General features: G+C 31.7%; 2 protein-coding genes and 1 long non-coding RNA gene across 5 annotated transcripts; 2 read left to right on the forward strand and 1 right to left on the reverse strand.

Annotated features, from left to right (window-relative positions):
* The first annotated feature begins 1,754 nt into the window (after positions 1 to 1,754).
* LOC142330894 (zinc finger MYM-type protein 5-like) lies at positions 1,755 to 2,201 on the forward strand. Its single transcript, XM_075376360.1, has one exon. The coding sequence runs from the start codon at positions 1,755 to 1,757 to the stop codon at positions 2,199 to 2,201; it is 447 nt and encodes a 148-aa protein (XP_075232475.1).
* A 6,013-nt stretch (positions 2,202 to 8,214) lies between these two features.
* Positions 8,215 to 20,466, reverse strand: LOC142331179 (protein transport protein Sec61 subunit gamma). Of its 3 annotated transcripts, XM_075376902.1 has the most exons (5): positions 20,315 to 20,414; positions 19,518 to 19,562; positions 18,243 to 18,337; positions 14,327 to 14,429; positions 8,215 to 8,420 (listed from the first exon to the last, which is right to left on the reverse strand). In XM_075376902.1, exons 3-5 carry the CDS (start codon positions 18,334 to 18,336, stop codon positions 8,411 to 8,413), a joined length of 207 nt encoding a protein of 68 aa, XP_075233017.1. In that variant the 5' UTR covers position 18,337; positions 19,518 to 19,562; positions 20,315 to 20,414; the 3' UTR covers positions 8,215 to 8,410. The 3 variants fall into 3 exon arrangements, with proteins under 3 accessions (XP_075233017.1, XP_075233016.1, XP_075233018.1); XM_075376901.1 differs by lacking the exon at positions 19,518 to 19,562 and having other exon boundaries at positions 20,315 to 20,466; XM_075376903.1 differs by lacking the exons at positions 8,215 to 8,420; positions 19,518 to 19,562 and having other exon boundaries at positions 14,323 to 14,429; positions 20,315 to 20,466.
* Positions 20,467 to 20,523: 57 nt separating this feature from the next.
* On the forward strand, positions 20,524 to 58,238 carry LOC142331180 (uncharacterized). The gene is made up of 3 exons (XR_012757914.1): positions 20,524 to 20,615; positions 21,525 to 21,718; positions 58,031 to 58,238. It is a non-coding gene; the product is annotated as an uncharacterized LOC142331180 (long non-coding RNA).
* Positions 58,239 to 72,089: the final 13,851 nt, after the last annotated feature.

Genomic DNA, 72,089 nt, shown 5'->3' on the forward strand with positions numbered 1-72,089 from the left:
ATAGCCTGTTCATTAATAGCCTACATTAATTATACTAGATCTTGGATACCGGTATTCTTTGGTGGTTGGGTTTCAATTAACCACACATCTCAGAATGGTCAAACTAAGACTGTACAAGACTACACTTCATTTACACTCACACATCTCATCCTTATTCATCCTCTGAAGTATTATCTGAAAGGTAATTACTGGAGGCTAAACAGGGAAAGAAAGGCTTCATTAATAATTGATTCCATAGATAATCTAATTAAGAAGGTAAGATATAACTTAATGATTCTACAACAATGAAAAACACATGTGTAACTTTTTGAAAACTAAGAGTGCTACGTATTGCTAAAAGCAAAAGCCAAATTCACATCAAACAAACTGGTTCCCAAAGATTATTTAAGTTAACAATTTCAGTGCCAGTCATTTTGTCCTACGTGTAAGAAATGTTTAGAAAAAAAATTGTATTTCTGTTATTTATTTACCAAATTAAATAATTTTTTTATGATTTTATTCAAATTAACTACTCTACAATATGCATTACTTATTATAACCATACAGTGAAAATCATAATTATCAGTTAGAAAAGATTATTTACATGATATTATATAGTTCAAAATTCTTGAGTTTGCAGGGAAAAATCATACACCAAAAAAAATAACCAGTAGTATACAAGTCACACCATATTGAAGTTCATAAAATTTTGTTTAGTTATAATGAAAAATAACATTTTTATCATAAAAAAGGGGAAAACCCCCCTTTCCCCATTACAACACCAAATAATACAAACTAATCTTAATAGTTCCAATACATATTTCAGACAAAAAAAAACAGTAAAAATTTCTAAAAGTAACTTACTAACAAAAGAAAATATATACACTTGGATGTAAAAAAAATAATGAGTTAACTGGTATACAAAGGATAGCACTTAGTTTGAACACCTCTCTTGCATTTTTTACAAATATAAGACGATTTTTTGTGTTTAACCCCTCCCCCCCGCACAAGGTTGAGTGCTTGTTTCACTACAACACAACAGTTTTATATATATAATTCATTATTGCTATTTTTTTCAATGAGACAAAATGACAGTTCCATACAATCTTGATTGAAAAATGATAATTTAGTTTCATTATTGAATTAAAGATATTTTGGAAATATTTTTTAAATTGATTAGTGTTTGAAATTCAGAAATTAAGATTTATTATTTTATAAACAATGACTATTATAAGAGACGCGCTATTCACGGAAATGAGTTTTTGTTTTACTTCAATTTATTATTCGAAAACAAATTGTATATCGAAAATTTTGGTAAACAAAAGAAAACTTACCACAGTTCAAATACGTAAAATGTTATTTTTTGTATTAATAATAAATAATTAACTTTTATTTATGTACAATAATTAATAACTCAAATATCTTGTTCTATATTCTAATCTAAGAATGAGTAAAAGATTTGAAAGTGGTGCTTGCAAACGCAAGAAAAAGAAGCTACAAGAGTATGAAGCAAAGAAGCTAACACCGATTACTGCTTACATGCATGTGCCAACTAGTACTACTCAGTTGGAAGCAATGCAGCACGTTTTATGTGAGGACACGGCCGTTGCACCAACTCAGAGTGAAAATATGGAACTAATTCAAGAGCAACTTACTGAAAACGAATATACAAATGAGCCATAAGAAAATAATATGAATATTCAGAATTTTTTTCTGACACCTAATGAGAAACACCAAGTTCAAGATATGCAAATTTAGATAGTGATGTCAAATATATGTCTACTGTAACAGATGTTGGCTTGTGGACAAATTTATCGCAAAACGATATATCACATTGGGTAGAGAACGGCCCTTCTCAAGTTCAGTATCACTGTGGACCATTTTTAAATTCTAAGCGAGAATATAATAATCAGTCCAGATTTTGTACAAAAGCAATCTTTTATTCAACAAAAGCCAATGGAGAAAAATATACCCTAGAATGGCTTGTGTACTCTCCCTTAAAAGGCCGCTTTTTTTGTAAACTCTTTCCAAATATTGAATCTTCTGCAACAGTATTAACTTCTGAAGGGTTTAATGATTGGAAAAACTCTGCTATCATTCAAACTCATGAAAATCATAGGAATGCTATGTTAATGTACTTAACAAGAGCAAAAAGGAAAACCTTAACTTCAAAGCTAGAGGAAGAAATAAGAAAAGATCAGCAATACTGGCGTTACGTTTAGAAAGAGTTTTTGCTGTAATTTACACTCTTGCAGAGCGAGGCTTACCATTTAGAGGAGACAATGAAAAGTTTGGAATTCCAAACTTCTGGAAGTTTAGTCTTCTGGAACTAGTAACAAAATTCGATCCATTTTAAGAGATCATATCGATTGATAAGGAAATCCTGGCTCAGGAAAACCTTCATATCTGTCTAAAGCTATATATGTAAGGAAATTATTCAACTTATGGCAAATAAAGTGAAAGACACAATTGTGGCGGAAGTGAAAAATGGCTGGATATTTTAGCTTTTCAGTAGATTCCATTCCTGACATATCTCATACTGATCAGTTGACCTTAATTATTAGATATGTGTCACCTGAAGACAGTTTGCCAACCGAGAGATTTTTAACTTTCCTTGAGCTAAAAGATCACTCAGGGGAAACCATAGCTGATTTAGTATTTAACTATATCACTACTGAACTTGAAATTGATTTCAGAAAATGCCGAGGACAGTCTTATGATAATGCAGCCAATATGGCTGGTAGATACAATGGTATGCAGCAAAAAATTATCGAAAAAAACAAGTTTGCACGATTTGTTTGTTCCATGTGCTGGTCATTCTTTAAATTTAGTAGGTCGTTCAGCTGTTGATTATTGCATTGATGCTGTTAATTTTTTTGGTGTTGTGAACGATGTTTGTATCTTTTTTCGTCTTCCACAAAAAGATGGGCAGTTCTGAAATCACATTTGAAACCTCATTCTAAAGTGCCTAATTATATATCAGACACTAGGTGGGAGGCACACGCAAAAGCTACAGAAGCTATTTTAGAAAATTACAATGTTATCATTGAGTGCATCGGTATGCATTCAATTATTTACATTCAGATAATAATACAAAGGATGATACTAGATTGAGGGCCAACAATCTTTTAGAGAAGATGGAAGGATTTGAATTTTTGTTTATGCTCCATTACTGGAATCGAATACGGAGACATTTTTCAAGAGTAAATAAAATTCTTCAAAGCCATATTTTACTTAGTAGTTGTGCAGATTGGTACAGGTCACGTTTCGATATTTTACATGAAATTAGGGAAGATTTTGATGCACTTAAGCAACAAGCAAGCAAAAAACTCGTTGCCAAATACTGAATACAGAACTGCCAGAAGGACAATAAGAAGTAAAAGGAAAGGGAATTACAAAAATCTGACCCTGATGTCTTAGACGAACTCTCTTCAAGAGATAAATTTAGGATTAAATCATTTATTCCTATATTAGATGCACTAAAATCAAATTTAGGAAGAAGAGCTTCTGTTTATGATGATGTAGTGAAAATATTTTCCTTTCTTGCCAATCTTACATTATGAAAGGTAGAACTTCAAAGAGGTGTTGAGTTATTAATGCAAGATTACCCAGAAGATGTCAACCAAAATCTTACTGAAGAACTATTTCATTTCCACACATACGTGAAACAAACGCATAAGCCTTCAAAAAATTCCACTTTTTTGCATACAAACTTGTATCAAATAATATTCAAAGAAAATATTCAAGTAGCCTTCCTCAATGTGGAATCAATCTTACAGCTGTTTCTCAGTATAATAGTCACTAATTGAACTGGGGAATGGTCATTTTCAAGACTTAAAAATATCAAAAATCAATTAAGAAGCACAATGACCCAGACGAGGTTGTCTTCATTGAGTATTTTGTGCATCGAAAATGAGACCTTCAGAAAAATAGATTTTGATTAACTTATAGAATTCAGTGTGAAAAATTTTAGAAAGAAATTCTTCTAATCTACTATTTCATTTTAAATGTATACTTGGATTGAATCAGTTAAAATGTTAATGTGATATACAATTTGATATTTTCTTTTTGTGATCTGGATTTTGTTTGAATAAAGTTCCATTTTTGGTTTAGTTTAAAGACTTAAAATTCATAATGATTCATACTTTAACTTTAAATGCGAATTATTATGAAATAAATTTGTCTGAATTGAATTTATTTAATTTAACTTGATAGAAAATATGATAATTTTTATTGCTTATTTAATTTTTGTAATCAAAGATTTTCATTATTTGAATTTTTTTTCTTTATAAATGTTGTGTGTTATGTTTGATTAGTTATTGTTACAAGTATTATATATGGTGCGGAGATTAAATGTTCAAATAAGTGTCCTCGACCTTTTTTTATTTATTATTCGTGGCACATTTTTTATAAAGGTTAGTACCGATCACAACATGTTTCAATTAACATATTGATATATATCACAGTAATGATGTATTTTATTATCACTCATGTAATTTACAAACTTAAAAAAGGGAGGTGAAAGGGCTTCCATAAGTGGAATAGCCTAGGGCCTCCTTTCTTCTAAATCTGGCCCTGTACAGAAGTGTGAATGTTTCTAGTCATTGGTCAAATTTCTATCGGCTTTCTCTTTCTAATAAGGTAGTTATTGATGTAATCTGTGACGGTGTTGAATGCTAGGTATAAATTTTTATCGGCTTTCTTTTTCTGATAAAGTAGTTATTGAAGTAAACTCTAAGAGTGTTGAATGTAAGTTGTCATTGTTTAAATTTTTATCGGCTTTTGCTCTCTGATAAGATATTTGCAGAAGTAATCATAGAGGGCGTTGAGTGTTTGGTGTAATCTGAGATACAGAAGAGTGAATGTTTCTAGTCACTGGTTAAATTTTTATAGGCTAACACCCTCTGATAAGATAGTTATTGAAGTAATCTGTGAAGGCGTTGAATGTTAAGTGTAATCTGAGATACGGAAGAGTTAAGGTTTCTTGTCATTGGTTAAATATTTATAGGCTTTCTCTTTCTGATAGAGTAGTTATTGAAGTAAACTCTAAGGGCGTTAAATGTAAGTTGTCATCATTCACACTTCCGTATCTCAGATTACACCTAACACTCAACGCCCCAAGAGGTTACTTCAAAAACTACCTCATCAGAAAGAGAAAGCAGATAAAAATTTAACCAATGACAAGAAACAATCACTCTTCCGTATCTCAGATTACACCTAACATTCAACGCCCTCACAGATTACTTTATGACAAGAAACATTCACTGTTCCGTATCTCAGATTACACCTACCATTCAACGCCCTCACAGATTACTTCAATAACAACCTTATCAGAAAGAGAAAGCTGACAAAAATTTAACCTATCACAAGAAACATTTACTCTTCCAGATCTCAGATTCAACACCCTCACAGATTACTTCAATAACTATCTTATCAGAAAAAGAAATCTGATAAAAATTTAACCAATGACAAGAAACATTCACTCTTCCGTATCTCAGATTACACGTAACAATCAACGTTCTCACAGATTACTTCAATAACTATCTTATCAGAGAGTGTTAGCCAATAAAAATTTAACCAATGGCTAGAAAAATTCACTCTTCTGTATCTCAGATTACACCAAACACTCAACGTCCTCCAAGATTACTTCTGTTACTATCTTATCAGAGAGCGAAAGCCAATAAAAATTTAACCAATGACAAGAAACATTCACTCTTCTGTAACTTAGATGACAACTTATATTCAACGCCCTAGAGTTTACTTCAATAACTACCTTATCAGAAAGAGAAAGCCGATAAAAATTTAACCAATGACATGAATCATTAACTCTTTTGTATCTCATATTACACATAACATTCAACGCAGATTACTTCAATAACTACCTTATCAGAAAAAGAAATCTGTCCTCCTACTTATAAAATATCTGGCTTCTTGCGATTTTTTCTTACTTTCAAAATTAAAGTCAGTGATGAAAGGATGCCATTTTGAGATTATTGATGACATTACAGCAAATTCGTCATGGACCTTAAAGAAGGACCTCAAATGAAGCTATCCAGGACTGCTTCATGAAGTGCAAACACCGCTGGGAAAAGTGTGTGAATAGGGAAGGAGAGTGCTTCGAAGGGGACAAGTACCAATAATCTGTAAAATGAATAATAAAGCTTAAAAAAATTAATGTTGTGTTCTCTGCCTGTTGTACGGGATTTAATCATGAACTCATTAAAGCATCTTGGACGAACAGAATAATAAATGAAATGATTTTAAGCTGGATGGAAAAGGAACTAGAGATTGTGCAAACAGTCAAAATCCAGAACTTCTCCCACTGGGTTACATCATAGTCCAGGCTGGCAGAAGACATCACCACTAAAAAATCAATGAGACAATGGTTTGGTATGTTCAGTAGAATTCTTTTTAGAACAGTGGTGAATAAAATTATAATCCCTAACTTTCACTGAGCAGATAAGGCAGAAGAAGGTTATTTATTTTTTATTTTTAAAAAAAATCTGGCAATACTGCTATAAAGTTTCCTGGAATTTGTATAGGGCTGAAATCTAACCTGCCTACCAATGATATGAATTGAAAATTATTATTATTACCTAATGACCTAACTTATTTTCTTATCAAAAGAAAAATAAGATATTTGTGGAAAAAAGTAAAATGAATTAGTACAAATTTTATTCTATTCTCTAATATTCTGTGTGAATTCTAACAACAGTAGAATGTACTTGTTTTGTTCTAAATTCAGCATGATACTAAATTAATAAAGTGAACATTAAAATAAAATATGAAACTGAATTTTATTGATTGTAATTAACCATGGAAAGTTTAGCCACTACATTAGCAATATAATCCATCCAATATTGAGACAAACATGTTTAACACATTACTGAACTTTCAAAAGCTTCTATTTTACCGCTCTTACGACAACAGACTTAGCTGTATACAAGCATTACCCAGTTGATGAAGTTGGAAACAATGCTGTTGTAGCATTTCTTTTTGGGGTTTTTTTAATTTTACTTCCATTTAAATAATATGTTAAGCTTCAACTAAAAAGTAGAAGTCAATATTATTTTCTTCAGAAAGAAAATCAAATAGTATTTTTGTTTCTATTAACATTATTATGTGCTCATAACTTCTAAACCAGTGGACCAATTTTTAAATTTTATGTTTGCTCCTTATTAAAAGGTTGTACGATTAATTTCCAAACTTTTCAATTTTTTTTCTGGAGAGAAAGAAAATGATTATGAATCATTTAATTACCTTCCCTTAGTATGAATACATTTCTAGATGATTTGATACCTTACCTCTTCCAGATGTTACTAATTACAGTTAAGATCTAATTAAAAATAGTTTTGTCATTACCACAGATGACAGCCATAAGGTCCTGTAGTATGGGTTCCTGAATCATAAACAAATCTTAAATTTTATAATTTGTTCTACTATTGTTACACTTTATCTTGGTCCACAACAAACACATCATACAAAAAGGAAATTTTAGTATGAGTTTGAGTAAAGTAAATTTATTTCTACCCCATTCTTATTTATAAAATTTCAAATACAAGTTTCATGTTAATATTTTCATTAGCCCTACAATTTCCTGAACCTTGGTCAGTTCACTGACCCCGAACAATTATGCGATGATGTTGCAAGTTGTGTCCTAGCTCTCATTTAAGGAGGTCCAACCACAGCTTGGCAATAACAGTAGATTTTTCCATATTCAATAGATATAAATTACATCTAATATTTACATTAATTCTGTATTACAATAGTAATTGATAGCTAAATTTTGTCATTCATTATTTGTTTATTAAGGTGAGACAATAAAAGATCAACAAAATGATCATTACCGCATATTTTTGAGGCAAACAAAAGTTAAATACAAAGTACTTTTATTGGCTCCATGTACATTAATATACACTTATACAAGGAAAGGCTATTTGTTATTATTTTAACATAAGCTTCTAAAATGTAGCAACACAATGTTTTATTGTACAAAAATCAATCAAAAGCTGATAATGTTTTTAATTAAAGGTAAGGCAAGTACACCAAAAACTTTTTTAAGTAAAAAATTTCTGTAAGATGTAAATGGTTTTACCCAATGGAGAATATTTATTGAAAAATAATTCTTACCAATAAGAATGACAGAGTAGTTGAAAATTTAAGTTAGAGATAAGTCTAATATAATAATTTAAGTTGAGGAAATAGGTAACAAATAATTTTAACGCAAAGACCCTATAATAAAAAAAAAAAAATATTATTCAACACATAATAAATAATTTATGTTATTATAGATATTGTACAAACACCAATTATAAACAAATGTAATTTAAAAAATAACAGGGATGATAAATAAAATGGGTGATGAAAATTTCAGTATGAAAGGCAGTATTAAAAGGGCCATAAGAAGAAACAAATTTTAAGGTAATGCCATTCACGAACCACTGAAAACAAAAAAAGAAAAGAATAATTAATAAAATAATTAAAGGCCCTTATTTGATATAATGTCATGCAAATTTTCACATAGATTTAGTTATATAAATAAATATTAAGAGGGACGGTTGAATGTAATAAAACCGGTTGCACACTGGTACATAACAGGAGAATAAAATATCATACAAAGGTGTTTTCCCCTCCTTATGTTATTTCTAAAAAAAATGCTTAAACCCCTTAGGAGATTTGTGTATCATGTTCAACAACAATCCTAGAGCCAATAATTCTGCACTATTATAATGTTCAGCCTCACACTTTACGTGCAACTGGTGAGGTTGTTGTGAAATTGAAATTTGAACCCATTTTGGACACTCTGTACTTGCCAGATTTGAAGCCCTGCAAATTTAATTTTTTCGAAATTAAAGAAGGAAACTAAAAATATTCTTTTCATCAAGGATGATGAACTAGAGCATGCAGTGAGATCATAGATCAAGGAAAGGCAGCCAGCATTCTTTATTAATGGAATGAGAAAACTGGTTCACTATTGGGAAAATGATATGTGTAACTGTAAATGGTGGCTACATGGAAAAATAAATTAGTTTTTGTAGCAAACAACATTTGTTTCAGCTGATTCTGAAGGATTTAGTTTGATTTTTTATTTTTTTTAGTTTATCTGGGTGAAAAATGCATCTCACTCACTTTGTCACTAATCATGCACCATCCACTTTAGAAAACAGATAAGATTGTTGTGCGATTGGTGAAAGGAGGCTGGAAAGCCTCATTTGCCACACCACCAGCGCGCTCGTTGCCTAAAAATCTCAATATGGCTGGGGATCCAGCAAAAGCTCAATGTTATATTACAGTGATTCATTTGCAAAATGACACAATGAATCTCACAGACAACAGTGACTGGAGCACACATCATTAAATATTTCACACCAGTTTGCATAATCTCTCTATCCCTTCCTCACCTGCACTGCGCAGTAATTCTGCAGGTATTCCGTCTTTTCCATGAGCCTTTCTGCCATTCAAATCTTTTAATGCTCTCTTAAATTCAGTTCTCAGTATTGTTTCTCCACTTTCATCCTCTTCTTCCTCTACTACACCAATTGTAATTCATTTCATGATTTCTAATTTATTTCCTCTGTATAACTCTTCAAAATATTCCACCCACCTATCAACCTTTCCTTTCGTATTATAAATTGGTGTACTATCTTTGTTTAACACATTATTAGTACACATCATTAAAATCAGCTGATTTGGTAGTCGAGAGTTCCAGCGTTCAAGTTCTAGTACACATCATTAATCGCTTGTAAAGTACTCATGAAATCTGAGCACACATGAACATGCCAAAAAAAACATGTCATTTGGGCTAAATAAATATTATATACCCGGGTTATATCCGGGTTTTCTAAAATTAATATCCTTGAATAACATGAACATATTTTGAAATCAAATTACATCTTGCTCTATATATATGAGGTGCGACAATAAAGTAATGGGACGGATGTGAAAAAAAATGATGCTTACCGCTTTAGTCATGTTTAGTGTTGTCTCCTTCAAAGTAGTTCCCCTCTGATTGCACACACTTACTCCAGCGCTTCTGCCATTGATTGTAACATTTCTGGAACTCATCTTCTGTAATATCCTCCAAGACCCTCGTCACAGCTTTTTGGACATCTTGTGTTGTTTGAAAATGATGTCCCTTGACCGCCATTTGGCTCTTGGAAATAGAAAAAAGTCGCACGGAGCGATATCTGGTGAATAAGGTGGCTGTGGTAGTACCAAAATTTGTTTTGAGGTTAAAAATTGCTGTACTGACAGAGTAGTATGAGATGGCGCATTATCGTGATGCAGAGTTCAATTATCAGGATTGTTGGCACGGACACGAAGAACTCGTTTACGAAGTCTTTCTAAAATTTCTTTGTAGAAATATTGGTTAACTGTTTATCCAGGAGGCACCCACTCTTTATGAACAATTCCCTTGGAATCGAAGAAGCACACAAGCTTGCGTTTCACTTTTGACTTTGACATGCGAGCTTTTTTTGGTCTGGGTGATCCCTTTGAGCACCATTGCGAACTTTGGCGTTTTGTCTCTGGATCGTATTGAAAAAACCAACCTTCATCACCAGTGATAACACGGCTCAACAAATCTGGATTGATTTCCATTTGCTCTAACAGATCGGCTGCCACATTTTTCCGTGTTTCTCGCTGTTGTTGTGTGGGATTTTTGGGGACCATTTTTGCACAAATCTTTCTCATACCAAGATCTTAGAGTTAATATTAGACGAACCGTTTCTATATTGATGTTGAGTTCTTCTGCAATAATTTTCACGGATAATGTTCGATCAGATCGTACGATTTCATGCACCCTGGTCAAGTTGACATCTGTCCGTGAGGTTGATGGTCGTCCACTGCGGTCTTCATCTTCAACATTCGTTCTACCTTCACTAAAAATGTTATGCCACCGAAAAACTTGAGCTCTTGACATAACCTCCTCTCCAAAAGCCTTCTGAAGCTTACCATAAGTTGTTGTCGCGTTTTCACCCGATTTAATGCAAAAAGAAATGGCATACCATTGCGCAATATTTTGGGGTTTCATTTCTGTGACGAGAGACACAAACACGTGTTCACTTATTACAGCACAACTCACAACTGAGCAGTTGCATCAATGTGCCGCTTGGACTAGAAGTAGCTTATAGACCAAGGACAAAGAGGGTGTGCCTACGCAGGCTGCAGGGTTGCCACATCTTGCAAAGAAAAATCAGTCTCATTACTTTATTGTCGCACCTCGTATATCACGAGTAACAATCCATAGCAAAGTGCTAAAATATCTTTCTTAACCAGATGATTCCAGTCAAATTAAGAATCTGCTACACCCTGAATTTGATTTCAAATTACAACTGAGAAGTGTTATATAGTATTAAACCATTTTTAAAACTTACGGTATAATTATATATCTAATTGGAATCTAGTGACAGTAGTCAAAATGCATGTAATTCTAGTCACAAAAACATGTTTATTTACCACTTTACAAAAGTAAACCAGTAAAAAATCACACCATTTGGTTTGGTGAAAATTTAATTCTTTTTCACTTTGCAATAATTTTCATTTTAATGTGGTCATTACATTCTATAACTTATGATTACTTGCTTTTAAATGTTCCAGCCTGTCTTCAAGTACAGTTACAGTGAATATTTACATTTGTTTTATATTCCACACTTCTTTCCATTACTAAATAATTGGTACTTACGTATTAACGCCACTGCAGCTACAGCTTTATTTAAAAACAAAATAGTCAATCGGATTTCGGTGGAAAATAGGCCGATATAGAGTTAACATAGATTCTAAACAGTCTCTTTATTAATTTTAATAAATGGTTATTTATATTTATTTTATAAATATAATTTTACCAAACTTAACCTACGCTCGCTAACCTTGGCTAATTAACAGGAGTGTTTTGATTATTTAAATAATAAATAATTGCAATAATTACTGAATTTATTAAATAAATACTAAAAAAAAATTACGGTGTTAATTAGTCAAGGTTAGCGAGCGAAGGTTAAGTTTGGTTAAATTATATTTATAAAATAAATAAATATAAATAACCATTTATTAAAATTAATAAAGAGTGTTAATTTTCCACCGAAATCAGATTTACTACTTTGTTTTTAAATAAATCTGTAGCTGCGGTGGCATTAATACGTAAGTACCTAATAATCCCATCAACATATGAACTTTAATTTACAATGTTTACGCCATTGCGTAAAGTTGTTTTATTCCAATAAATTCAAGGTTATGGTTGAGTCTTGTAGTTTACAGGCTTGGTAAATTTATTTTGCATTTTTGTAAGGCTTATCTTATGTGTCCTTTAATATAGGTTGGTTTGGTCTGTTGTTTTCGTTATCAATTTCTCTCAGGCTCCAGTTTTACTTACTGTTGCATCATCATATTGGTGTCAACATATTTCATATCTCGCATTATTTATTGCTGTTTAGTCTTAATATATATATATTATTCTTAAGTGTTTTTGTTCTCACCAATTTCAATATTGTCATAGTTCCTAGAAGTCTATTTCTCTTTGTCTGCCCTGATGTCATTTCTTCAACTTGTGCGTATTCAGAAATTATTTTTATCAGTCTTACGTAATTCTTTAGTGGTCTGCTTGCTTGTAAATTATTTTTGTTTTGACTTCGTTCCCGAATTCCACACGTTTTCTCTAATCGTTCTCATACTAATACTTAGACACTACTCTTGTTGCCAACACACACTCTCTTAGGTCTGCCTAGGTTTGGTTTCCCCCTCTTTTCACTCATGCCATTTTTTTCGGCAGAGTAGATCAGACTTTCACCATGTGAGGTCGACTGTGACCTTTCTCTCTCATACTTAATGTTTTTAAATACTTTCGTCATCTTCGTACTCAGATAAACATTGTGGTATTTCTCTGTCGAAATATTCTCTAGTTCTACTCGTCAGTGTTTCATGATTTCACCGATCTCTATGTTTTGTTTTGCCTCGTTTCTTTGTTAAGTTAATCTTCAAATTCAGTATATTACGTCTCTCTTGAAAGTGCTTCAATCGCTACAAACTGCCAATTCTACCGACGCCGAATCTTCTCCAGCTGCTGATTACATTTTTCATCGATGCAGAATCTCTCCAAACTCATTACTACAAATCTGAGACGCCACATCTTGTTTCAACTTCTAAGCACAAATTGTTACCTCTGTTACACACTATACCAAGGATAAACTGTATGTATATGTGCACTTTAATTTCACGAGTTCATTTTTTACCAATATTCGTGTGTTATTAAGGGATGTTCAAATCCTTCATTATTATTTATAGTAAACAGTTACACAATTAGTAAAATTTGTGAAACATTCAGTTAATCGTACATTATGCTTTTCAATTTCAAGTTTGGTTTAAAAAACCATTTATTCACTTAAGTGCAGTCACGACAGGTGGCTTATATAAGGTTATGTTATTGTTCATGTGCAACATATTTTACGTGCTTACTTATTACAATTTGTTTTTATTGTAATTAACTCTATCATTTAATCTTGTAACTTGTTAATCGCTGAGATTAATTCTTATCTATTCATGAACCGAATTCATATTACTTCTTCTTATATTAATCTAAAGAAAATTACTCCTGATGTGAATTTATGTTTTTGGACTTTGTAATTTCATGTTTTCAAGAAAACTTATTTTCTAAAATGAACTCTATTTATGTTCACTTATTTCAATTTGATTATTGTAATTAACTTTTTTTATACTGGAATATTATTGTGGCCTTTTTTCTATACTAAACTAGAATTACATGCTTTAATTATTTAATGTTGATGATGTTCATAATTCAGAAAAGGCCAGTGCCAATAATAAGATTTACTGTAGTTTATTTGTCTAAGTTAATGACATTTGTTCATTGCTAATTTTTCAATATTACAGCATATGTAAGTAATGCAATAGTTTTCCAGTCATACTATGTTTATTTCATAATCATACAGCTGATATTTCTTATATAGAATTAAGTTATGTTTATTTCATAATTTCTTTTAATCTTTTAAGGTTATGATTTATCATAAGTTCAGTTGTTTTCCAAATTCTTTTGGCAAGTCCAATTTCTTTTGGCAAATATGAGCTGTGTGTACTTTTAATTTTGTTAACTTTACCCAACATACAACATACCGATTTAGCTTTTCTTCAAGCACAGGTTACTTTCTATAATTTGTTTTAAAACTACATATTTTTAACAGATCTATGCAAATAATTTTAATATGTTTTCTAAAATACCACATTTCAATGTTTTCTACTTTTTTTTTATTTTATGGCATTTGCATGAATTTTCTCCCTCTACTCTATAATTAGCAAAATTTAAGTGGAGCAAACATAAATAAATAAATGTTTAACAACTTACACAATAATGTTGTTGATAGGAATGTGGATTAACTTAACAAAAAATCCAATGAAACCCATGATGCAGAAACCAATAGCTGTAGCAACGGCAATTTTTTGGAATTCTGAAATAACAAAACAATAAGAGAAACTTTTTTTAATGGTAATTGTAATTAAAATTCTAGTTTTAAATATAAATAATGTTTTACCAAAAAATTCTTCAGACACAAAATAACTAATAAAACTGAAGATAGAAAGATGATAAATAACATCTCAAAATGACTATAGAAAGTGAAAAAATATTGTCAAACTACCATTCACATCATCTTTGATAATAAGATGGCTGGATAAGTAATATAATTATTTATATCCTGTAAATAATGCACTGTGTGCAAAAACGAAGACATGGAACAACTTGTGGCAACTGGCAATGTGTAACTTGAGTTATCACAAGCACACTAATTAAGTGTGTAAATGATGTCAATACATTCTAAAAATGAGGCAAAAGTGAACTCAGATCACTTAACAAAATTTGAACAATGCACATACATCAAAATCTAAACCTTAGAGGCAAAACTGTCCCAATAATTTATCAATAGTTTTGGGAAGTATTGGTGATGACACTATAGAATATAGCATCGTAAAGCGTTGGCATAAAAAGTTTAGGGGAAGCAGAGGGCATAAAGTAGATGAGCCATGCTCTGGCTGGCTGGCTGTCTACTGCAATAGACAATAGAAGCATCACTACTGTTGCCACAGTGATCAAAAAAGACTGCTGCATGACAGTAAGAAAAATGAAAAATAAAACCTGAATAACAAAAACAACAGTACACACTGTATTTTAACAAAATGTTATGTGTTCAAAAGTTAAAATACTGCAACCAGAAAAGGAAATCAACATCATGTTCCAATCTTGGATGACATTGTGCGCCCACTTATTGTGAGTTTTATCAATATTTTCATTGATTATGCTTGGGGAAATACTTTACCATCAACCATACAGCCTTGATTTGAGTCCACCGAACATTGATCTCCTTCCAAATTTGTAAAAACCACTCTGTCGAACTGGTTTAGCAGTTTGAAAGAGTTATCATCTGCCATGACCTGGAAAATTCAACACCTCAAGAAAGTCTCCTTATAGGAATCCAAAATCTGCCCGGCACTGATGAGCGTGCATTACAGATTGGGGAGAGGGATTATATTGACAGACTGTAAACTTGATTTGGTACACAAATAAATTTCTTTAAATACTGATGAACTGTACATTATTTTTGGAACAAAACTAGTATATGTAAGTAATATGATGCGTAGTATTGCATTATTGTTAACACAGTCTATGATAAAGAGGGCCTAGATCAGACTTCATTAAAAAATAATACAGTTTCAGACAATGAGAAATAATACTAAAACAGAAAATATAAAAGAAAGAAGAGTAGAAGGGAATAATTTATGAGAATGGAACAAGTATTGAGGTATGGAGAACATTAAGAGAATAGGATATAACTGGCGACAGTCAGAGAAAGAGAAATTTTAAGATGACTGATATGCATCTTTTAATTTTTTCAACAGTTCCTGATTGATAACTGTGCAAATGTACAAACTAAATGATAAATTGAGATAATAGGCTTTGTTATCTAAGATTAAATCACTCATACAAAAAGTTTAATTAATAATGTTTTCTACTATATCATTGTAACCTGCACTATGAGTAGCCCAATTATTACAATTAAAACTCAAAATAAGAAAAATTGGATATGAAACTTTATGTGAATTTCTTCAGTGTGCAATTCAGTTCCAGATTTAAAATATAACTTAGAGAAAATTAGAAATAAAATATTACTTACTGAATGTTTAATATAAATTCCTAAACAAAATATGATTCAAAACCAATACACATGTGATTAAACAAGAAATAAAAATGAAATGTCTAGCTGAAAAAAAAAGTATAATGCGAGTAAAAACTGTAAACTAAAATAAATATATGACAATACCACAATTTTCTAAAAAATTAGAATGTGAGAAAAATCAAGTAATAAGTAACAAGGTTAGCAAGGGCAAATAAATTCATCAGCAGGAAGTATCAACATAAACAAAAAAATTATACTATAATTGATATTTACTAGTTATGCTTTCATCCTATAAAAGAACAGATAATAATAATAATAGTATGTCTGTTCAAAAAATAACTGAACATTTTTAATTACATGTCAACAGAGATATTTAGCGATGTGTGGTTGGCAGCACTGTGTTCCGAATCCTCTGTAACCACAGAGGATATCTTGTTATTGTTATCTGAGTGCAACGTGTTTAACTGTAAGTAGCGATTTTCAGGAGCAATGATACGATGTAGAATTTTGCATGAAACTAGGGAAAATATTCACAGAAACATTTCAACTTTTGAAACAAGCTTACAGAGATGATGCTCTAGGTCGTAAGCAATGTTACAAATGGTTTACAAGATTTAAGAGATCGCCAGTCAATTGAAGATGACCCTTGATTAGGAAGGCCTTCGACTTCAACTGATGATACCCATGTTCAGAAAATCAATGATCTGGTGTGTGCAAATCGCCGATTGACTATCAGAGAACTTGCAGAAAGGGTTAGCATCTCAATTAGATCATGACATGACATTTTGACTGAAAAATTGAACGTCCATAGAGTTTCATCAAAGTTTGCTCCTCGTTTGATGTCCGAACAACAGATTGTGGATATTTGTTGGCAACTCTTCAAACAAACCAACTATGATGAAACATTTATGCAAAGGATTATAATGGAAGATGAAAGTTAGGCTTATGGCTGCGACATCGTGACAAAAGTTCTTTTATCACAATGGATTGGCAAAGGATCTCCACGCTTCAAGAAAGCACGTCAGTCTCGATCCTATGTCAAAGTAATGGTCTCTGTTTTTCTTTATTTTAATGGAATTGTGCAATTTGAATTCCTACCTCAAGGTGAAACAGTAAAACATACATATACCAAGGCATTTTACAATGGTTACGTAAAAAAAATCTGCAAAAAGAGACCAAAGTTGTGGTGAGACAACTCATGGTTCCTTCACCATGATAATGCGCCCACAGAATCAGCTTTGTCCCCAAAATCAGATGATTTTTCTCACTCAGCCTCCCTACTTGCCAGACCTGGCTCCATTCATCAGTGATGAAAGAATTTAGTTTTGAGACTATTTAAAACATTAATGGAAATTTGTCACAGACCTTAAAGGTCATTTCAAATGAAGCTATCCAGCACTGCTTTGTGAAGTGATAACCGTTGGGAAAAGTGTGTGAATAGGGGAGGAGAGTACTTTGAAGGGTACAAGGGACAATAATCTGTAAAATTAATGATAAAGGTTAAAAAAATAAAGTCCGGTTGTTTTCTGAACAGACCGCATGTATTTAATATGAAGAAGGAAACTACATGATTCCTTTTGAAAACTTTTTCAGACTGGAATTGATTGCAGGGGGTTAGATTATTATTTATATTTAACCTTGTTTTTTAACCATTGTTATCAGTGTCAGTTGTAGGAAAAAGGAAAAACAGTGATAATTAATTTACATTAAAAAAATTAGTTTCTTTTTAGCTGCTAAGCTAAAATTAAACTATCCAAAATGAGACAAGGATTATATTAGCTCAGTCTGCTACTTGAGGTACAGGATATGTTAAACGGTTTCATATATGTAGTTTATAAAATATAATGTCCTCTTAGGTTTACTAAAATTACATTTTATTTGAAATATTCAAGAAAAATATTATTGCAAGACAAAGTAATTCTGTAAATACCAAAGAAATATTTTGGACCACACCAAAATTAAATCACCCTGATCCTATATAAAACAAACTACTTATTTATATTTGTAACAATACAGACCAAAATCATTAAATTCTAAAAAAAAAATAATTACAAATTGTATGTATATATAATGCAAAAAAATCAAACTTACCTTTCCTGTCAGGTTTTGTACATCTCTTGACTAAACGTAATGAATCCTTAGCAAATTGGCGGCCAGGTTCAATAACTTTGCTTATTTGATCCATTCTGAAAAAATTGCATCTTTAATAAAAAAAAATTTACTTACTAAGCCAACCTTAAAACATCTACCTAATTTAAAAGATTTAGAATAATATCATAAAATGTTTAAATAAGAATAAGGTGTTTTAATAAATAATATTAAATATCTGCTGATACAAAAATTGCTAAAGAAAAAAATAATAAAATAATTACATAAGTTAACATAAAAACAGTTTCATTGCAGTTTGTTAGCATTTATTAATGGCTAATAAACAAATTATATGATGTCAATTAAAATACAATATTATTACTGAATTCCTTAGTGTAGGTTTGATTTTAAAAACTGGAAATTGTTAATCTTATTAAAAATTAAATAAATAATTAATTTGAAGATTCCTTTTAATGGCAAGGGTACTTACTTATTAACGCCACCGCAGCTACAGCTGCTGTTTAGGTTATGTTGACTTCGTGTACTGACAAATCGTACGTATATCAAAACCTAACTAAATATAACTTACACTCGCTTCGCTCGCTAACCATAATATAGCAAGCATAATATATACAACTTATTAATAATATAACCTTAATGTTATAGCACCGAAATCCAATTAATGTTAATCCACCGAAATCCGATTCACTACTTTGTTTTTAAATAAAGCTGTAGCTGCGGTGGCGTTAATACGTACCATGGCAAGTATTACTGTAATAAAAAGACTATTCATATAGAAAAAAAAAGTAAATTAAATATATATAATATATTTATGTAATATTCATTAAGTTTTTAGATGTAGGTTTCTTGATTTAGGGTAAATGAATAGCTGGATTCCATTTTTCAAATCCCAAGTGTACCTGAAGCTGTACTCCTAGGATATGGTTAACACCATATCCTGACTAGGATATGGTGTTAACTGAACCCCAACAAAAATTAGTGGCTGGGGTTAGAGCTGAGGAGCCATTAATGGAGATGTAATTGTTTTGGCAATTCCCTGAACCATCAATCTCCAGGTGGGAAAATTTAGTGGTAAGTAACTATATCATTCTGACACATGATTTGTTAAACAATAAAGTAAAATTTACTGAATCATATGCAACACTATCAGAGAGGATAAAATATTAAACCTAACATTTAATCATTTATATGATTAAATTGTTATTAATACTAAAGTTTCATATTAATGAAAAAACAAATCATTATGCTACTACCTACAAGAAAAGCAACTGATTTCATGGAAGTCTCTTAACATATTTGTACCTGTAAATAAAAACCAATCAATGTTAAGTAGAAGTGATATCTTGTAAAGAAAAAGGTTAAACTTTATAAACGATGTTCAACTGGATGAAGTTAAATAGAATACTTAAATTAAATAAATTTTATATAAAAAGTATTCTTTTACACAATACAATATATAAAATTACATAAAACAGAATGTTGAACTGAACAATTATAACAATATGTTATAACGGATCGATGCAAGATAAAATATTTTAATCAATGAAATAAAGCCCATAACATATAACTACTTTTAAGGTGGTTAAATACATGATCAAATCTTTTCAATTAAATGAATAATACATGAATATAAAAATATAAACATCAATGGGAAGTATATTTAAGATTGCATCTTAAATCATCACTTAAATATTACGATACGCTGGGCTGAACACCCCAAAACGAGATACATCTTAAAGAGGTTAAGTGAAATGCAGTAATTTTAAAACGAACATAGTCTGTTAAAATAAATAATAATTTAATTAGTTTAAGATCAAATATTAATGTTTCTTAATACGTTTGTAGATAGTTCACCGACTAGGTTCATAAACGACAAGAAGCACACAACTAGGAACTAGGCTAATCGAAAAATATATTTCTTTTTAGTATAATAAATTTTTCTTTAATTTAGTTTTATTAGAACTAAAATATAAATAAAAAGAATTTATTTTCTAATAAACTAACTTTAAATTAGATAATATATAAATTAATAAAAGAGAATGATACAAACTTACATAAATTCGCAATAGCGATCTTCTACAAATACTGAAACAACACAAAACAATTTGTAAGGACGTATAACCACCGTTAACGGATACGTGTAACCAACAAAGTCAACAACTGGGCGACGTGTCTGACAATTTGGAGTTATTAGTTAGAAGTAATTTCAATAGGTAGCGTATGTATCTCTCTCTATATTCGCTGAGAAGAAATTTATTTTTACCAAGATTGTGAGTGTAGTATTAAACTCTAGCGTCTTGATTTGAATTAAAATTTTATTGCTATAACGAATCGTCACCTGTAGCTCGCAAGAAGGTAAACAACTAGTTTTTATAATTTAAATACGTTTTTAATGGTAATTGTTAATAATTTTTCTTTTTCAAAAATTTTACGTTGTATAATTATATCAACTGTAAGAGAAAGAATTTAATAAACAGACTAGATTAACGCAAAACAAATGCTGTAGAGGTAAATGTTTCTAATAGAATTTGATTGTTTTTGCTTGCCGGTACCGAATATATCAAATTATAAAACCGTATTTTTTATTTAGTTTTATAAGATTAAATAAAATTAAAGATTTAAATTTAATGAATTTTTGGTATTTTTAATGCATGAAAAATGAGATAATGCAAATTGACCATCAGACATTTACACAAGTCGTTTGTTGATTAGCGCGTTGGATTACAAAGTACAGTTGAGGGATTCATTGAGTTAATGAAGATTTGTGATTTAATATTTTTTAAGTTGTCCAATCCGGTTAAACATGGCATTTTCACAAGCTACAAATCATTCATCTCATCTTCTGAAGCAATACCTAACAGTGGTCCCAGAGGTTTAAAAGTAGTCCAATTTGTTGCTTTTATGTAATGTTTGATCATTATCCAGTTTACTGCATCCAGTTACTGTGAGGTGAATGGTAAAGTTTCATCAAATAATGTGAACATGTTTATATCTACAGTGTAGTATTCAATACAATTCCTCCAATATCCCTCTTAATTACTGCCATCAACTTTTAATTAAATTGATTTACCCATAGGGGAGTTACAACTATATCTTTGCGTTACTTATTTACGGTAATTCTTTTTATATTCCAGCATAATGTGAGACTTTATTTCAGCTGAATTGTTTTTGTTAATGTATTCTATGATCTTGTTATATTAAGTGTATCATTATTTTTTTTTGCTCAATTTTTGTTAGGTTATATGTGATTGCCTTCTGTTTCAGTGTATTGCTGATCTTAAATTCATTATGAAGATCTTTTAAATTAACAAACACAATACATAATATTTGGTGTTTAGTGTATTATTTAACAAATACTAAATGAGTTTCTTGACTTCTTTAAGATGGTTGTGCAACAGCAGAATCTCCTTCTATAAGACTTATAAAGAAGCTACACAATAATTTTGGAAGGATTTTCTGTAAGTATATTTGCAAGCATTAAGAAGATGAGTTGTTTTTAAAGATTTTTATAAATATTGTAGTTAATAAGATAATGTTACTGTAATTATGCAGGATCAGACAGACAAACATAAATAAAATAAACATTTTATTCTGATTGATAAAAAATAATACATTACATAGCTCACTTCAGGAATACTTCAGATATGCTTTTCCATGGTTAAACACATGAAATAATATTAAGCTAAGTATGTGAAGATAACTAAATATAAAAAATAGCTACCAAACAATCCACAATTCATAAGGCATTAATGAAAATTGTTTGAATGCAAATTTATGAATACATTGAATGGGATGCAGAAAAAAAAGTATTAGTATTATTTAAATTAGTATTTAAAAATACTAATTAGTATTATTTAAAAATTTATCAGCAGATAAATTCTGCCAAAAAACCAAACTATTTAAATGGTTGTTGGTTTAAATTTGTAGTTTGATTGTTTCTGTAAAATAAATTTTTTTGTTTTTTAAAAATAAATTGGTGGGTAGATGTTTTTAAATGGTTTGGTAATATATTAAAACAGTAACATAAGCATAATAAGGTCCTTTCTCATAAATTGAAGTATTGGGTTGAGTTATACAAATTCAGTTCTGTTGTATGATCCACCGGGTTGATCTAGTGGTGAACGCGTTTTCGTAAGTCCGCTGATTTAGAAGTCTAGAGTTTCAACATTGAAATCCTGTAAAGGCAGTTACTTTTATACAGATTTGAATGCTAGATTGTGGATACCGCTGTTCTTTGGTGATTGGGTTTCAATTAACCTCACATCTCAAAAGTGGTTGACCTGGGATTGTACAAGACTACACTTACATTCATACATATCATCCTCATTAATCCTCTGAAGTAATACTTGATGGTGATTCCTGGAGGCTAAACAGGAAAAAGGTTCTGATGTCTGGTTTGGGAGAGGTGGATAATGTCATTTTTTTAAGCATAAGTGACTATTTTTTTTTTCACAAAGAAGGATAAATTAATATTTTTAATAAACTGTTATTAAAATATCTCACTAAAAACTAGTAACTTTGTGTTTGAGTTGGGATATCTTAAGGATTACTTATGTATAGTCCTAACTTTTCTTTTACAGAATTCTTTCATTCGTTCCATTTCTCTCCATTCTTCAGTCCATCCACGGCACTTCTTTTTCAGTTCTTCGGAAATTTAAATTCATCCACTAACTAGTTTTCCAAAATACTGTCTGTCAAAATTTGTTTGGAAATATTTAATAATTTTAGATCTTTTTAAATTTCTTTGAACCAGTGTATTTTGATTTTACAAACTCAAATATAATTTTATTTTTATAAAACAGTTTTAATACTGCTACAATGAACTTTAAGTGAAGGTATAAAAAACACTTTACCTTAGTTTGGTTAGATGTGGCACTTGTGTTTCAGTTAGGTTTTGAAATATGAATGTTTCTGAAATGCATGTGACCAAACCTGTTTATTCATTTAGAATAAATAAATTAAGTTTTATTTTGGTACGTTTTTATATCTTGAGTTGCTAATTTAAAAAAAGGCATAAAAACACTTTTCTAAATGAATAAACACAATTTAAATCAAACACATAACCTTCAAATATGTTACCAATAAAAAATATCTTTTAAAGCATAATTCAACCACCAGTATTACAGCCCACCAGTGACATGTAAACACCTAATGCCCAGAATAAACATTGGCTCAGGTTTAAGTAAAGCTTTTAATTTATCTTAACGTGAAATGCCCCACAGCAGATTTAAAATCTGGTTTATACTTTTTAAATGTGATGGTTACATCAACACCAAAATTTAAAAAGACATTTTTTCATGAATTTAATCATACATTCCACTGTAAATCATGAGAGCCAAATAACAAAAGGTGCTATGTAATTAAAAATCATTATTAAAGCAATTAAGCTCCTTATCAATGAAGCAATAAACAATTAACAATTAGAAAATTAAGTTCGGCACATCCTAAAGTTCAAATACTTATGAGTAAACTGAATGTTTTTTCTTATTTAATATTGATTTAATTTTCTTGAAACCTGTGAATGTAAAGTTATACAATTTTTATAAGGTAAAACAAACCCATGATCTAATAGAAATTTACCATCATTTTATTCAGTTACTTTCTTTAGAAATGACACTTAATATTTTAATGATTTAATTTTAATGACAAGATGTCACAAAATTTATCATCCATCCCACTGACAAATGTACACAAATTAAAAAAAAAAGATTTATAATTTCATAAATATTTCTTATGAAATTACAATAAAATATTTTTAAGAAATAAAAAAGACAGGTAAGTTTAGGTAGTGTTCATCACTAAAAACAAGTGGATCAGTCCTGGGGAGATAGCTGGTAAGGAATAGTTCTGGAATTAGTACACTTTACATGACTAACATTAGCCTGGAAGTGTGTTAAATATTTAGTTTAGTAAATGACAGACAGAAAAGGTCGGTAGAAAAATTCTGTTGTACAGTTGATTTTATTGGTAATAAGATGATAAACTTGTAATGTTTTGTATTTTTTTAAGTTATTTACGACAAGCTATTCCTTTTCTTTTATGTATAAATTACTAACTAACAACCATCATAAAGAATTAGCAGTAGACATCATGATCCTGTAAAGTTTTGTGTGATTTTAGACTTTCTTTTTGCAAGCTAATACTTTTTTTTAATGAACAGTTGGCTTCAAATAAATGCCAAAAATGGTTGGCAGACATTTTGGTTGTTTTAGGATCACAGGCTAGCATCCTGGTCCTGTAATGCTTTGTTTGTTTTTATATGTACAGCAAATCTATATAATATTCTTACTTAAAATGTAATTATAAGTATAATTATAATTTCATAATTAACCTAAAATAAAAATCTAAAAAAACTTTCCAGGATTTTTTTGATAGTTAACAAGACTTTTAACGTCTATAAATATTAATAAAAAATTTAATTAAGTGATTGAACGAGGCTAAAAAATAACATCACTTTGAATATTTTGTTTTAACATGGGCTTATTCAATTTTTAAATCATCCTCTGTCATTTTTTTATAAACAATATGTAAAACAATGTTGACATTTATAAATCTCTGCATACTATTTTTATTCTCCTCCGGAATGCCATGCAACACCTGTTCTAATTTAAATTTATCATGAAGTTTTTAAATTTAATTTTTCCTTGATTTTTATAATAAACAAAAAAATTATTGAAATTTTAAAAAAATATATATTTTATATTAAAAAATTTTTATAATTCATGCAGCACAAGTAGCATTTTTATTGCTAATTTAAAAAAAAAAATAGTTTATTTCTAAAAAGTTTAAATTAAAGAGAATATGAAACAATAATAAAAATAGTTTTGTTTACATCAAAAATTAATTTAAATGTCAGGAAAAGATTTTTGAAAGTATATGTTTGGAGTGTCGCTTTATATGGAAGTGAAACTTGGACAATCGGAGTATCTGAGAAGAAAAGATTAGAAGCTTTTGAAATGTGGTGCTATAGGAGAATGTTAAAAATCAGATGGGTGGATAGAGTGACAAATGAAGAGGTATTGCGGCAAATAGATGAAGAAAGAAGCATTTGGAAAAATATAGTTAAAAGAAGCGACAGACTTATAGGCCACATACTAAGGCATCCTGGAATAGTCGCTTTAATATTGGAAGGACAGGTATAAGGAAAAAATTGTATAGGCAGGCCACGTTTGGAATATGTAAAATAAATTGTTAGGGATGTAGTATGTAGAGGGTATACTGAAATGAAACGACTAGCACTAGATAGGGAATCTTGGAGAGCTGCACCAGTCAAATGACTGAAGACAAAAAAAAAAAATAAAAATAGTGTACTAACTTTTAAAGAATAAAAACTGGTTGTCCATTTGTTCAAGTAATTCAAATGATTTATTATTAAAAAATATAAATAAATGACATAAACAAGATATCTTGCTTTATGGACCTCAAAAAACATGATTTTTATTTATTACCCATGATTCTTTAGTGTCACATATATAATCGTATTAAAAAATCCTTCTATCTAGCCATTCAAGCTAGATAGACAAGCTTCTATTTATCAACCAATCACAAAATTTTTAAAAGATCTGGATGTCTATTTGTGATCCAGAAGAACCAATAAAAATAACTATTGATCAATTTTAGATCAATTGTTCGTTAAAAAAAAGATTATTAGCTTGCTGTAAGTATGTAAAATCAAATAAAACTTTACAAGTTCCAGAATATCATCTGTGATCCCAAACTGACCAAAATATCTTGTCAACTGGTTCTTTGTGTTAGTTGAACCAATAATTTATGTAAAAATAAAATAATAACTTGTTATAGATAGATAAAAGATCATACAAAGCATTACAATAATATCAATATACAACATTACAAGTACATCTTATTACCAATAAAATCAACTGATCAACAGCATTTTCCTACTGACCTTTTTTGTCTGCTATTTACTATACTAAAAATTTAATGCACTTCTAGCCTGATATGAATTAGTTATGAAAAGTGTACAAAGAGGGAATAAGTAAAAAGTAAGAGTTCAATATACAATTGCTTGGAGAGTCAGTCTTGCATTTTCAAGCTGAAAAGGTATAGTTTTGAATAATTTTCATATTTTAAACTGTTCTTTTTATTTTTACTACTGTCTTGCTCTCTTGTTTATTTATTAGCTTACACTACACTTCTTTCTTTCTATTTGCCAAGGTTTTTGAATGTCTTTTACATTTTTATTTTGTTTTAAGACTTTTGCTGGTAAAATTTTATTTTGGTAATAAATTAAATTTTTACATGAACACTTGAACACTTTCTTGAAAGATATGTATTATTTAGTGTAATTTATAGTAATTATAATATTATAGCTTTTATTATAACACAGAGCTTACTCCATAACAGATTAAAATACCAAAGGATAATAACTGTATTTTATGTTATTGGGTTATTTAAAAACATCAAAGACGTGAAATCATAGTCACACTCTGAAACGCATCATAATGTCTTGCACTAATAAAATTTTGTCACATTTTGTTTTACCTAGTTTACATTGAAGGTGATAATGTTTATTAAACTGAATAGTCACCTTTATGATCAGTATAAGCAATAAAATAGTTATTTTATGTTTAAATGTTCAATAAGAGTTCAGTGAATCCCAAACTCAGATTCTTCTTCCCATGGTGATAGAATAACTCTGAATTGATTGTAAAATTAAATTGCACTATCTCAAATAACCCTTACACGTAAACTGTATAAGTGGTAGTATTTATGAAAACACTCCTATTTCATTATAGAGTAAATTTATTGTTGTTGACTAAGTGAAGTGAAGCCCTGTTAACTTGACCTGTTGGAAGTTCATCTTTTTTTTGTATGATGTGACTATGGCTGTACATCATTTCTGATTTTTCTAAAAATTTTCAATAATGTTCCTTTCTTTTAGACAAATGATGTATGTGTAATAATGTTTCATAAAATTTTCTGTTTTAAAATTGCTATCTTTGTTAGTTTGGGTAATTAGAGTAGGAGTGCAGGGGAGGGGAAGTTTCAGTTGACACGTTTCCACTGCTGTATGCTGATTCTACCCTCTAATTGACTCGATCTACTCTGGATGTTATATACACCATCTTTATTCAGTCTCTAAACAGTTGTATGTCAGATACTTCTCTTTCTTTTTACACCATTTTTAAGCCTAACATCTGTTTCTGTAGCTGTTCTAATACATACAGTTTTTCAATACACTATAAAATAGTTAATAGAAAACAAAATGAAGATAACCCTGTGGAAGAAGTATCTGCTTGATAACCATCAGTCAGTTATGTTCAGTTTCCCAGGACTCCAGTTTTGTTATTGAAGCAAGATTACATGTTGAATTTCTTAAACATTCCTTGATAATTTATTATCAACAGTGCCATTTAGTTTCTTTAATTTAACTTTCATTTTATTAATTCAGTTTAGTTGTGGATCTCAATTCATAAAATTCAATACTAAATGAGTTAGGTCTACTGTTTGTAGAACTAATACTTTAATCGTAGTTTTATCTGGATTAAACCTTTCATTTTTAAATGTACTAAGATCATTGGTTGTACAGTGGTACTTGTATCTTTGATAATCTATTTGCTCACCCCCTTTAGATCCTACTGATTATTATGGTCATTAACCAATAAAAATATATTTATTATTATGGTCATTAACCAACAGTTAAATTTACTCTATGCCATAGCTTAAATGAACTGTGGCCAGCATGCTTGGTGATCTGCTGGAACCAGTTTATTGAATGTTATTTGGAATTTTGTTTGATTCACATCCTTCGACTTCCAGAATGATATTTCCTCAGATGTTCCAAGTGTTAGGAACCATAAGATTTTAAGTAGTAACATTTTACCATCTTAGCTTAGGTTTTTAGTCATTTTTGTCTATTATAATGGAAAGCTAGTGACTAATGAAATCATATTTCAAATGTTATTTAGGTAGTAGAATCCCAAAAATTAGTCAACTATGATAAGATTTATATAATGGTTTTCACTTATCAACAATCTTTAATAGTATGTTTAAGTGCTTTCAGATCAGTAATCCATCCTCAGGATCATTGATGTGTTTAATTAAGTAAATATATCATTAATTATACTAACTTATGTGAAGTAAATAATTGTAATTATAATACATCAATATTCCTGAGGATGGATTACTGATCCGAAAGCGCTTGAACGTACAATTAAAAATTGTTGGTAAGTGCAAACTATTATATAAATAAATTATATATCAATACCAACAAGCCATGATTAATAAAATTAATTATGTAATAAGGGCATGTTAGTTGTAGTGCTCTGTACTTTAAAACTGTACTTTGTATTTTATTCCTATCTCAAGAAGCATTCAATAGAAATTTAACATACCAGTTTCTATAAATTATTTTTGTATCTCCTACACTTATTTCCTACCTGTTCATAATCTTTCACATGGAAAATGACAAATTTTTTAATGAAAAAAACTCTACTAAAGAAGAATCAGCAAATTGTTTTGTTAGCATTCCTTTTGTTACAACAGTTTGTGCTCAGGAGATACATTGTACTCTTCTATGCATTAAGTTTCTCCTAAACTTCAGGCATCTCTTTTGTTGAATTTTAACTCATTGGAAAGGGAATAACCTGGTGTTATAACCTGGTTAAATATCTATATTTTGTCAAATTTAACCTGTTCTTTAGAGAGTGTTTTGAAGCAAGACTATCCAAATGCTTTATTTATAAGGATACCAACAGGTGATTTCTGTGGTTACCATATCCTTTTTTTTTAAAGATGAATCCTTTTAGTAGTATTTATATTTAATAAATTTTAACCTTCATATAAATATATATATATATATATATATATATATATATATATATATATATATATGTGTGTGTGTAAAGGAACATAAATACTCTAAAGGAATTTCTTCATACACATGAAGCTTTACTTTATGTAAAGACCCAGGTTATTGAACTTTCTGTCCTACTGGACCATTACAAAACCTCATGAATACCAATGACAAGTCACTATAACCTTAATCCTTTAATGTTATGTTGTATTCAGTATGCATTTTGTCACAACATTTTACAGTGTTAATATTAACATCAATTTGATATTTGAAATTAATAATCTAAGTTTAAATTGCCTGGTCTATAAGTAGTATTATAAAGTAAAAATGTTAAGTTTCTATATATTTATAATTTCATTACAAATTGATTACGGAGAGTTATTTAGAATTTGATATTTGAATGAATCAACTGTTGCTCGATTTCCTTTTTTACTGTTCAGGCTATTTTGTACATCTGGTATTCAACAGTATTAGAAATTAAGATTTGATGATAACCAGATCATAAATATTAAAAATTTAATAGTTAATTTTAGATTTAAGTTACACTGAAATATAAGTTGTGATATAAGTTTCGCCATAACACATCAATAATCTCCATAAACAGTTTCCATGTTAGCAATATGTAATTTGTTTTATTAAGTGACAAAAAAGAAAAAAGAGATTGTAACAAAAAAACAAGAAGATATGTAACTCTTTTCTTTATTTTAAAGTAAATTATTTTTTTCATGTTTTTAATATACATCTGATGAAGTAGAAATCACTGTGAAAGTGTTCAAGAGAATATATAAATAAAACTGAAAAGCAGTAACATGAATTATAAAAAAAAGTTTAATATTATTCTATTGCTAGGATACTTTACCGTAAATTATTCGGTATTATTTACATATGTATTCATTTTTACACAGTAGTTTTATACAGTAATCAATTATTAACACTTAAATTGCTAAAAAAAAAGAAGATGTATGTATGTTGTATGCACTAAAAGAAGTTGCACGTTTAGTCAGACTTAATCTGTATAATTTTTCTGTGTCTACTAATGTAATGCCTAAATAAATTACAGCATTTTGGAAACATGGCAACTATCCACCTGTTCTACCTGAACCATCACACATTTTAATCCTTTATTTTTTATTGAATGTCTGCTGTTAGTATACGTACCAGTCAATTTAGGTCTGGTTTGTTTACTTCCTCTTTTTCTGTTTAGCCTCTGGAACCACCGTAAGGTATTACTTCAGAGGATGATTGAAGATGATATTTATGAGCGTGAATAAAGTGTAGTCTTGTACAGTTTCAGGTCACTGCTCCTGAGATGTGTGGTTAATTGAAACCTAACCACCAAATAACACCGGTATCCATGATCTAATATTCAAATCCACATATAAATAACTGGTCTGTTTACGTAAGGGCTGCTTTTCTTTCCTTGTGAAAATATAGCTAGAATAGTTATATTAAAGGGGAAAGTGGCAGGATTATGTGAAAAAACCAATTTCAATTTTCTTTGGAGGGACTTTTGAAAAAAACTCTGGGTAAATTTTTTCCTACATTACATAAATAATCCAAAATTTTTTTTCAAAAAATCAACCCCCACCTCTTGAAATTGAAACGCTATATGTGTTTTGTTCTTTTGCTCTATCTCTGTTCAGTTTAAAAATCTTTCAGAAATTTTTTGAAATTTATCGAGCTACCAAGAAATTTCTAAAATTTAAAAATATTATAGACCTGGAACCTAAAATGCAGAAACATTTTTTTCATATTTTAGCCTTCATTGAAGGGGATTTATAGAAAACTTTACTTAAGCAAATTTGATAAACTTAACCTACAAATGAATATTAAAAAAAAAAAAATTCTTCAAATTTATTTCCCACCTCTAAAACATATATATTCATTTTTTTGCTCTATCTCTTTTAATTGTTGTTATTAGTAGTCGGGAAATTCATGCAATACTAAGCCAGCTTCTTTTAATTACCTTTATAAAACTTAGCTATCTAGATCACCAAAATGTATTAGTATATTGGCTATGATAAGAATTGCATTCCTAATTATTAAATAAATCCACTTTCAAAATTGGAACTTTTTCTTCAGGCCTGTAGTTAACAACAGTTCTTCAGCTTTACTGAAGAAGGTGTTGCTAAGAAGGTTCTACGGAAGAAAGAGTTTCAGCATTTAGAGAATAATTTATTTAATCATATTAACATGTCACATTTTGTCATGCCATTAAAAATGTTTTTAAGAGCATCAAACATTTTTAAAAAATATAAAAGATAGGTTTTAAATTGATAAAGAAATGTAATATCTCATGTGTCACTGCCCAGTGTATAAAAATATTTACATTTTTTTTTTACTGTGTATTAACTTGCAATGTTCAACTTATTGTAAGAGAATTGTTAAGTAAAATTATGCATGTAATTACTTATTAAATTTTTAAGTATTCTTTAATTATTAATCAGTAATATGAAATAATGATATATTATTTGAAAACCTGGAAAAGAGTACAGAACTATAAAAAGATTTTAAGGAAGAATGATGGTAAGTCAGAGTTTCATGGTGTTCCATGATCTGCAGTCCTTCCCAGTAACAACTGGATGAAGGGAAAGATTATGAATGTAGAGTGATATCATTCACAGCAGAAAACATTGTATTTTGGTCATTTGAACAGAGAAGTTATTTAATAAGAAGTAAATTTATTTAGAAAAAAAGTCATAATTGTCCAATTTTAAAATATCTAGTAATTAATAACTTCTCCTTTGTTCTTAATCACTTCATGTACAAAATTTGGAATGTATTGAACAACTGTAGTACACATTTTTTTTTTTTTCTTTCGATATTATTGCTGTGCTGTTATGAAGTCAATTTTTATGGTTCAATTCTTTTTTGAGAGTTGCTTTTTGACTATTGCCCAAAGATTTTCAATTGAGTTTAAGCCTGGAAAGTTGCCTGGTCGTGGAATTGCTTAATGTTTTGTTCTTCAATAAATTTTTCTACTATTTTGGTTGTATGGTGTGGTACAAAAAAAATCTTGTTGGAACATTCCATTGCCTTAAAGGAATTTTCTTTGAAGATGTGTCTCAACCCATCTTGAACTCTATGCAAAAAATTAAAACATCCTGTCAAGTATTTTTCATGTTTTATTTAATATTTATATTGAACACTGTTCCCGAATACAACCATGCCTTTTTTTCAAAACAGAAATTTGTCTCCTAATTTATTTTCAAAATTAGTGATCATCTTTTTTTTTACAAAAAAATATTATTTAGGAGCAAGTATTACTTTATCTACATGTAATTCTATTGACATTTCCATCTTCAACTCTATACAAATATGAAATCAAAACACTCTATCAAGCTTAAATTTTCATTTGATCATTTTCCTATTACATGAAGTTTTTATTTTATATTTCAATATAAGACATTCTTTTCTTCATATAACTCTGTGCCTAAACATATTTATGTTCAGCTAATATTTTTTGCAAACCATTTGTATACTAGATCTCAACGAAGAGGTGTGATGAACAAAATATATCAAAACTTATTTTAAAATAGTATTGTTAATAATGTTTCATATCATACTGAATTCATCCAGTAAAATTTGTAGGATAAAAACAATTTGTCTCATTTTAAAGTGGGATCCCTATAGAAAAAATGGGATCGACCAAGTAACCCACATCATTACTTGATTTATCTTCAATTAAAACCACACAGGACTTTGACCATACTTGATCGGTTAAAGTCAAAGGATCAGTCAAGTATTGTAAAATTACTGTGAGTTTTTGATTGAAATAAATTGAGTAAAGATGTGGGTTACTTGATCGATTCCATTTTTGAAACCTGAAAACATTTACTCCAATCTAATAGGACAACAGTAACAATCATTGTACTTTTATTTATGTTTGCTTAATATTTTACTGTTTTATTAGTTGTAATTCATTATTGCATAATTAGTAGTGATCACATCTAATTTAGATGTACAATTATTATTGTACAATGTTTAGAAGTTTTTTATTTAGAATTAAAAAAATCTTTTCTTTTAATTCTAAATAAAAAAATTTTCATTGTTGATTGTACTTTTATTGTTACTATTAACACTTACTTGAAATTTGCATTACATGTCTAGCCCCTGTAAAAGTTGACCATCTTCTCTATCTTCATCAGAACAGTCATTTTCATTACCACTGTCTAGGTGTATGATAAATTTATCTGACATTTCATTGATTTTATAAAAAAACTACAAAATCTTTGCTCTATCTTCTTACATTCAGTTTCAGTTATTTTGTACATGTTTGCAGTATGGTTTCCAATCATCTTTATTCATTTCATTCATTTTTTCCTCAGATCATTTTTCTAATGCTTGGCCCATAGATTTTTTTTGTAGTAGTAAAGAAGTACTCCTGTTTTATAGAGTGTATTGAAGGTGGTTAATCAAATTATGGTCAATTTAGCTGAAAAAAGCAGTAAAGTTTTGAAAAAACTACAAAAACTACTTCATGAAGATTATGTTTGATGATTAAATTGAGTATGTTTTTTTTTACTACATGTACTTTCATAATCTTAGAGATAAATACTGAAGTAAATATAATGAAAGAAACATTGCATTTTTATTTTCACTGAAGAGTAAGGACCGAACTGTAGTTATTTTTAGTTTCATTACTAATATTTTGTCTATAACTGAGAGCTTTTTTATTGAATGAATGATTTAGATTATTTGTATGATAATTGATAAAAGTGTGATAAGTTTCTGTTTCACTGGACATTAATTAGAAAATTTGTAACTTATGTTATCTTGTATTTACTAAATGAATTATTGAAGATTGCTAGTCTTATTAGGAAAAGAATCTTCAAATCTTTTATGTAAAGTTGAAGATGTAATTGTTCATAGAGTTCCATGTAAATAAAGTAATACTTGCTCCAAAATAATATTTTTGTAAAAAAAAAAAACTAATTCTGAAAATAAATTCAGAGACAAATTTCTGTCTTGAAAAAGTGTGTTATAAATGTGAACAGTGTTCAGTATACATTTCAGTTTAAGTATGTTCAGTTTTTTAAATATTAATTAAATCATGAAAAATACTTCACAAGATGTGTTTTATCTGTACCTATGTATAGAATTTTGAGGCTCAAACATCTCCAAACTACTAAGATCAGTTTCATTGAAATTTAGATATGCATGTTAAAATTTTATTAAAATTGGTTGGGTTGTTCTTGACTGATCTTGATAAGCTAATCTTGGTCGGACCACTTCTGAAGTCTGAATATTTTTAGAGTAGTACTGTGGGACTTTGACGTGTTGCAATAAAAAAACAACGATGCTAATTGAAACAGTGTTTTGCGCAGATTACATTTTTATTTATGATTCTTAAACACGATCCATATATTCAAAATCATTGTCATTTAATAATAAAATAAATTTGAAGGAACGGAAGGTGTCGAAAAACCCTGTTTTAAAAAGTATAGAGATAGCATCATCGCCTCTCTGTCAAGTTGTCATACTTGCCAGAGCAGGTGCTAGCAGCGCCCCTTGATTTTATACTTTCAAGAGTTTTTCCAAGTTGATTTACTTTGATTTTTTTCAAGTATTAGTTCTATCTATGAATAGGAAGCTTAATGTAAGTTATTTTATAAATAATATTTCTTATCTATTGACATTTTTCATTATGAAAAATTTATCCTCAGTGAATTAATCAGATAAAAGATTATTTATACTGAAGAAATTCATTTTAATATTGTATTAGGTCATTCTTACAATATTTATTTCAAATTATATTAAAAAAAACTTTTGAATTATAATTATAAATTTGTAAAAAAAGGGATAAAAAAACTTAATTAAATCAAAAAGATTGTAGAAGTCTTTTTAAAAGACTTGTAGAAGTCATTTTAAAATTTGTAAGTACATTTCTTATGGTAATTGTTTTATCATATTTGATTTATTTTCCTTCGACAAATCTTGTTTTGATATATCTTCATTGAATAACTAATAAATTGCTATTTCTATTTGAAAGAGATTTTGTACCTTTTCAAAATTTCAAATATTTGAGCTTAATCTTTTTTTTACTGACTGATTATTATTAATTTTTGTCACAGACTCTTGCCAGGAATCGAACCCAAAACCGGCTGATTTAGATCCAGCATGTTAACTCCTAGACCAAGTTCCTATATATTTTATTTACTAGAAATAAACATGGAAATATAAGATAGCTTTGCCGTTTAATAATCCTGTAAATATAAATTATAATAAGGTGAGGTATTTTTTAAACGAAATTTAAATTGATTCACTGGATATTCTTCAGAAAATCTCTAAGTGGTATTGAAAAAAGTAATAAACCTTTTTTGTTTTACAAATAAATTTTATATGACATCAACTTTTGTGATCATTTTCCAGGATATTACTCTTTTAAATATTCCAGATGAACATGCTAAGTTGTAAGGGAATTATATTACACCAGTTGACTCACAGCCCATAAATGTATGTAGGTTAGGTTGTTAATTAAATTATTAGTCTAGTTAGAATACTAAAAAAAAAAAAAAAAGCCATTACTGAATTCTATTTTTATGTATTTATTTTGTTACTTTATTTATTAATTTACTCATTTCCTTCTTAACAAATGAATAATAATTTTAAAAAATCTTGAATTGTTTCATAAACATATATAGCAATTTTTAAAAATGACCACCCATTTCTGTCTCAGAATCAAGAAAAGCATGTCTTTCTGGTTTGTACTTCCCTTTACATATGAATATTTATACTTTAAATTGTCAAAAAGTTTAATAATCAATAACAATTAGATTTTTGAAATTTTTTATTTGGGAGGAAGATTATTTGTCCAGATAATTCATGCCATATAATCAATGTTTTCTGGAATGTTTTTGTAGCTTTCTTTGATTTAGGCTGTGTCTCTTGTTCGTATAATAATTGTAGCTTGTTACATATATGAATCACCAGGCTAGGATGTGCAAATATTTATTTAATTTGATTTAGCTGGGCTTCAAACTATCAACCTCTGTCTTACCATTTGTGATGCTTCAACATACTAATAAGGAGAGATAGGAGGAAGAGATGAAAATTAAATTTTTTACATTACTAATAAATATTGTTTTAAAATGTTTCAATAAACCTTTCTACAAATTAAGCAAGGATCATGATTAGTCATGGGTCTCAAAGAATTAAACCCAACCTTATGTGCAATTTTTATTTTTTGTGGCAGTTACATTGCAGTACTACTAAGTGCTGTATAATAAGAGGTGAATATGGTAATGATGCCAAAAAACCTCCACCTACATTGTAATCATCTTCCCACTTTAATTTTTGGTTTTTTGGATAGAAGCATGAAATATCGAAAAATGAAAAACAGGTGGGAAATTCTGTTTGTTTGAATGTATGTGTAGAATGTGTGTATATGTGTATGCATGCGCGTGCTCGATGGTATCTATTTGGATTGATTTGATAAAAAATCATCAAATTTGGCATTGTGATATCAATGTATTTGGATTTGATACTATTAAAGCTAGGCGACGGGAGGAAAAAGGGTTGGGTAATGGAAGGGGTATTAGGGATCATATCTTAGATCATTTACAGGGAAAGTTTAGCAGCAATGTTGCTGTTTTCTATTTCTCTTAACTGAGTTTGTTTTCGGTTTGGGTACGAGGAAAGTTAAAAGTTAACTTTCTTAAAAAAAAAGGTAGTTAAAAGTTTGCTTTCTTTTTTTAAGAAAGAAAGTTAAATGTTTCTTTCTAGCAAAAACAAAAAACCCACAAAAGTTTCACCATAAAAAATTTCTCCATAAAAGTTTTTTCATTACTAACGTTTCGTGGGAAGTTTGCGGTAAATGTATCCATCTCAAGGTTGCGAGTTTTGTAGATTTACGATCAGATTTTCATAAAAAATTAACAGTATTATACATTATAGCCCCGCTATAACGCTGCTTGATATACCGCAGATACGGATAAAACGCGGATTATAACCTGTCCCCGAAAAATATCTGAGTACCTGAAAAAATAAAATAGGATTAAGAAATGCTAATCGTTTATACTTGTTTCTGTGTAAGTACACATTATACTGTATTGGCTTTTTCTATTAAACCATTATTGCTTGAGTTTTCCTATATTTTTAATTGACTGCCTTTGTGATCTAAAATTTACTTCTGGAAATAACGGGGTTAGCCTATAACGCGGGTGTCACATAAGCCTCCCGATAACCGCGTTATCGGGATAACATTGTATTAAATTTAGTGATTTTTTGTTCACGGGGTCCAGAGATATTACATAAAACAAATAGAAAAATACCGGATTTACAGAATCTATATGTAAAGGATGGCATCCCAGTTATTTTTTTCTTTGGGGTCTAAGGAAACTCAAATCGTCGAAAAATTAAAAAAAAATATATAACCGGGTACCCAGAATTTTAACGCATTATAAAACGTTTTTTATTAGGGAAAATTAGTTATTTTTTTTACTTTCCCGGCTAATGTATTCAACCTAATTTACCTCCTGGGAAAGTACTATAATAATACTTTAGTTTTAGGGAAAATGTTATAGTTGCTATCTTTAGATTTATAGAAATTGCCCTGTAAAGGGAAAATATTATACCATAGCAAATTTTCTGAAAGGTAAAACGAAATTCATTCAGTAATAATAAAAATCACAGACGGTAAGAGGGTTACGCCACTCACGCCACGGAGGCCGGCGTGAGTGGTAGCGTCTCGGCCTTTCATCCGGAGTTCCCGGGTTCGAATCCCGGTCAGGCATGGTATTTTCACACACGCTACAAATGATTCATTTCATCCTCTAAAGCATGCCTAACGGTGGACCCGAAGGTTAAACAAAAAAAAGGGTTATGATACTTTCAGAACAGTACGTTTTTAACCTTGTGATGACTTTTTATCAGCTGTCTGAGTAAAGCTGTTTTGTTTATAACATCAAAATTTCATTTTACGATGGCGGTCATCGTGCCTTTTACGAATTAGTTGAAGAACTTACAATGATCCGTTTTTCTTTCCGAAAGTGAAAAATCGGTTAAAATATTATTCTCGTACGATCAAACAATACCGATAAAGTTGTATGAAACGCAAAATATTTACAAGGAGTAGAAAAATGTTAAGATAGTCGAACTTCAATGACTGACGAGCACCTTCTAGATGACCGATTGAAGTTTCAACTTCAGCGCTAGAAACTAGTATAGACTCTCTTATTTAAAAAAGAGCTTTTAGTTTGTAGTTGAACTAGCTTTATAGTATCGTAGCTTTATAGTTGAAATTATAGCCGAGAAGTTACAAGTAAATGTCGGTAATGTTCATAACATTAATACCGACAAGTGTAAAATGGGTTCCAAGAGAGTCGAAAGATAAGTAGATAAGACCTCGCCGTACAAAGAGTTGAAACAACGGTGTCAGCAGGAAGGTGATGTTTTTTTTTCATAGTATTTTGACCTGAGATGAAACATAGATTCACCATTACGAGAAGAAATCAAAAAGACATCATCATCGAATGGAAGCACATGAGTTCACCTGTTAAAAAGAATTTCTTAACTCGATCAGCAACAGGAAAAATCATGACAGTCTTTCGGGATACAAAAGGCCCGGTTTTTGTAGATTTTCTATAAAATCAGCGTAGAATAAACAGCGTATACTTCTTTGATATGTTTATCAACAAGACAGTGTTGAAAAACGCGCTGGATTTCAACGCAATGACATCGTTCTCCTTCACGATAACGCTCAGCCTAACACAGCTCATGTAACTCGAGTAACCATCGACAAATTGCATCGGAAACTAGAACTTTACCTCCTATATAGTCCTGACTTGGCTTTCGTAGGATTTCCGCTTGTTCGTTTCACGTAACGAGATGTTACTTGGTAAAAATTTTAATGCGAATGATGTCATCAAAAAAAAAATGTACTAAATTGGCTCCGGAAATCGGTTTCTTTGCAGCTGGCAAAAGCTGGTATGTTGAAAAGTGAACAAAAAGTCACATTCATTATAAATCGTTGTAGCTCCAGAGCAATTTGTGTCTTTAATTATTGAACGACTCTCGTAATTGGAATAGCTGGGAATGCAGGAATTTCATGAATTACCAAGTTTATTTTAATTTTTATCTACGAGTAATGCCGGTTGGGTTTATGCCAGTTTGAAAGAAAACGTTTCTAAAAAAACCTTTAAAATGTTGTTCAGTATTCATGAGATCCTTATGGTAGTGCTAATCTAGAGAATCTCGACGTCATCATAAATCTTACGTTTTTCTTATTTGTTTCCTTAATAATTCATTTATATTATTTTTTGGTAGATGTTTTTGAAATACTAATTTAGTAAAAATTGACTACAATGTGAGTGTTTTTTCTGTCTTTTTTTTAAGTTATAAACGTCGATAGCTTACTCCTTTTAATATTGTTGCATTCTACATCGACTGATAATAACATAAAACTTACTACGAACAATACATCTTTTGAATATGAAGAAAGAAACGCGTTTGTCAGAAATTCATTACATGTTCGATGATAGTACGATACGAATTATTTATATGCACGTTTCTCCTGATAGTTATGTAAACGCATTACAAAGTATTAGGATTGTTGCCCCGTTCCGTTCATTGCTAGTTGTATTATTCATGAGCATATATGTATGTATATGCGGACTGTTTCATGAATGTCGGTAATTTAAATTACAGACCGCCATATTTATCTAATTACTAGGCCGAGTACCCACCTGTTATATCTTGCACAAAGATTGCAATAAAGGAGCTGAAATGAATTCCTTTTCTCTTTTGAACGACTGTCTCTTTTTATTTTGTCACACTTTTCGTGAACGCATTATATTTATTATTTATGTAGATTGTATATATTTAAATAGATATCGAGTGAAATTTCAGTTAATTATTATTTTAAAGAATTAAAAATCAAAACTTAGATTATAATTGATGTAATTATATTTTATTATAAAAATGAAAAACACGTAAAGAAAATCATCCTTTAAAAAATTGACAAATTTTTAAATAATTTTCCCGGCTATTAATAAATAAAATTAAAAGAGTTGGAACCAAAAAAAGAAAAAAAAATTTTTTTTAGTGATGGGGAATAAATTTTAAGAAAAATGTTTTTAAAAATATTCATTTGTAGGTTAAGCTTAAAAGATTTACTTAAGTAAAGTTTTCTATAAATCTAAAACCTCTTCAATAAAGGCTAAAAAAAGAAAAAGAAAATTTTAAAAAAACTTCTGCATTTTAGGTCCGGGACTATAATCTTAAAAATTGTAGACATTTCTTGATAGCTCTATATATTAAATATAAACTTTCAAAAAATGTCTGAAGAATATTTAAACCGAAGGGAAATAGAACAAAGAAGAAAGTTTCAAAGGTTCAGTTCAAGTTTAAGAAGCGGGGGTTGATTTTTTGAATTTTTTTTATTATTTATATATGCAATGTAGGTAACAAATTTGCCGAAGTTTTTTGTAAAGCGCCTTTGAAGAAAATCGAATTTGTTTTTTACGTATTTCCTCCACCCCTGAAGGAATTTTGAAATTAATATGATCAATGGTCTCCACGTATAGGATCGGTTTGCTTGGAATTTCTCCCGCCACCACTCCATTCGGTCGCCCTAAAGCATAAGACCGAATGTCTGTGCCATAAATGGCTACTGAGCCTCGAAACAGTTTAGCGACCAGTGTCCTAAATAGCTGCTAGAGCTTACCCAACAGCGTGAGCGGACTAAGCGCGGTGCCATACACTACCGGCTTACGTGTCCCAGCCGCTCACTTGTCACATATTTACTAAAATGGGCAGGCGCACCCCGTTACCTACCAAAAATATATATGACATCCATAAAAAAATTTACTTCGTCTAGACAGCGATTCGCTGCCATGCCTAGGTCGCCGAATTCCAGCAAGTACCTGTCCACCATATTAAACTGTTTTACCCCAATTGTAAGTTCCCCTTTTTCCTTTCAAGAACGAAGAAGAGGGAACGAGCCCAGCAGTCACCAGCCCAGCAGCCATCAACAGCATAGAAGAACGAAGAAAGAAGAAACCTGCACTTTTCCCCGTTCAGCCCTTCAGGGCCACGGGAACAGCAAGGCACTTTTACGTTCCGTTCCGTTCCATATTAAACCGCTTGGATCCTTAACTGGATGGTGGTCAGCCATATATTTCTAGGTTAGCTTCCCACAGCAGTGAAGTCTTTCCCTTAAGTAAACTACTGATATCGGTTGAACAAAGCAACCGAATCAAGGAACTTCTACACGGTCCGACAATGCGGCTCTCGCCACATTGACTCACCGCTTGTGAGTGGCCAGTTTTCCTCTTGACCTCTAAGTTCCAGGGTGGCCCGGTCTCTGGCCTCCACAAGAGCAGGGCAGTTAAACATCAGGTGTTCATTTGACTGGACCTTCTCGCAGACGCACAGTTCATCAGCTGCCAGGCGGAAACGAAACAGATTTTCGTTCAAACAGATATTGGCCTCCACGTATATATTTGAAGCAAATTTTAAGAAAATCCGAAGTTAATTTTGAGATATAAGATGATAGCAGTGCGACACATATTCTTTTATGCATGCATACATATATATTTTTTAGGCCAGATGAACTAGTTGGACCCTAAGACGTAAAGATTTGAAAAAACCCGAAACCTTATTTTTTGTATTATCACCGTACTTTCCCCTAGCTATTCTAGTAATATTCGTCGGGAAAGTACCGTATTTGTATCATTCGGTAAAAATTTTATTCGTCCGTTAAAAGGTTATTGAGCCGGTGACAAACTAGAAAAATCAGTCACAAACTAGTACAATCGTAAACTAGTGCAAACATAGATTTGACAAACTAGTACAATCATAAATCTGGTGAACTAAATTATTACGTAACTCAACTGATGATCGGTCATGGAAATTTCCAGATTATTTGAATAAGGTACGAAGAAGAGAGACGTCGGAGTGTATGTTCTGTAATAATGAAGAATTCAGTAGAACACACGTTCTTCAGATGTATTAGATGGTGAGAGGAAAGGAATAGAGCAGGTATAATTGGGATAACACCTGAAAATTTGTAGAATACATGTTGATCAATGAAGAGAACTGGAGAAAGATGGATGTTAACGCAAAGAGTTCATGCATAGAAAAGACAAAGAAAACGTCAACGTGGGTTTTAGAGTAGGGTAGGGAGGATAGCCCCAATCGTGAGGGCTGGCATACTCCGGTGTGTCAGTTTCAGTGATCGTCTGGGGACTCCAGGGGAACTGACAGGATAAAAAATGTAAGAAAAGACCCGATGCTGTGTCTCGCATAACTACGTCTGGGAACGGCGTCACAAAGGACAAAAAGGAAAGTAAAAGCATCTGACCGGCGAGCTGACCTGCCATGTTGTACCTACAGCCGGTAGGTGGAGAGGCTTGTCGGTAAAACAGACATTCCCCTGGGCCGAGCTATACCTTGAAGTCAAACCAAACCAAACCCAGGGAAGCCGGCGCGCAAAATTAAAAATTAGTAAGCTATTTTTAATCTGACTCCACTTTTAAAAATCAAGACTTAAAAAAAAGATTAGAAAATGTAATTTTGATAATTTTTTTAAAACCGTTTTTTTAGGTTTATTTTATATGTTTATATTTATTTATTTTTTAATAAATTGATAGGCTTATTTTTGTACAGAAAAAACATCCTTCGTAAATGGAATCTTTTAATTCGTAAAAAAAGAGACCTGTTGATAAGATAAAAACAAAAAAGAATATAAAATATATACAGAGTGATTCACATAGAATGTGATAAATTTTGAGGTCATGTTTTACTGATGAAAATAAAAAAGAAACTTCATATAAATATAGGTACGGAAACGCTTTATTGTCGAGTGACGGCAGCAAAAGATTTCGCCCTGATTTCTATGTTTTCATTAAAATTAAGTCAGATTGTAGTCCTTTGGACCCAAATTGAGGGGTTAATATTGATCGACTAATTTTTAACATATCCAAGTGTTTATATGAAATTTGACCTGAATAAATTGAAAAAATAAGTCTCAGAACTGTTTCAACTGTATTAATTTTAGACAAATCTGGACCAAAAGAAAAAAAACAATGGGGTTCAAAAGCACACTATTTTATGTTTGGTGTTTTTTTTGTCTTCAGTCATTTGACTGGTTTGATGCAGCTCTCCAAGATTCCCTATCTAATGCTAGTCGTTTCATTTCAGTATACCCTCTACATCCTACATCCCCAACAATTTGTTTTACATACTCCAAACGTGGCCTGCCTACACAATTTTTCCCTTCTACCTGTCCTTCCAATATTAAAGCGACTGTTCCAGGATGCCTTAGTATGTGGCCTATAAGTCTGTCTCTTCTTTTAACTATATTCTTCCAAATGCTTCTTTCTTCATCTATTTGCCGCAATACCTCTTCATTTGTCACTTTATCCACCCATCTGATTTTTAACATTCTCCTATAGCACCACATTTCAAAAGCTTCTAATCTTTTCTTCTCAGATACTCCGATTGTCCAAGTTTCACTTCCATATAAAGCGACACTCCAAACATACACTTTCAAAAATCTTTTCCTGAGATTTAAATTAATTTTTGATGTAAACAAATTATATTTCTTACTGAAGGCTCGTTTAGCTTGTGCTATTCGGCATTTTATATCGCTCCTGCTTCGTCCATCTTTAGTAATTTTACTTCCCAAATAACAAAATTCTTCTACCTCCATAATCTTTTCTCCTCCTATTTTCACATTCAGTGGTCCATCTTTGTTATTTCTACTACATTTCATTACTTTTGTTTTGTTCTTGTTTATTTTCATGCGATAGTTCTTGCGTAGGACTTCATCTATGCCGTTCATTGTTTCTTCTAAATCCTTTTTACTCTCTGCTAGAATTACTATATCATCAGCAAATCGTAGCATCTTTATCTTTTCACCTTGTACTGTTACTCCGAATCTAAATTGTTCTTTAACATCATTAACTGCTAGTTCCATGTAAAGATTAAAAAGTAACGGAGATAGGGAACATCCTTGTCGGACTCCCTTTCTTATTAGGGCTTCTTTCTTATGTTCTTCAATTGTTATTGTTGCTGTTTGGTTCCTGTACATGTTAGCAATTGTTCTTCTATCTCTGTATTTGAACCCTAATTTTTTAAAATGCTGAACATTTTATTCCAATCTACGTTATCGAAAGCCTTTTCTAGGTCTATAAACGCCAAGTATGTTGGTTTGTTTTTCTTTAATCTTCCTTCTACTATTAATCTGAGGCCTAAAATTGCTTCCCTTGTCCCTATACTTTTCCTGAAACCAAATTGGTCTTCTCCTAACACTTCTTCCACTCTCCTCTCAATTCTTCTGTATAAAATTCTAGTTAAGATTTTTGATGCATGACTAGTTAAACTAATTGTTCTGTATTCTTCACATTTATCTGCCCCTGCTTTCTTTGGTATCAGAACTATAACACTTTTTTTGAAGTCTGACGGAAATTCCCCTTTTTCATAAATATTACACACCAGTTTGTATAATCTATCAATCGCTTCCTCACCTGCACTGCGCAGTAATTCTACAGGTATTCCGTCTATTCCAGGAGCCTTTCTGCCATTTAAATCTTTTAATGCTCTCTTAAATTCAGATCTCAGTATTGTTTCTCCCATTTCATCCTTCTCAACTTCCTCTTCTTCCTCTATAACACCATTTTCTAATTCATTTCCTCCGTATAACTCTTCAATATATTCCACCCATCTATCGACTTTACCTTTCGTATTATATATTGGTATACCATCTTTGTTTAACACATTATTAGATTTTAATTTATGTACCCCAAAATTTTCTTTAACTTTCCTGTATGCTCCGTCTATTTTACCAATGTTCATTTCTCTTTCCACTTCTGAACACTTTTCTTTAATCCACTCTTCTTTCGCCAGTTTGCACTTCCTGTTTATAGCATTTCTTAATTGCCGATAGTTCCTTTTACTTTCTTCATCATTAGCATTCTTATATTTTCTACGTTCATCCATCAGCTGCAATATATCGTCTGAAACCCAAGGTTTTCTACCGGTTCTCTTTATTCCGCCTAAGTTTGCTTCTGCTGATTTAAGAATTTCCTTTTTAACATTCTCCCATTCTTCTTCTACATTTTGTACCATATCTTTTTTACTCAGACCTCTTGCGATGTCCTCCTCAAAAATCTTCTTTACCTCCTCTTCCTCAAGCTTCTCTAAATTCCACCGATTCATCTGACAACTTTTCTTCAGGTTTTTAAACCCCAATCTACATTTCATTATCACCAAATTATGGTCGCTATCAATGTCTGCTCCAGGGTAAGTTTTGCAGTCAACGAGTTGATTTCTAAATCTTTGCTTAACCATGATATAATCTATCTGATACCTTCCAGTATCGCCTGGCTTTTTCCAAGTGTATATTCTTCTATTATGATTTTTAAATTGGGTGTTGGCAATTACTAAATTATACTTCGTGCAAAACTCTATAAGTCGGTCCCCTCTTTCATTCCTTTTGCCCAGCCCGTATTCACCCACTATATTTCCTTCCTTGCCTTTTCCAATGCTTGCATTCCAATCTCCAACTATTATTAAATTTTCATCTCCCTTTACGTGTTTAATTGCTTCATCAATCTCTTCGTATACACACTCTACCTCATCATCATCATGGGCGCTTGTAGGCATATAAACGTTAACAATCGTTGTCGGTTTAGGTTTTGATTTTATCCTTATTACGATGATTCTATCGCTATGCGTTTTGAAATACTCCACTCTCCTCCCTATCTTCTTGTTCATCACGAAACCTACTCCTGCCTGCCCATTATTTGACGCTGAGTTAATTACTCTAAAATCACCTGACCAAAAGTCGCCTTCCTCTTCCCACCGAACCTCACTAATTCCTACTATATCCACATTCACCCTATCCATTTCCCTTTTTAAATTTTCTAGCCTACCAACCTTTTTTAAGCTCTAACATTCCACGCTCCGACTCGTAGAATGTTATTTTTTAATTTTCTGGTGACCCCTTCCTTAGTAGTCCCCACCCGGAGATCCGAACGGGGGACTATTTTACCTCCGGAATATTTTACCAAGGAAGGCGCCTCCATTGTTGCTATGTGAAAATGCAGAGAGCCACATTTTCTTGGAAAAAAAGCAGCTGTAGTTTTCCATTGCTTTCAGCTGCGCAGTACTCAGAGGACTGAGTGATGTTGATACGGCCGTTTAAGTCATTGTGACTCACGCCCCTAACAACTACTGAAAGAGCTGCTGCCCTCTTTCAGGAATCATTCCTTAGTCTGGCTCTCAACAGATACCTCTCCGATATGGTTGCACCTTCGGTCCAGCTACTCTGTATCCCTGAGCACTCAAGCCCCCTCACCAACGGCAAGGTCTCATGATTCATAGAGGAGGATGTTTGGTGTAAAATAACTTTTTTAAATGGACAATAAACACTTAGAAATTTTAAACAAAACTTCCAGAGAATTGATTCTAAGTAGAATGGTATGAATAAAGCTCACAGAAACTAAATACAAACGAAAGAATTTCCAAGTTTATTAAGAATAAAACGTATCAAAATGCGACAGATTTTAACTAGGTATTAAATGAAATATCATTTTAAATATTATTGAATAAAAGAAATACATTTTTTTCGGAAAATTACAAATACAAATTCGAACAATAAAACCGTCTTAGGAACAATTGAATAAATTGCTAAAAATGTCCCCCACCGCAGATGATCCATACAGATGATACAGCACTCTGCCCGATGAACAATATTTTTGTTGGCTTTCCGTATTTCAACAGTTTTGTATTAGTTGTACCGCACTGAGAATTCCAATAGCTAGATCTTCTCTTGTGTTACACTTTGTTTCATTTATTAATGAACGTGGACCCACAGGTAATAGACCAGAGGCAATGGTTTCTACGCTGGTCTGCAGCTCGATGTCTGTGCCAAAATGTTGTCCTCCTAGCCAGCATTTCAGGAAACGAATCACTCAATACAAAAATTGTGAACCGACGATTTTCTCGAATCGCCTCATCCACTCGCTCAACGAGATCATCGGTTGACACTCGCTTCCTTCCCTGACCGCCTACATCATGAACATCTGTACGTCCTGCTTTAAAGTTCCTGCATCATTGTCGCACTTTGCTGTCACTCATTGAAGTTTCACCGTACACATTACTTATTCGTCGATGAATTTCAGCCGCATTACACCCCTCAGCCTGAAGAAATCGAATTACCGCACGCACTTCACACTTGGCGGGAGATGCTATTGTTGTAGACATGTTTACGTGCTAGCTGCGTGTTCAGAACTAAACGAAGTGACGCGGCGTGATTGAAGGTCATACTAGAGACGCTGCGCAACACATATGTGCAAAGGTTCATCCGATTTTTGCGCGGTTTTTTATTTCGCGACCGATCGGACCTTGAAAAAAATAACCTTCGTATATCCACTTTTTGATAATCCTTTTTTTCGTACACAACTATACATTATTATCTTTAATTTTAGATCAACATTGTTCAAAATTTTTTTTATTTTTATCATTGTTTGGAGAATCCTTTACAGTTGGTAAAATTGCGATTAAAGTAGTGTTTAAATTTGCCCAGGAGTGAACGTATTTATCTAGTGACAATGTTTAATAATATGGAATATCCAAAATTTTATGTGATTTTTATAGGTCAATTGTTGAAGCGAAAAGTATATACTTGCAGTTTAATTAATCTTTGTTTAATCCGTTGCAGAAATTTTAAGGTTAATAATTAGACGGAATAAAAATACTAATTGCTAGCCGTGATAATTCTTATCAATATAATATTATATTATTTATATATATATATATATATATATATATATATAAATCACCCGACGTCATTATTGTTCTTCCTTGCGGCAGTGAATTTCAGTATGTATATATTAACAAGATGAGGGTTTTTAAAATTAAGATTATTTGGTTTAATATTGTCCGGAAAAAGTATTTTCCAAGAAAGAAAGTTTAACACCTTTACAGCCAGTAGGCTATTTATGGTAGGGGGATTGAAGTTATCTTGAGTTTTTTCTAAGGCATTTTATTACTCTTATTATCCCTTTGGGTTAAGTATTATAGTGTAGATTTAAAGGGAAGAGTTAATTTCCGCTTGTATGTATATTGTTGCCACAATATATATTGTTGCTTGTATATATACATATATTATCAGCGAACGGGACGCCAGCCGATAAGATGTCAGGGGAGTTGCAGTTTATATACGCGCCTACACACGCGCTCCCCTCATCAAGCTAGCTGAGCGCGCAGCACACCACCACAGCGGCGCAGCATTCCACCATAGACCAGCGGCGACACGGGATTGTGAAAGCATCCACTCTCGGATTACCACCAGGAGGAACAAGAAAAAGGAAGAAGTCCCCTGGCCCAAGGTGGAATATCTCGGCGGATATCAACATCCCTGCCGGAGCAGCAGGCCTGGCCGGCCCGGCCCAAAGCCCGCTATCGCCAGAAGAAAAAGGCGTACGTTGAAGACGGAGTCAGACGAGCACCGCACGGGGAGAACCGGCATCGGCCGCGCCGGCGGAAGACGACCGACGCTGACCCAACAGTGCGGGTGGCCACCATGCAACACTGTAGTGGGGACTCAACTGCTGCTGAGGAAATGGTCGGTCCGATTCCAATTGACGAGCCGCAACTCCCCGAGCCGGACTCGGCCGGCTCGACTCCCCACCAGTCGAGCCGATCAAACAGCCCTTCTCAGGGCTAGATCAAACGCACAAACAGCCCATTCAGGGCCATCACTACAGAATCCCAAACAGCCCTTCTCAGGGCTACCACAAGCTTCATAAGGCGTCAGGTGCCGTCGCAGCAATCTGGCGACAATATATATATATATTTAGCAAAAAATATTTTTATATACGTATATTATATCAACAACCAGTATCAGCCAAGACGAGAATAAAAAAAATACAATAAAAAGTTTAGCAGAAAACCACTGCTTATACTTCAATTGGTTTGTGCGCAGTCTACCTGGTGGTAAAATCTCAGAACGATTCATCATACGAGGGTGATTCAAATACAAAACAAGAATAGATTTCAATAAATTTTACTTACATCATAGTTAAAAATTATTACCTGTTACTTTTCAATATGTTCCCCATCGACTGTAACGCACTTATTCTCTGGTTTTGGATGTCACTTGATTAGTTTTAATGAAATATTTTTTGGGGTTAAACCAGATTAATATATCTTCATTGTAATTATTTTCATTATTTTATTGAAAAAATTTAATGTGGACACCAGGTGACTTCCTTGTACGCCTATTAAATTACGTACACACTTTTTTTTTTTAAATGAACAGTACATAAATGTTTATTTAATTAATCATTTCTGATATTTTTTCATATTTTTTTTATTATTATTGAATTATTATTTATTGTAAAACCTTTTTACCATCATCAGAGGTTAATAATTATTAATAAATCAATAATTTAAATTAAAAAAAAAAAAGTTAAAAAAAAGGAGATTGACTGATTCGAGCCGATGTGCCTTCCTCTTATAAGATTCAAATATGTCATTAATTAAAATTTCATTTTGGCTATAATTCTAGAACCAATGAAAATAAGTACCGCTTATGAAATATCGTTGAAAAGCTCTCAATGAGGGCTTATTATTGCAGTTAAGAAAAAGTCAAAATCCAAATTTTTATTTTTATTTTGGACTTTTTTGGACAGTTTTGATTCAATTGATTGCAATCAAAAAGAGAGGTGCACAAATAGATGTTACAGCAGTCCTAAATCAAAAATTTCAACGTCCTACGGCTAATCGTTTTTGAGTTATGCGAGATACCTACTTACGTACAGACATCAAGCCGAAACTAGTAAAAATGGATTCAGGGACAGTCAAAATTGATATTTTTGTTGAAATCTGAAAACCAAATTTTTTCGCGATCACAATATTACCTAATTCGTTCAAGGAAGTAAAAAATTACTTATTGCGGTTCACGTAAAAGATAATTGGATGGAGTCAAGTCGGGGCTGTACGGTAAGTAAATTAGAACACGGATGAGTTGCTAAATTGCAGTATGAAAAGGAGCATTGTCTGGAAAAAAACGTGATGTGGAATTTTGTTTTGTTACTAGATTTGCGTTCGTCGAGCGGGAGAAAAATTCTTATACATATATATGTATTATACGTATATAAACACGTGTTCAGGAGACTCCAAAACGTAAAGAAAAGTTGCCCCCCCCCCTACATCCGACATACCCTTAGAAAATGTGACGGGGTGCAGTAGCGATTTCTATAAATACTTTGGAAATCCACTAAAAAATTTACAGTACGATATGCCGAATTTTTAAATTTATTCCGGCTGTCGGTGAGGTCTACCGTTTATAGAATTAATAGTAAGGTTACAACCAATAAAGAATAATTTTATTAATATATTTAATCAGCGATCTGTTATATCGATTTTACTTTTAAATCAGAAACGGAGAATGCATTTTAATTATAAACTAAGTACATTTATATCCTTCAGATATCTGTTCGTACATTATGTTGTTAAGCGTAATTAAAATTCATCGTGTTTTTAACGCTCTTATAAATAAATTTTTATCTACAGTATATTCTAAGCATGAGTAGAAAGAAGCGTGTGTAGGTAGTGCCGACGAAGAAGAATCGGACGTATTGCAGAAGAGCAGTAAAAGAAAAAAGAGAGGAAGAAGAAGAATAAAAAGAAGAGTTTGGGATAGTACCAAATGTTTTCTGCTATCAATCAAATGTCCTTCTATATGACAGCTATTTGTCAAACCAATTGCATGCAACTAACTCCTTTCACAGTCCTCCTTTTTCCCCTCCTTCAAGGTTCACTTGTGTGTGTGTGTGTGTGTGTGTGTGTTTCACACACACAAACACACTTACATACTACCTTGAGTGATGCAACAAAGTATGGCAGGAAAATGTTCAGAGTATCTACAAAGCATACTTAAGTAATTAATCTAAAAATAGTATTGATTTTTACTTTCTTCATTTCATTCAGCAATTACGTTTATTAACAATAATAAATAATATCTATGTCATTAATGGCTATTACTACTACTATTATTTCAGTTCTGTTTTTTTTTAATTAACATATTTTATTTTGTATTACGACCTCTACAATACATTGATAAATAAATACAGTGTTTGAAAAGGAAAGGAGTGTCGAAAAGTGTTTCTAGATCTTAACCCACCGGGTTGGTCTAGTGGTGAACGCGTCTTCCCAAATCAGCTGATTTGGAAGGCGAGAGTTCCAGCGTTCAAGTCCTAGTAAAGCCAGTTATTTTTACACGGATTTGAATACTAGATCGTGGATACCGGTGTTCTTTGGTGGTGGTTGGGTTTCAATTAGCTACACATCTCAGGAATGGTCGAACTGAGAATGTACAAGACTACTACACTTCATTTACACTCATACATATCATCCTCATTCATCCTCTGAAGTATTATCTAAACGGTAGTTACCGGAGGCTAAACAGGAAAAGAAAGAAGATCTAAAACTAAGAAAAAAAAAGCAAAGTATTGCATGAATAATAATAATAATAATAATACTGTTTTAAAATTACATTAAATAAATTAAAATCTAAATTAAAAAAAAAACTTTTTCTAATCTTTTAAAAATTCAGAGCTTCGCATTAAAGGGCCTTTTTGTGATGCTTTTGCTTACAAAAACAATTTTTAGGCATTGATAAATTTGGAATTGCAAAAAAGTTGATTTTGGGAGCTTTATTACCCCAATGGGCGGTTAAATTATTTATAGTTGGTTATTATTTATAGTTGGTTAAATTAATGTTAAACAAAAACGTAGCCCCAAAGTGGCATTACTATATTTTTTAAATATTCAAAAATTTTTTATATTTTTGAAACAAATCATAATTTTAAGTAAATTAAATATGAATTTTTAGGAAAGGTGAACAATTTTTGGCAATGTTTTTCCTTAAATGTACTAGACATTTGGGGATAAAAAAATATCAATACTTTCACATTTTAAACTTAATGGGTATTATACAATGAGCTTTTAAATTTTTTGAAAATTCTAAAAAATTTCATTGCTACAGACTACAGGAATGAAACGGGAGAAAAATCTTTTAATAATTTTTAAAGGTCCATTGATGTAGAAAATATTCTTGTAGAAATTTCCCATTAACTCTTGTAAAGCAAGAAGTAGCTAAAAAAGAAAAAATAATAATTTCAAGTACTTTTTTGGGGGCAGGGCTGAATATTAAAGAAAAAGATTGGGCAATTTGTTATCCTGATGAAAAAGGCTTCAACTTTTGTAATATTTTTTATGAGATACTTAAGTAAAATTTTTTAATTTTATTTTGACCAAAACACCCCATCCCTTTCTCTAATATTTGCAAAAAGTTAATTTAATAAATTTCCCTTAGAATGACATCTTTCCATCAAGTTTGAAGAAAATTGATTAGGAACGGAACGCAAGGATAGCGGGAGATTTCCGTATTTCCCTACTAATCGCACAACCTGGACAAAAGTCCTTTGCTGCTGTTTTTTTTTATCGGGCGGGTAATTATTTATTTAATGGCGGTTATATTTATTTTGCTTTATTTATGGATGGAATTATTTGCTGCGTTTTTGTATCTAAAAACGTTTTTCAACATCATGATACTACCGCAAAAAGCAGCTCCATTGTTTGCAGTAAGGTATATTTCAATCGGATTAATAGTAAAAGGTTATGCGCGAACAGACAAAAAAAATATACGGGTCGAATACGTAGCCTCTTTTTTGAAATCGGTTAAAAATAATATTAATTCGGAAAAGGAGAATAAGAAAAAGCAACTGCTGTATTAAGTAGTTAACAAGGCATTTTTTAGAACTTTTTTTCACGTTTTATATGGGCTTAAATTCAGTTAATGTAGTAAGTATACAGAAAAGAGTACTTCACTTAGGTTTTTTAAAGACAAATTAAGGAATTATAAGTATCAACAGAAAATTTCATGGTTAAGAAATAAGATTCACTCGTGATTTTTTACCGTTTTTTGAAGGTATTGTATCAAACTCATCCGCAAAGACACAGGGTGACTAACGTAAATCTAATATCCTAATGCTGATTTTGAAGAGATAATCTATACGTACGAATATATATATATATATATATATATATATATATATATGTATTAGGTTAGGTTAGGTTATTTCTAAAGATCGTTTCATTGTAAAAAGATTATTCTGAAAACTTTATATTATTTTTTATCTCTTAAATTACATACCTTATACTACTTTTCTGTATAATCGCCACACGAATTAAGACATTTGTCGTAGCGGTACATCAATGTGCCCTCGTCGTATTCTTCTGCCGCCGGTCTATAGCCGTTGATTAACAGCATTTTTAAGTTCATCGTCACTCCGAATCGCTTACCACTCAAAAATTGTTTCAATTTCCCAAACAAATGGTAATCAGAAGGAGCTATATGGTGAGTGATCGTAAATTTCCCATCCAAATGTTCTCAGTAAATCACTTGTCGGACCCGCAACATGTGGACGTGCATTATTGTGCAGCAGGACGACGCCGTCGGTCAGATGTCACGTCACTGATTTTGAATGGCGCTCCCTAACTTACGTAGAGTTTCGCAGTAGGTTTCTGCATTTATAGTCGTTCCACGTGGCATGAAATCAATCAGCAGTACGCCAAACCGATTATAAAAGATTCTGGTCATCAGTTTGCGTCCAAATGGCTGTGGCTTGACCTTCGTTGGTCTGTTTGGTGATTGAGGATAACTCCATTTACTTGACTGCCGTTTTCTCTTTGGCGTGTAATACGAAATCCATGTTTCATTGCCGGTAGCAATCAAATTAAGGAACTCATCACCTTTTTCTGTGTAGCGCATAAAAAATTCCAATGCAAATCCCATTCGGATTTTTGTGACGATCCGTTAAGACGTGCGGTACCCGACGTGCACAAACCTTTCTGAAGCCTAAACGGTCATGAGCAATGCGACCGATAACAGGTCTTGAAACATCAGGAAAAAGAAGGGCCAGATCGGAAATCGTTGAGCGACGATCTTTTCTGATTTCATCATCGACGCGTTTCAACAAGTCCTCGGTGATTATCGAGGACCTCTCCGAACGTTCTTCATCATTCAGATTTAAATCTGTTACTTTATTAAACCTGCCCACCATCTGTTATTCTATTAAACCTTTCAAACCACTTTCAGACGTTTCTTTCAATTCATTACGTTATCACCGTACACAGCAACCAACTGCGCATGAATTTCAGCCGGCTTAACGTTTTGATGGTTTAAAAACGTATTTCATCTCTACGTATTTCACAGTCGGTGGCAACATCGATTTTTCTGTTTTATAACGTAATAACTCACACGTAATCAAAGATACTACAACGCGACAAATTACAACCGTATGAGCGACACAGGTTCGACAACCTAAAGGAGAGAAATTTCCCAGCGGTCCTTATTTAGAGATATCCCTTGTATATTATATGAAATAAAATGTCGTGAATGATTCATAATTAACGCCCAACAAACTTTACTGAAGGCAAATTGATGAAAATGTTTATACACGTTCCTCATATGGTGTAAATGCACTCAAAGAAAGGGTTTCTTGAAATTCTGAGTTTAAAGGGCTAAAATGGAGTAATAATAAAATTTACTCTTTTCTTAATTTCTCAGTGAAAAATGAAGACATCGCTCGTTTTTTGGTGTGTATAATCTTCATGTGAATATTTAAAAATAAATTTCTCTTTTTTTTAAATCCTTGTTTAAAAGGTTAAAATAAAATTTTTGATTATTTTTTTGTTGAAACCCGACTATTTTTTTTAATTTTTCGATTACAAATGAAGATATCAACTTGATTTTTGGTGTCTGTAATCTTCATCTGAATATTTAAAAACAATTTACAGATTTTTCGAAATTCGATCTTGAAAAAAATTCGACCTTGGGCTGCCTCCATGACGCGAGTGGTAGCGTCTCTGCTTTCCATCCGGAGGTTCCGGGTTCGAATCCCCCGGTCAGGCATGGTATTTTTCATACGTTACAAAATTCCATTTTCATATACCACGCAAAAGCTTCAATATTACGTGTCAATATCATCTAAGGAAAAAAAAGGGTGAAGAAATGTAAAACAATGTACAATAATGATTACAAATTTTTTACCCATTTTCGACTATACTAAACGAGATATTCACTCGATTTGGGCTTAAATTATTTAAAAACCATTTTTGTTTTTTTTAAATTTCGATATTTAACTGGTGCGACGGTTTACAGTGTGGCGGCTCAACCAACACAGCCACTGCCACTGTTACTGCATGTGCGACACAACTGGTTGCAGCTGCTTCCGGTGACTTTAATAAAAAACAAAATTTAAAAAAAATTGACCTCGACGAGAAACACAAGTAACCATATAGTGCGGGCGAAGCAGCGGCGGTTTTATATATACATATGCAAAAGCCCTCGCTCATCCATGTTTGTATGAAATGTATGATTCTCCAACTTACTGAGTACTTAGAAAATTAAAATAATTTGTAAGTATCCTGATTATTATTAACCTTTAAGGGGTTGAAACCCTGAATAACAACATTATTTATTTTATTATGTTCTTGAATGCTTGGAGGGAAGTTTTTCGTTTTGTCTCTAAGGTGATAATAAAAAAGTATTGATTTAATTATTCTGATTAACAAAAATTTGGGTTGATTTAATTCTGATTAATAAAATTGTTGCTGTCAAAATTTTATATTTGTACTTCCTTAGGTGGTATTTATGTGTTTTTTATGAAAAAAACATAAATATTTAGGCTTAATATATAGATTAGGACTTGATAGTTTATTATTTTTTTATCCAGTCGGGAAAAAAAAAAGGTAAAAAAATACAATTTCATCAGCGAATCTTGAAATTTTATAAAAATAAGACATAAAGGAACGTCTAAAAAATGTAGACCCGTAGTCATATACAGAGTCCGTAATGTAAATCTGACGATTTTGTAGTAATTATTATGTTGGCACCACTGTCAATGAGAAGGCGGGAGTGTTATACATCGACAGGCCTATTCAAGCTATTTCAGTAGCCAGTATGTCGTGGTCGGGTGAACAACGAGCCTTTGTGATTGAAGCCCATTTTAAAAATAATGATTCGGTTATTGTAACACAGCGTTTATTTCACAGAAATTCAATTTAAATCGACACGCGTCTGTTCCTAGTAGGAATACGATATTGTTATGGGTGAAGAATTTTAGGAAAACATCGTCTGCTTTAAAAATGAAACCGACAGGACGAAAACGGACTGTGAGAACGTCTGAAAGCATTAACGCTGTAAGGTTAGTTGTTACGCGGTCTCCACGACTTTAAGCAGCGAAACGTGCTGCTGCGCTAGCCATTTCTGATCGATGTGTACGACGAATTCTTCATGCCGACCTGAAATTCCAAGACGTTAGTGCAGCAACTTAATGCAAATGATTGGGCGTCTCGGAAAGCAGCTTGCAAGGTCATGCTCGAAAATGTCCACCAGGATGCCATTCATTATTCGTTTAACTGACGAGGCGCATTTGCATCTGTCAGGATTTGTGAATAAACAAAATTACCGTTATTGGGCTTCGATAATCCACGGAAAATTCTTGAAAAACCACTTCACAGTCCATATGTTAAGTGCGGTGTGCGGTTTCAAAGTTCGGCATAATTGGCTCATATTTTTTTGAGGAGTTAAATCGCAGAGTTACAGTAACATCTCATCGATACGTAAATAAATTTCTGCGACCGAAACCGAATGACTTTCAAGGACATGAAATTTGGTTTCAAGAGGATGGTGCCACCGCCCATACGGCGAGAATCGCAATGGATGTTCTGCGAGAAACCTTTCCTGGAAGTTTGATTTCCCGATTTGGCGACATTCCTTGGCCAGCGCGTTCACCTGATCTGGCTGTTTGTGATTTTTTTCTGTGGGGGTATCTCAAATATAAAGTCTTCAGTAGTCCACCACAGTCATTTGCAGAACTCAAGGAGGCCATTCAACGAGAAATTGAAGCGGTTCCACAAGTGATGATTGAGCGAGCAATGTAATCATATTGAGCGAGCAATGTAAGCAATTTTATCATAAATGATAAAAGTTTTATCCTTGTTCTGTATTTTAGGTATATTTCATAGCAAAGCTACATATTGTAATGGGTACCATGATTCGACTTCCGGAAATTTTCAACATATCTTCGCGATTCACATCTCCCGGATTCCAAAGCCACCCTCAGCTCATAAGTTCATATGCACATTTACATATATATTTCACTTTCTTGTGGATACGATCAAATTTTAGAATGAGGTTAAGTGAGTGTGTTAGGAGTAATGGAAAACAATTGGACGACATAATATTAAAATAAAAAAAAAATCTATGCAAGTAATTCACTATAAATTGCACAAATTGATCTGTAATTTGATGTATTAAATGTTTTAATAGTGCGAAACACAGTTTCATTATTATTCCTCAAAAATCGTCAGGTTTATATGCCGGACCCTATATGTATATTAATTGTTAATTATTGGCAAACAAAGCAAAATAATAATTACAGCATTGTAATAAAATGTAAAAACATAACAAAATCAGTTTTACTTTCCCATCTATGTAACAACTATAGCTATAATAGAAGGAAAGTATGCGGTCAAAATTGGGTATATCCGGTTTTCACCGAAACTTGACGAATTGATCCCCCCCCCCCCCAAGATCCCAAGCGTACGTATGTTGGCGTGTAAATCACCTTATATCTCCAGAACTACTTGACCGATTTTCACCAAACTTGACTATAATATTTCTATAGTAGGGGCATTGGTGCTATTAAATTTTCAATTCAAAAAGTCAGAGGATGAACGATACAGGGGGAAAAACGAAATCGTCTCCAGATTTTGTATAATTGAGGTTATATTTTTTTAAATAATTTAGTGGATAGTAATAAACAACCTTTGTAAAAAAGATTTTTTGCTAAATTTCATCCCCACCCCTAAAAATTCGTTTAATTTTTAAGAGTTATAGAAGGTAGATAACAAGAGGTGATTTTTGTTGCAGTTTTTCCAAAGGCTTCTCGTTGTGTTTTTATGATATAATCATCCTTATCTGGGTAGAGAAATATAGCACTGTAAAACATCTTCATATACCTGCAGGTCGCTTTTCGATACTTCTTACGGATAAGCGGGAAAATCTTACAAATGAGTGAAGTATTCTACCACCTGATGCTCCGTGTAAAGCAGGAGAGTTGTTGGTGTTATTCTATTACATTAAGGTAAGCTATTAATAAAACAAATTACTACGTTTTGAAGTTTATTTATCTTAATTCTAATTTTGTTAAAAAAGTAATTCTGTTGCCTACAACAGAATTTCTATTTATTGATTGCGTCAATTATTTAAGTTATTTTTACTTCACTTTTAGATACAATTCCATATAGTACCATCAAATATGAATAAGACGCTTTCATTATCTGTAAAAAGTTAAGAACGATCAATTAATTTCATTTTAAAGCAAGATTGTGGTTTTATTTTAAATGAAATTAAATAGACGAAAGAAAAATACCACAAACTTACCTGTATCATGTTACATGAGAAGCGTATTTTTTTTCTGACTGTCTTTTTTGACAAAGCCAAAATAATATTTCATCTTGCAATACAAACCTCACCGATATGTAATAGTAGGTAAAGTTTGGCCGTTCATTGACTTTGTTATTTATTACACTTTTTAATTTTTAAATTATTTTTCTTTTTTTAATCAATTCATGCCATTCATTCTTTTTGCAAAAAAAACCAGTTTCATCAGCGAATCTTAAAATTTTTATTTTCCTTTCTGGACAGTATTCATCTTCAAATTTGTTGTTAAGTTTCTGTTTTGCTTCTCGTTGCTTACTATTTGAAAATAAATGATAAAAGTTTTATCCTTGTTCTGTATTTTAGGTATATTTCATAGCAAAGCTACATATTGTAATGGGTACCATGATTCGACTTCCGGAAATTTTCGACATATCTTCGCGATTCACATCTCCCGGATTCCAAAGCCACCCTCAGCTCATAAGTTTATATGCACATTTACATATATATTTCACTTTCTTGTGGATACGATAACTGCCGTAATTTTGCGCCAACTACTTTCAAATTGTTCCCTAAAGAAAACTCGCCTCAAAATCTCGGTCGAGTTCGTTAACAGCCGAAATCGAGCTATGGGGTGGAAATGGGGTGGCTTTTTCGAAAAAAACAAAATATTGCTCTAACGTTTTTATTAAGTAAAATATCGAATTCGTTTAAAGTTTCTACGATTCTTTGGATAAGGGCCTAACATTTACGTAAGTAAATTTTTTTGATATAACCAACCATTGGCCTAGGGGGTGGAGAAAATAGGATTTTGAAGATAAAAAAAAACCATATCTTCCTTAATAGGCACATTACCGCATCGGTTTAAAGCGGTCGTTAGTCCTCTAAACATTACCTAAAACTTTTGTCTGAAGCAATTTTTGATATGACTAACACTTACGGCAAGGGATGAACAAAAAAAAATCGCTATAACTTTCTCATTAAGTAAAATATCAAATTCAATTAAAGTTCTTACTATTCTTTCGAGAAGGGTCTAAAACTTACCTAAGTAAAGTTTTTTGATTTAACCAACCATTGGTCCAGGGGGTTGAAAAATGGGGTTTTGAAGACATAATCCATACTTACCTTAATAGGCACAGTATCGAATCGGTTTAAAGTGGTCGTTAGAAAAACTCCAAAATCCAAAACATTTGGATTTTGGGCTTTTTTGGATACTCTAGGTCAAGTCAATTGCAATCAAAAGAGGAGGTGCACAATTACAACAGTCCTAAATCCAGAATTTCAAAATTCTACGCCTAATCGTTTTTGAGTTATGCGAGATACATACGCACATACGTACGTACAGACATCATGCCGAAAATAGTCAAAATGGATTCAGGGATGGTTAAAAGGAAATTTCCGTTGAAATCTGAAACCGAAATTTTTCGCGATTACAATACTTTCTTTACTTCGTACAAGGATGTAAAAATCGAGATTTATAAATAACAGTTAATTATTTTAATTGGTCCCAAGTTATTTTATTGGTAACTGTCCCTGGTTATTGAATTCTCTTCTGTAACAATTCGATTTCGCAGATCTTGAAGAGTAGCAGGCCTAATTGGTAAATCTACCGGGTTGTTCTAGTGGTTAATTCGTCATCGCATATCAGCTGATTTCAAAGTCGAGAGTTCTAAGGTTCAAATCGTAGCAAAGGCGAGAATAACCTTTTTACGGATTTGAATACTAGATAGTGGATACCAGTTTTCTTTGGTCGTTGGGATTCAATTAACCACACATCTCAAGAATGGTCGACCTGAGACTGTACAAGACTACACTTCATTTACGTTCACACATATTCTCATTCATCCTCTGAAGAATACCTTACGTTAGTTCCGGAGGCTAAACAGAAAAAAAGATAATAACCTTGAAGTAAAAGGTTTTATATATATATATATATATCCGTTGTTTTTAATCTAATGTCGACATATTAGAAAATAGAAGTATAAACGAGTGTTCCGGACTAAAGTAATAGAAAAATATTACATTTCCTATTTAAAAATTAAAGAACATTTCATTTAATAGAACGTAATTATATCAGAAATGCCTATCTTATAAAAAAAATACGAATAATAAATGTGTATGATATGCTTATCATAAATTATAATATGAAAACAAGTTTAAATTTAATATTATATTATAATACAATACGAATAGGATAGGACAGTTTACATTTTAATATCAACGCATCAGTTTATATTTAAATGACTTGAAAATAATGACCTGATATTTAATAATTAAAGGTCTGATGTTTAATATAAACGAGATCATGGTTTTTAAATGGACCTTTATCAAAATCAGTAAAAGATCTTTAATAATTAAAAATAAACTATTGTTTATTTTTATGTAAAATATCTATTTTTCAAACCAAATGAATTATCCAATTTTAAGGGGTTGTAATTGGGTAAACCCCCCCCCCCCCCCCAATTACAAAATAGTTTATTTCATTATATTTTTGGACAATCTAATGTTTTAGGTAGATTTAATAAGAAAGTTACCTATTTTAATGGGTAAAATAATTCGACTTCCGGAAAATTTCGACATATCTTCGCGTTTCACATCCCCCAGTAACCACTGTCAGCTCATAAGTTCATATATAAAGTTTTTATAACTTAATAAAACTTAAATAAACTTTTAAATATTATATATATTTCACTTTCTTGTGGCCGTAATTTCGCGCCAATTACCTACCAATTGTTCCTTAAAAATAACTCGTCCGAAAATCTCGGTCGAGTTCGTTAACAGCCAAAATCGGACCATGGGAATGGAAATGGAGTGGGTTTTGTTTTTCGAAAAAACAAAACTTAATAACTTTAATAACTTTCTTATTAAACACAATATCGAATTCGTTTAGATTTCCTACTATTTTTTGGATAAGGGCCTAAAACTTATTTAAGTAAAATTTTTTGATATCACCAGCCATTGGCCAAGGGGGTGGAAAAAATGGGATTTCAAAGACAAAAAAAAAATTTACTTCCCTTAATAGGCACAGCATTGAATCGATTTAAAATGGTCGTTAGTTCTCCTAACATTACCTAAAAGTTTTGTCTGAACAAGTTTTGATATGACCAATCCTTTGCAAGGAATGACCAAAACTTTGCTGGAATTGTAAGAAGATGGGTTTGTCGTATGCTAAAGATGTGAAAATTTTTTTCACACGTAACTATTGTCGTATTTAGTGAATTTGAAATTTTTCTTAATTTTAAGGTGGAAATCGTTTTTATCCCCGGTGAAATATACCTCCGCCTTCCGGCGTACCGAAAGGGATTTTTTTAATCAGCGTGCAACCTTCCATCTTTTACTGTCTTAATACTGATACTAAATTCCTAAAACATTCTGTGTACACATATTTCATATAAAAATACTGTTTACTCTTTAATACGGGTTCGAAGAACTACAGTCTGATTTAATTTTACCGAAGGCAAAGAAATCAGGACGAATTCTTTTGTCAGGCAATACTTGCTAACGAAGTATTTCGGAACCTATAGTTACAAGAATCTTTTCTTTAATTTCGTCAGTAGAACGTGTTCTGAAAGCGTCTTACATTATTCGTGAATTATTCTGTTTTTACGTACAGTTCCTTAAGAATATTATTCAAGATAAAACAATTTAGATGTTAACAATAAATATCTTTACTGTTAAAATTCATATTAAAAATAATTATGAGAATTTTAACTATATATATACTGGAATATACAGAGTAGAAGAGCTGAGAGTCCCCGGGTCCACCTTGACGGTATTCTTATCCCGCATTCTGACCGTGTCAGGTAACTTGGACTCCGCCTTGATCGTCATTAGACGTGGAAGTACCACGTGAGAGAAAACAGGAAACAGTTAAACGCAACCTATAAGAATCTTCATTGGTTAAGCAGGAATTCACATTATATTTTTCCAGAATAAGTTGGCGAGATCCATTGCAGAAAACCGTAGTTCGCACGAACGATGAAATTCATGACTATCTAGAATTACCTTATGTTCGCTAAGAGGTCAACCGGTCCGGTTCAAATTATACACTGCGGTTAGATAATCGTGTAAACTTTCTAGAAGTTCATTTCTTAGACCAGTGTTTCCCAAACTTTTCCCTTTTTCGATTAAAATTCTTCCATGGCGCCATATCCTAAGTAAGATATGACTACTCGTAAGTAAGAGATAAAAATAAATGAAACTCGTGTATCTTCATTATTTTTTTACTTTATTAACATTACATTAATAATTATGTGATGGATGAGCCTGCAAATCACTGCACATTTTCTCAAATTGTGGAATTGAACTGGAAACGGCCACCTTCATTTCCTTTTCCACGTTGATTTTTGTTCTATACTTGCTTTTTATTACAGCGACCACCGAAAACCCAGTTTAGCACAAATACGACGTTGAGTATGGAATTAAAATCCGCCTAGCCTTAACGCTTATAAGGAGGATATACATCTTTTAATAAATCCAAAATTCTCTCGATTCCATTCTGCCAAATTTGCTTTCAGACTGTTATAATATAACTCGATAAGATTCCTTTCTTCCGCAGAAGTAAATTCAGACGGAGCAATAGTGTTAAAAGGATCTTGAATCCATGCAGACCTATTGAAATTCTTATTTTGAAAGTATTTCTCAAATCAGATAATTAGCTGTGATAAGTGCCCTTCAAACAAGATTTTTTATATCTTGAGAAAGACCAAGTTCGTTTGACGTTAAAATGTTGCCGCAGTATTAAAAAACAAACTTTGCCTGCACCTTCATTCAATTTTCTTTTCCATAGTTTGAATTTTTTTATAAAAACTGAAATTTTTTCCATCGATTTCAAAAGGTGCATGTTTTTTCCCCGCAGAGAGAGGTTAAGGAAATTCAGCTTTTCAAAAATGTCGCATAAATGTGCCAGTTTTATTAAAAAATCGGCATCAGCAAAATCTTCTGCATCTTTATATCCTTTCTTTTTAAGGAGAATAAAAATTTCTTGTCTCAATTTAAAGGTACATGATAAAACATTACCACGCATTATGCACGCAGTGCATTTCCTGCACTGCTTTAGCACAACAATGACGAGCGCTCGGCTCTCATATCCTTACACAGTTCTTTAAATACCTTGCTTTCACAGGACGAGATTTTATCAAATTTACCACATTCACCACAAATTGTAACACCTGATTCACTGCAGGACTCAGATGCTTTGACGCAAGCGTTTCTCTATGAATAATGCAGTGGGTTCACAGTGCGTTTGATGATTTGATTCGAATATGTGCCTGTAATCCTCTATAGCAGCCAGATATGAAGCGAGCTTCATCAGTACAGACATCAACGCACGTAGGCCAATTCAAATTATTTTCAGATATGAATGTATCAAGAATCTCAAACAGGTCGTGAGCCTTCGCTCCTGCAATGATATTTATACAAAACAGAAGGTCTTCTTTAATATTATTATCATCTATAAACTGTACATAGCATATGAAATGAGCATCCTTATTATCTGCAGCTTCATCTAGCTGCAATCCAAATTCCACTGCTTTAATTTTTTCAATTAATTGATCGTTGATATCCTCCGCCATATGTTGTGTTATTTGACAAAGACACTTTTAAAAGCAGCTTTCCAGTAGCCTCACCAATCATGATGTTCACGACATCTACAGCGGCCGGTAGAATAAGTTCTTCTGCGATGGTATGAGGCTTGTTGCATTTAGCGATTCTGTAAGCCACCTTGTAAGATGCTAACAAAGCGTTGTTTGGTTTTGATGCAGTCTTAAAAAAATGTATTTATTTTTTTTGTTTCAGTTCTTTTAAACTTCCTAGCAAAAAAAAATCACGAGGTTTGTCAACCATGCTGTTGTGATTAGCTTCTAAATGGAGCTTCAATTAACTTGGATGCATACACGCCGCTGCCAAAACTTCCATACACAATAAACATTGTGGCTCTTTTCACCATTAATTTCTGTTGACGTAAAACCAAACTCTAAGTAACAGTCATCTTATTTACGATATTTTCGTTTCTTCACAGTCGTGCCACTGGTTGAAGACATACTTTCTTTATGTGCACTATTACGTTTATTACTGTTCAAAAATCGGTCATTCATTAAAGATGCAAGAGCAAAAAATCATAAAACTATTTATCAAAGACAACAAACTAGAAGTAATATAAACTACTAGAGTATATAACTAGAAATAACTGATGAACTAATTTATATTACTGTTTATTTATATGAAGCGCTGAGTTTAATTTCACTAGACTTAGATTATAAACCGACTGATTGAGTCATATATGCTTTCCGTGAGTTCTTTCAGAACAATCCAGTTCTGTCGCGAAGGGTCTACTCACTTCGATGTGTCACGATCGAGGCGCAGCGTTGCCGGCAATCGCGTTCGCTAGACTATTCTGCGCCGGCGACTTCACTTTTATACAGGGTCAAGTAAAAACAAACCGCACAAAAAATTCTAGATATTTTTAACTTCTCATTTGTTTTTTGTTTAGTTAAGACAAATGTAAATGTCTTGGTTCAATTAACTATGAAGCTTTTACAATATTTCGCGACACTCCTGTGAAGAGGCCGCGGTACACAGTTTGGGAATCGGTGTCCTAGACCACAGCGAGGATGAGCGGCGACTGAAACACCTACATCTGCTGGACTTAGGGGAATCTGAGTGATTCTTTAGTTGGTTCAATATCACAGACTTGATGAGCATATTTTCTTTATCATGATGGGAGCCTAGATTCTTTCCATTTCTTTCCATGAGCTTGTTATGTAACTATTTGTTTGTCTTTGTGTATTGTTTAATGATATTATACATTTTTGTTTGTTTTTCTTTTGACCTTTGCGAAATCTTGTATCTGTGTGGCTTTATTCAGAACGAGTGTATTTTTACATATGAACGTCATCGTGTGTAAATATATATATATATATATATATATATATATATATATATATATATATATATGTATATGTACGTTTTATTGAGGGTGTTAGTTGGAAACCCCTCATCACGTTTTTTACTTGCGGTTAAATAGATTGTGAAAAAATATATAGATACTTACATACAGAAGAGTGCTATACGAAGAACGGAAAGAATTTCAGAATATGTTCTACAAGGGAAAATAAAAGAAATGGCTCACATAATCATTAGTACGGAAACGTCTCTATTTGAGTTATAGCTTAGAAAAATTTTGCTTAAAATGATAATATTTCACTGTCATGTTTCTGTCTGTTGTTTTAATAAAATAAAAATTTCTTAAAACTTTTCTTCATGTTCAGTTTATGTCGTACACATAGATTTCCTCACAATTAAATTCTTTGAAAATCCTGTTGCAAAATTTTATTTGTTTACTGGAAATTTTAGAAGTTATTGTAAAATAGAATTTTTTGTATTTTACAGTAATTTTCTAAAAAAATTATTACGTATGAATATCTAGGTTGTATTTTATTTAACTTTCAGGTCAAAATGTATACGAAAAACCATCAAATTTATCCCTTAATTTTAAGTTCGAAGAATTTTTTAATGGCTTCATTTTATCACTGGTGGGAAAATCAGGGCGAAATTTTTCGTAAGCTATAACTCAAAATTGACTCGTTTTTGGATCCGTGTTTATATAATACCTTTTTCTTTATTTTCATTGTAGAATATGTTCTAAAGTTTTTTCCTTTTCTCCATAAAATATACTGTATATACATATAATTCACGAAGAATGTAACAAAGTTTCAAGACATATTCTATTGGAAAAAATAAAAAAGAAAGTTTATATAAATAAAGGTTCGGGGAATGCTTGGTTAACGATTGTTAGCTGGCGAAAAATTTCGCCTGCTGCGCTTTCGGTAAAATTAAACCAGACTGTAATTCTTGGGATCCTAATTAAGGCGTAAATTGAGTGAATTTATGGGAAATCTGATCTAAAATATTAAAAAAGATAGATCCCAGAACTGTATTTTAAGAAGTTTTGAGAAATCTGGCGTGATAGACAAAAAATTGGGGCTCTATACAGACAAAAGATTATTTTATGTTTGATGAAAAGTAACTTTGATAAAAAAGACATAAACGTTTCAAATAAAACTTGTAGAGAATTTGATTCTGAGTAAAATATTTCGAATAAAGTTCACGAGACTAAACACGAACGTAAGAATTTCGAAGTTTATTAAAGACAAAACAAGTTCAACTTTCTTCTTTATTTCTATCAGTAGAACATGTCCTAAATTTTTTTTATTCTTCCTTAATCACTCTGTATATTAACTGTAAAAAAAAAAACCTTGCGCAGTTCTGTGCAAGAAGACCGAGTTTTCGTTATTTTAATTTGGTTTTAGTATTTTTTTTCCCGCCTAGCGTTATAGCAGAGCTATAGCTATAGAAGAGAAAATATGGTAATCGGTCCAATTTGGGAATATCGGGTTTTTAACGGTTCTTCAACTTTTAACACCGAAGGAACCCAAAAAAACCGAATGAAAATTTTCCGGATGTTCCTATGTACGTGTGTGACGTACATAGTGTGACGTTCCATAGTGTTAGATGTCACACCCTATGTCACCTTATATCTCCAGAACTACTCTACCGATTTTGATCAAACTAGGTCAGTTTACTTCTGTATATGAGGCATTGATGCCATTAAATTCTCAATTTAAAATTTCAAGGGGTGAGGCTGTAGAACAAGGTCCCCCCTTAGTATCTCGAGATTTCGCCTAATTAAGGTCTTATTTTTCTTACGTGCATCAGTTAAAAATTAAAATATAAATATAAATGCTGTTTATTTACAGCATTTTGTTTTCCAAAAAATGCTGCAAATCAACTAGTAGCGCTAAGTATGTATAGTTCATCATTGAGTACCCAGTCTAACCATAAGGAGCGCTAGTGTAGCAATCGTACAGCTACTGTAAGTTGTCTTCTCTTTTTCTTTTTTAATTTAGTCTCCGGAACCACCGTAAGGTACAGAGAATGATTGAGGATGATATGTATGAATGTAAATGAATTGTACTTAATACAGTCTCAGGTCGATCATTCCTGAGATGTGGTTAATTGAAACCAAACCACCAAAGAAAACCGGTATCCACGATATAGTATTCAAATTCGTATAAAAGTAACGGCCTTTACTAGGATTGGTGTAGTTGTTTCTATGTTGTAACGTCACAGGTTGGCGGTAGAATTAAATAAATGTATAATGTTTAAAGTATAAAAAAGTATTTAAGTGGCCACTAGTACCGGCACCCCTTCGCGAATGAAATACAGTAGGTGCGCGCGCTATAGTTAAATCATTTAATTACATAAACAAAAAATATTGCATTTAAATAAAATGATAAATATTTTAAACTAAATTGTGCGTGTATGTGTGTGCAAGCCGTGCAACAGAAAAAAGCCGCTTGGCGGGAAATTCCTACAACTGTGCTGTCAGCTTTTTTTAATTTGGTTTAATGTTGCTAACAATAGATACCGCAGATAAAGAAACGTCTCTTTCCAACTTGCAGCAGCATCATCATAACTATCCATGCTTCTAACTGGCCCCGCTTAAATTTTTTCGATCTTAAATTGAGCGTAACTGAAGAACGAGTCAACTAATCTTTATAAAATTTTCAATGTAAAACTTCAGGTATTACAGCATTTATAAATGCTGTGTGTGTGTGTGTGTGTGTGTGTGTGTGTGTAAGGAAATTTCGATTTAAGCGAATGAATGGTATTTTCGTACTCATACCTCAAAATGTAAAAATTATTTCCTCCCCACTCCCACCATGCGGCCGAAAGTAACACCGTACTTTTCTTTAAAAAGTCTGAAAAAATTGTTACACATTAAAATGATAAATATTTAATTTTGATTTTACAAAGAAAAATAAAAAGTTAATAAATATCATACGTTATAATGTATAAACACTTCGTTTATGTTCTGTGTATTAATGAGTATTAAAATATATAAATTATAATTCCGCTTACCAACCAACGTTACTTGTTACACAATGTGACATTGTTTGGTAAGCGGAATTATAATTTATATATTTTTTTATTATACTCATATATACCAACGGGCCGTGCTAAATAAAATTAATGAGTATTTGTCAAAAAAAAAAAATAATTGCCTATAATTTTAATTTAAAACTCAAGATGTTTTTGTAATCATAAACTCTCAAGAAAATTCTATCAAATAAAAATACCAATAATGAATAAATCATGTTTACTCACAGAAGTATCTTCTTTACCTATTCAAATAAGTGCGTAATGTATAACAAACGTAAAAGGATACGCAGTAACCCTCATTTTTATCTACTCATTTTTTAAATTTTATAATAAAAGAAAAGTACCTTTTAATTTGTCTTCGATTTATTTAAATTTATTTAACCAGTCATAGATATTAATATTCCTATTTTACTTGTAGAATGCAATATCTACTGATTATGTACATACATTTTTAAAAAAAGTATAGATCTTTTGAATACTTACAGATGCAAAAGAATTGAGGTTTACATTATAAAACTTTCCAGCAGTTATTGCTGCTGCTCGGTTAGTTCTTGTTGTCGCTAATAAAATGTTTTTTCTAAAATTTTTAGAACCGTACTGCCAACCGCTGTTATAAAAACTTTGATGCAAACTTTTTGTCTATATTAATAAAGAAAATTGTAATTTTAAAAATAATATTTTTTCATATAAGTACATAAAATAGATAACTTATTTATATTGGCCTGTGGCCAAGATGTAAATAAATACAAAAGTTATTCAATAAATAATCAGACAATTATTTACGTCACAAACAAACGAATGTTTATGCATTTATCCTATCTTTATGCAAGCTTTTGTATTCCACCAGCAAGGATTACTAAAGTTTCTACAGCTGTTTCCCTTTTCCATTACCTTGAAATTATCTTCCCCGTAAAGCTGATTTTAATAGACCAAAACAGTCTTATGAAGCCAAATCAAGGATGCGATAAGATTTCCCGCCTAATCGTATCTTATCCCAGCACGATCGTATCTTGTGTTTGTTTGTTAGGGTTACTACTCGATCGTTTTCTGAGGCATTCAAGGTCACAAACTTTGTTGTCAAATTTAGACTAGGCGCGGGGTCCGCGCTTCTGCGGTCTCGGTTAGTTAGTTTGAAAGAATCACGTTAGGTTGGATGTGAAGATGTCCGTTTGAGTCCTATGAGAAGGCAAAATTTGATTTGCATTTTACTGATGTAAATGTCTGCCGAGGCATTTACAGAGGTGGCATCCCGAACGAGCCTGGCTGATGACTGTGAGATGTAATCAGTTAGAGGGTCTAAAGACGACCTCCGGTAAAGTTCCTTAGGGCTCGGAACCGAGGGGTTGGTGTGGCGACCGGTAACGTCACAAGGTAGTGTCTTCCCCTACGGGGGTTGGGATAAGTATTGTCATATTGAATTTTTCCGTGACGTTTAATTCGAGTAGCTGATTCAAATATTTTTCCAGCAATTCCGAATAATCACCTCCTGCGTGACCTTAAGAATAATGGCAAAGAATAGGTTTTTCATGGTCCAAAATGTAATAAACATCACTTTACCAGAAGAAAGACTTTTTAATCACTTTATAAAATTCTAGTTGTTTTCGATACTACTTCGTAACTACCGTGTCATTACACATCACTGTTCGAATAAGAAATGCTTCATCCTCTCGATCAAATCAAGATGTCAGCCGATTTATAATCTTAATGTTTTGTGTTTTGTCAGTATTTTTGGTTCCCAAGGAGCACATTTTTAAAAAAATTCCAAGTCATCGTAGGTAATCTTGTACACTGTACCAACACTAACATTGTATTTCTGTGGTATCTTTTTCACACTAATCCAACCGATCGTTAGAGTGGTTTGTAAAACATTTTTACTTTTCTGGTTTCATATCTCTAGATCTATGATGCAAGAAGGGAAGTATGGTAATCAGTTAACAATTGAGTTTTTTTCATTTCTAGATGTTTCATGACACAGGAACCCCCCCCCCAAAAAAAAAAGTGGTGGTTAATGTTCATACGTACGTACGTATATCGTTGAAGGCCTGTTTGAAGCTTTTGGTTGGATAAATCAGTTTTAATGAAATTTTAAACAGAGAAACTCGTGTATATGGGACAATCTGTTGGTAAAATTTTGGGGTCAATATTTTCAGAGGGTAGGTAGATTGGTTTAGGATCTACTTTCTAAACATTTTTCTAAAATAACCCCACCTTATATTAAAATAAGTACGTATTTGCATGCTTATCTTACAATTTAAAAAAAAATTCCCCAAATTTCCCCCTTTCCCAAAAATGTAGAAAAGTTTATTTTTATTTATTACATATTTTTAAACTCTTTAAGAAATCATTGGTGGAAATATAATCAATCATTGGTCAAGCTTTGTCATGGGTGGAAATATAAAAATAATGAAGTAATACGTTTCATATAGCTAGTTTCTTTGTAACTATACTTCCAAATAGCCACTAAAAATATTGTGGGTAATCAAAATGTTTAGGCGCATTGCCCATGAACTATAGATTTCTGTAACTACAATTTTCTTTTCAAAACTAAACATTTTTTTATATATCAATTTTTTTATTAATTATTATGCTTAAAATCGCAATCAAATTTAATTATATGGAAAGTGAATAATTTTGTTTCATATTATATTTATTTAGTTGGTAAAATAAATATACTAGACCTTTGGGTAATTATTTTAAGGGTAAGAAAACCAAAACTAAAACTAAATTTTATCAAATTAATTGAGTAAATTCACATGTTAATCTCAACAAATTGAATTAAATTGGTATGTTTTATGTTTTTTTTGTTTTTTTTATATTCATTTATATTTATATATTTACAAAAGAACATAGCTGTTAGATAGACTGTAAAATATGTGTGGTATTCGTAATTGACAGAAGAAAATACGAGAAAAATAAAAAGATAAAGAGAGAGAGAGAGAGAGAGAAATCTGATGACATTTGCACCGAATGCGTGAAACAGATCTTTTTATCCACCATTTATTTCGTCAAGGTCTAACTGGTTTAAGTGTTTTCTTCTTAAATTTTAGTTTTATCTTTTACAGCTCATTTATATGGCTGATAAAACATTTTCATCCGTAATTTTAAAAGAAATAAAAAAAAACGAGTAAGTAAGGAGGGAGATGCAAATCTACTGAGAACGGTGAGTAATCAACCGCGTTTATTAGATTGATACTCGAGTCAAACTGTTGTTTGAGTCTGTTCTTAAGAGTGTTTAATAAGACTTGTTTCGTGTTTGCAGGGTGTAAAAGTTATAATTAAAACAAAGTTTACCTCCTAAAATTATGACTCACTCGGGAAAAATTTAGAAAAATAAATTTACAAAAATAATCAGATGTTTTTTTAAAAGAATTGTTTTTTTCTTTTCTTTATTCGTTTACGCTTATGTTTCACCGTAGCAGCTCAACGACCAAGCCGATCTAGATGTTATGATGATGGGTTTAAACTGAATGATTCAAATTAATCGAATGAATAATAAAAATTAAAAAAATAATAGAATTGAATTACATTAAATAGAATAACATAATATTAAATATGTTTAAAAAGAATTTGTTTGATAATAATGGGATTTCCGTGGGACTGTGTGTGA

Source organism: Lycorma delicatula, chromosome 10 (genome assembly GCF_047948215.1).
Source record: "Lycorma delicatula isolate Av1 chromosome 10, ASM4794821v1, whole genome shotgun sequence".
In the NCBI taxonomy this organism is placed as follows: domain Eukaryota; kingdom Metazoa; phylum Arthropoda; class Insecta; order Hemiptera; family Fulgoridae; genus Lycorma; species Lycorma delicatula.

Coding starts and splice junctions, on each gene's coding strand:
- LOC142331179 (XM_075376901.1), bottom strand. CDS start 18,336: ATGGATCAAATAAGCAAAGTTATTGAACCTGGCCGCCAATTTGCTAAG. Junction 14,430..18,242: donor TACAAAACCTGACAGGAAAG/GTAAGTTTGATT, acceptor TTGTTATTTCAG/AATTCCAAAAAATTGCCGTT.
- LOC142330894 (XM_075376360.1), top strand. CDS start 1,755: ATGTCTACTGTAACAGATGTTGGCTTGTGGACAAATTTATCGCAAAAC.